Source organism: Schistocerca piceifrons, chromosome 11, assembly GCF_021461385.2.
Source record: "Schistocerca piceifrons isolate TAMUIC-IGC-003096 chromosome 11, iqSchPice1.1, whole genome shotgun sequence".
Lineage (NCBI taxonomy): Eukaryota > Metazoa > Arthropoda > Insecta > Orthoptera > Acrididae > Schistocerca > Schistocerca piceifrons.
In genome coordinates, this window is record NC_060148.1 from 49,710,159 (window position 1) to 49,782,247 (window position 72,089).

A 72,089-nucleotide genomic window follows, 5' to 3' on the forward strand; every position below is an offset into this window, starting at 1 on the left:
CGTTGAATACACTATCTGTTCATATTCATTGAAAAATGATTATTTACGTTAACTGTAAGTTCATGTGGCACGAGATTCGCCGAGTGGTCTGAGGCACTGCAGTCATGAGCTATGCGGCTGGTAATGACGGAGGTTCGAGTCCTCCCTTGGGCATGGGTGTGTGTGTTTGTCCATAGGATAATTTAGGTTAAGTAGTGTGTAAACTTAGAGACTGATGACTTTAGCAGTTAAGTCCCATAAGATTTCACACACATTTGAACATTTTTGTAAATCCACAAGGCTTATTAAAATGAGTCAGATTTCTCCAATCAAGTTTGACTCCATTTTTGAGCTGGTGCCCAGCGACTGTTTTGTATAAATCTGTAGAGAGTGTCACCAATCAGTCGCAATTTTTGTTTTTATTTTCCAGATCTACATAGATTTTGGGCACAGTGTGGCTATTCTCAATGCTTTGAGTTATGTTTACATCTATATCGTCATGCTGAACGTAACTGTCAACATGACGGTTTAGATGTAAGCACACATTAAAAGCTTTGAGACTAGCCATTCAGTGGCCAAAACCTAGGTAGATCTGAAAAGTAAAAACAAAAATTGCGATTGATTGGCGACATTTCCTATAGATTTGATTAAATAAAATGATCACCATTCAAAGATAAGGAAAATTAGAGCTCATATCGAGGCATTCAGGCAGTCATTTTTCCCTCATGCAATCCACGAGGGGAACAGACAGGGGGAAATATGACTTTGGCGCAAACTGTGCCCTGCACCACACACCGCTTGGTGGCTAGTGGAGTATATGTGCAGATGTAGATCCTTCAATGAGACACAGATCAATAAACAAATGTGCCCAGCTTGATGCAGTGTTCCTTAACTTCTGGAAGGTGTTCGGTAAAACTCTGCACTTTCATTTACAAAACAAAATATAAGCTTACTGAGCATCAGACCAGGACTTAATAGCCAATAAAACTCAGGATGACATAGTGGATAATATCAGAAGCAGTTGGGAATGCCAGTTGTCTCTGAACATAAAGAACTATAGTGTATTTTCTACAAATAGACAGAAAAAGAGACAATAATTGCTTACATTATTAGTAATAAAACACCAGGAATGAAAACAACAGTAAAATATCCTGGAGTGACCATTCACAGTGACTTGAAGTGGAATAACCAGATTAAATAAATAAAAAAGCACAAATGAAGCTGAGATTCATTGGCAGAATCTTAACAAATAAAATTAAAACAAGGAAGAATGCTTACAAACCAACTTTTTGACCTAGTCTCGATATTACTCGTTAGTCATTCACCATTATCCAGTTTTATTAACATAAGGGATATAAATGATCCAAAGAAGAACCATTATTTTTTTTTTCCCCAACAAGATCATTTATTAAGCATGAAAAAACAAACTCCTGTAGCACACACTACAAGAGGTATCATGCACCATAGTGAGGTTTAGTGTTTAAAATCTAGGGGCTTACTTTCAACATCTTGCAAAAGTCTGTTATGTCCCACATGCATCTCATGAAATGACCATGAAGGGAAAGTCATTAGAGCTCATAAAGAGGCTGCTTGGCAGAAATACCCTATGCCAGGTGCTTACACAGTGCAGATGTAAACGTATCTAGGTGTTGTTACTGATGTTGATGAACAGCTCTGTGAGCCTCTTACTTGCAGGCACGGTGTGGTTTAATGTGTTGTAGGACTATTAGTGAACTGAGTGACACTTCTTCCCTTCCCTAATTTACCCCTACTTCTCCCAGATACAGGAACTGCTCTTACAGAAGACAACACTAATACTGCTGCTATCATCCTGTCAGAGTCGACAATTAAGCTTACAAACACACTCTGAAATACTGAAACTTTCATTGGGTGCCATCCATAAATTGATGACAGCAAACTGACATGAGTTGTGTTTATGTATGGTAAGTTCCAAGACTGCCGATTCCTGAACTAAAGAACATTTGCTTGTATGTGCGCATGCAATTGAAGCTGATGCTAGAGGGACATCCAGAAGTTCTTTCAAAGGAAGTAGTCGCTGCAGAATCTTGGACACATAATTCTGATCAGCAAGTTCCTCCCAAAAATGCAAAAATGGGTTTTGTGCTGGGAAACGTATGGTCCTCTCATTTTTTGATATCCATGGAATGATTATCAGCCTTTTGTACCTGGACACATGTCAATAACAGCACATATTACTGAGATGTCCTGGAAACTTTGCAAGTCCGTATCAGGAGCAAAATATACACATGAACAGCATGGATGCTGCACCATGATAATGCATGTCCACATACTGCAAATATTGTTGCTGAATATCATGCAAACATCAATTTGAGGCGCTTCCTTCACCCTCCCTAGTCAAGATTTAGCCCCCTGTGACTTTTTTCTTTTCCCTAACCTGAAGAAACACACCTATGGGTCTGTGGGAGACATTTTTCATCATCAGAAGCAGCAGTGAAGGCTGTGTAAGTGATTCTGAATGACCACTCAAACAACAGTTTCCAGCATGTCTTTGTAGACTGGCCCCAGATCTGAGACAATTGCATCACATACAAAGGAGACCATGCCGAGGAGGAGGACCGAAATTATGAGGATGAGTAAATGTATGTTGGTGAAATAAGTAATGATCAACTTTCTCTGAATAGCCTTCATATTACAGAGAATGACAGTGAAGGTGAAGCGGACAGTGAAAGTGCTGTTTGAGGGATAGAAATAATGCCACATGTGGAGGCAATGGCATAGTTGGAAAAATTAATTGTTTACCCAGAGCATCAGCTGGAAACATTCACAGTGAAACTGATGTAGGTGAAACGGCTATACAATTGTGCTGCTTTCTAATACTACACACGTTTGAAATAAACTTACATACAGTTTTAATAAATGAATGTGAGTAGGCTTAAGTAAACATAGAGTGCCAAAGAAATTTTTTTGTTAGGGCCACAATAAAAAAATTGTATATTATAGTAGACATTAGAATTTTTTGATTCAGTAGAGGATTTCAAGATTATAAAGATTTTTCAGTAATCTACATTACATCTGGTCAAACCTAATCTGAATAAATGAGGTAGTCTAGTGTACTACAAGTGAGGGTACTATTTGTAAATTCTAGGAACTGCCAAATTTTATAAATTTTTTAGTTATTCTAAAATGAAATATGAATGATTTTTTATTCATCTAATTGGTGAGGATCATGTTTGTTCTCGTTTCTGTAACATTATTCTCCCTATTTCATGTTTATTTAACATGAGCCATAAATTGTGGTGCACCTTTTGCTTGAATACAGTAATTATTGTATGAAGATCATTAAGAGACATCCTGTTTCATTACAGTATGCCTTGTTTACAGATTTTACTGGCACTGTGGATAATCTTTCTGATGTTGAATTGATGGATTCGTACGCAGCAAAAGCTGAGTCAAATTGTGTGGTCCCTTGTTCAGCTGGACTGCTGTTCCCTTTGTAGAATCTGAATTTCCTGATTGGGTGCCACTGAGAAGCTCCCATTTTGCAAATTTAACTGGGCCTAGCAACCCATACTCTGTACAGAACAAGCTAAGAAAAGCTGACATGTCATATGATATGCAGAAAATCTACTTGTCCCCCTCCAACAGGGCTCCATTAGAAGCGTAACTATGAGGGTATAAGTAATTGAGCTTAGGGCCTCAAAGTGTACAGTTGTGTCACCTTTCTGTCTGCATCTTGAACCGAAGGACCAATGCAGGGAGTCAGTGTGCAGTCAGCATCCACCCTCAGAGGGAGGGTGGACTGCAAGCTATCCATGATCTGTATGGGGGATGCACACCCTTGTTGCCACCTAGACATCATCAGCCATCTATCAGCTTTATCCATGGGGAGGGGTGAATACGGTTGACCAGAGCACTGCTGCTCAGCAATGGACTTCTGGCATTATTTACAGCATCCAAGCACTCAACATGAGGACCATGAGCAAGAGCAGAGGTGTGTAGCCAACAAGACTGCAGAGGTCTGGGGGGGAGGGGGGGGGGGCGAGGGGGTGCTCATTCTTTACCACTGGCAGTGTGGATGGCGTCACCTGCTGGTGGACTGCTCAGCATCGCAGTATTTTTTTTTTTTTTTTTTTTTTTTTTTTTTTTTTTTTTTTTTTTTTTTTTTTTTTTGTGGGGGTGAGGGGGGTCATAGTCTTCTGACTAGTTTCATGTGGCCCACCACAAATTCCTCTCCTGTGCTAACTTCTTTGTCTCAGACTAGCAGTTGCAACCTACGTCCTCTATCATTTGCTGGATGTACTCCAATCTCTGTCTTCCTCTACAGTTTTTGCCTTCTATAGCTCCCTCTAGTACCATGGAAGTCATTCCCTCATGTCTTAACAGTTGTCCTATCATTGTATCCCTTCTCCTTATCAGTGTTTTCCACATATTCCTTTCCTCTCCGATTCCGTGCAGAACCTCCTCATTCCTTACCTTATCAGTCCATCTAGTTTTCAACATTCATCTGTAGCGCCACATCTTAAATGCTTCAATTCTCTTCTGTTCTGGTTTTCCCATAGTCCATGTTCCACTTCCATACAATGCTGTACTCCAGATGTACATTCTCAGAAATTTCTTCCTTAAATTAAGGCCAATATTTGATATTAGTAGACTTCTCTTGACCAGAAATTCCATTTTTGCCACTGCTGGTCTGCTTTTAATGTCCTCCGTGCTGCATCTGTCACTCGTTATTTTACTGCCTAGGTAGCAGAATTCCTTAACTTCATCCACTTCATGAGCATCAATCCTGATACTAAGTTTTTCGTTGTTCTCATTTCTACTGCTTCTCATTACCTTTGTCTTACTTTGATTTACTCTCAATCTATACTCTTTACTCATTAGACTGTTCATTCCATTCAGCAGATCATGAAATTCTTCTTCATCTTTACTCAGGATAGCAAAGTCATCAGTAGATTGTATCGCTGACATCCTTTCATCTTGAATTTTAATTCCATTCCTGAACCTTTCTTTTATTTCCATCATTGCTTCCTTGATGTACAGACTGAACAGTAGGGGCAAAAGACTACATCCTTGACTTACATCCTTTTTAATATGAGCACTTCATTCTTAGTCACCCACTCTTATTATTCCCTCTTGGCTGTTGTACATATTGTATATGATGTGTCTCTCCCTATAGCTTACCCATATTTTTCTCAGAATGTTGAATATCTTGCACTATTTTACATTGTCAAAAACTTTTTCCAGGTTGACAAATCGTATGAACATGTCTTGATTTTTCTTTAGTCTTGCTTCCATTATTAACCGCAATGTCAGGATTGTGTCTCTCATGCCTCTATTTTTCTAAAGCCAAACTGATCATCATCCAGCACATCCTCAATTTTGTTTTCCTTTCTTCTGTATATTATTCTTGTCAGCAACTTGGATGCATGAGCTGTTAAGCTGATTGTGCAATAATTCTCACACATGTCAGCTCTTGCCATCCTGGGAATTGTGTGGATGATGTTTTTCCAAAAGTCAAACAAAAATTACATGAAGCAAAATGTAGTGTGAGGAGGGCTATGCAAGAGGCGTTCAATGAATTCGAAAGTAAAGTTCTATGTACTAACTTGGCAGAAAATCCTAATAAATTTTGGTCTTATGTCAAAGTGGTATGTGGATCAAAAAAAAAATGTCCAGACACTCTGTGACCAAAATGGTACTGAAACAGAGGATGGCAGACTAAAGGCCGAAATACTAAATGTCTTTTTCCAAAGCTGTTTCACAGAGGAAGACTGCACTGTAGTTCCTTCTCTAAATTGTCACACAGATGACAAAATGGTAGGTATTGAAACAGATGATAGATGCATAGAAAAACAATTAAAATCGCTCAAAAGAGGGAAGGCCACTGTACCTGATGGGATACCAGTTCAATTTTACAGAGTACGCGAAGGAACTTGCCCCCCTTGTTGCAGTGGTGTACTGTAGGTCTCTAGAACAGCGCAGCATTCCAAAAGATTGGAAAAAGGTATAGGTCATTCCCATTTTCAAGAAGGGACGTCGAGCAGATGTGCAGAACTATAGACCTATATCTCTAACGTCGATCAGTTGTAGAATTTTGGAACATGTATTATGTTCGAGTATAATGACTTTTCTGGAGACTAGAAATCTACTCTGTAGGAATCAGCACGGGTTTAAAAAAAGACGATCGCGTGAAACCCAGATCGTGCTATTCATCCATGAGACTTAGAGGGCCATCAACATGGGTTCCCAGGTAGATGCCGTGTTTCTTGACTTCTGCAAGGCATTTGATACAGTTCCCCCACAGTCGTTTAATGAACAGAGTAAGAGCATATGCACTATCAGACCAATTTTGTGATTGGATTGACGAGTTCCTAGATAACAGAATGCAGCATATCATTCTCAATGGAGAGAAGTCCTCCGAAGAAAGAGTGATTTCAAGTGTGCCAACAGGGGAGTGTCGTAGGACTGTGCTATTCACAATATATATAAATGACCACGTGGATAACATCGGAAGTTCACTGAGGCTTTTTGTGGATGATGCTGTAGTATATCGAGAGGTTGTAACAATGGAAAATTTTACTGAAATGTAGGAGGGTCTGCAACAAATTGAGACATGGTGCAGGGAATGACAATTGAATCTCAATGTAGACAAGCATAATGTGCTGCAAATACACAGAAAGAAAGATCCTTTATCATTTAGATACAATATAACATATCAGCAACTGGAAGCAGTTAATTCCATAAATTATCTGGGAGTAGGCATTAGGAGTGATTTAAAATGGAATGACCATATAAAATTAATCATTGGTAAAGCAGATGCCAGACTGGGATTCATTGGAAGGATCCTAAGGAAATGCAGTCTGAAAACAAAGGAAGTAGGTTACAGTACACTTGTTCGCTCACTGCTTGAATACTGCTCACCGTTGTAGGATCCATACCAGATAGGTTTGATTGAAGAGATGGAGAAGATCCAGCGGAGAGCAGTGCACTTTGTTACAGGATCTTTTAGTAATCACGAAAGTGTTACAGAGATGACAGATAAACCCCAGTGGAAGACTCTGCAAGAGAGACACTCAGTAGCTTGGTGCGGGCTTTTGTTGAAGTTTCGAGAACATACCTTCACTGAGGAGTCAAGCAGTATATTGCTCCCTCCTATGTATGTCTCATGAAGAGACCACGAGGATAAAATCAGAGAGATTAGAGCACACACAGAGGCATACCAACAATCTTTCTCTCCACGAACAGTACGAGACTGGAATAGAAGGGAGAACCGATAGAGGTACGCAAGGTACCCTCTGCCACACACTGTCAGGTGGCTGGTGGAGTGTAGATGTATGTGTAGATATGTCTTTCTTCCCAACTTCTGTTATGCAAGGGCATCTCTAGAATATCCAGACATTGTAGAAAGTGCAAGCTGAAGATTTTAAAGAAATAATTAGACCAAATTTGCTTATGATTACTACTCAATGATGTCATAGGCATAAGATAACCAGTGTAAATACTTGGATTTCTGAAGCTGAGACATTTAGTAACTGTTAATTAGTCATCAGTTAGTATGGCAGCCTTGTAAGTTTGCAGTGAACCTACTTCAAAGTTGATATATGATGTAATTCCTATGGTTCACCTGATGACTTCAACTTCGAGACACCAGCTTGCCAACCTGGTGCACTTCCCTGCTTTGCTGCTTGTTGTCATTGATATGAAGATTTATGCACCTACAATCAACAATTCACTAGGGTTCAATCAAGGGTGACTTGTGAGCTGCTGATTTCATACCTTCAGGGAGAGGTGCATTCATGTTGCTACCTTGTTGTACCTGTGAGCAGCTACTGAAGTTCTGGGTGTCTCTTGGTGGGAGGCTATGGCATACTTCTATGTGGCTGCTGTCATTCCATCTGGAGGTGCTGGCTGCTGACAAGGACATGAGCTACAAAGTCAATACGGGTGCTTTGGGTGAACAGCCCACTAGGCTGTTAGTGACTCAACTATACAGGCAATGCCTGCAGACAACTGGGATGGCATCCTACTTGATGCTACCCTCACTGAGTGGTGTGTTTCCTACTTCCTGACCACGCATGCCACTCCACTGCCACTGAGCAACACCACTGGTAAGTTATTTCTGTTGTATAAACCCTAACAAATATATTTTCACCCAACACTGCCTCACTGATGGCTTCAGGCTTGTCACAACCCACACCCTGTGCTTGGCATCCTGCCCACACAGAGGGAACAGTTCCATGTATTTCCAAAACTTCTTACTACAAGTCAACTTCTTCTAAAATTAGTTGTAGTACACTACCGGCCATTAAAATTGCTACACCAAGAAGAAATGCAGATGATAAATGGGTATTCATTGGACAAATATATTATACTAGAACTGACATGTGATTACATTCTCACGCAATTTGGGTGCATAGGTCCTGAGAAATCAGTACCCACAACAACCACCTCTGACCATTATTACGGCCTTCATACACCTGGGCATTGAGTCAAACAAAGCTTGGATGGCGTGTACAGGTACAGCTGCCCATGCAGCTTCAACATGATACCACAGTTCATCAAGAGTAGTGACTGGCATATTGTGACAAGCCAGTTGCTCGGCCAACATTGACCAGACGTTTTCAATTGGTGAGAGATCTGGAGAATGTGCTGGCCAGGGTAGCAGTCGAACATTTTCTGTATCCAGAAAGGCCCGTACAGGACCTACAACATACACTCGAGCATTATCCTGCTGAAATTTAGGGTTTCGCAGGGATCGAATGAAGGGTAGAGCCATGGGTCGTAACACATCTGAAATGTAATGTCCACTGTTCGAAGTGCCGTCAATGCGAACAAGAGGTGACCAAGACGCGTAACCAATGGCATCCCATACCATCACACCAGGAGATACACCAGTATGGCGATGACAAATACACGCTTCCAATGTGCCAATGTGTGTTCACTGCGATGTCGCCAAACACTGATGTGACCATCATGATGCTGTAAACAGAACCTGGATTCATCCAAAAAAATGACGTTTTGCTATTCGTGCACCCAGGTTCATCATTGAGTACACCACTGCAGGCACTCCTGTCTGTGATGCAGCGTCAAGGGTAATCGTAGCCATGGTCTCTGAGCTGATAGTCCATGCTGCTGCAAACATCGTCGAACTGTTCGTGCAGATGGTTGTTGTCTTGCAAACGTCCCCATCTGTTGACTCAGGGATCGAGACGTGGCTGCACAATCCATTACAGCCATGCTGATAAGGTGCCTGTCATCTCGACTGCTATGAGGCCGCTCGGATCCAGCACTGTGTTCCGTATTAACCTCCTGAACCCACTGACTCCATATTCTGCTAACAGTCATTGGATCTCGACCAACGCGAGCAGCAATGTCGTGATACGATAAACTGCAATCACGATAGGCTACAATCAGACCTTTATCAAAGTCAGAAACTTGATGGTATGCATTTCTCCTCCTTACACAAGGCATCACAACAACGTTTCACCAGGCAACGCCGGTCAACTGCTGTTTGTGTATGAGAAATCGGTTGGAAACTTTCCTCATGTCACCACATTGTAGGTGTTGCCACCAGCACCAACCTTGTGTGATTGCTCTGAAAAGCTAATCATTTGCATATCACAGCATCTTCTTCCTGTTGGTTAATTTTTGCATCTGTAGCATGTCACCTTCATGGTATAGCAATTTTAATGGCCAGTAGTGTATTCAACTGTAAGTGTCCTCTCCTTGATCCTCATAACTGCCCATTTATCTTAATATAAACATTCCCACAGTCACCATGTTTTTCAATTACCTACTGCAATGTCCTTGTATTATTCTTCTTAACTTCATTCATAATCAGTGCACTGACTTCTTTTCAAGAACCTGCTAATCTTGATCACCAACTTTCTTCCATCCACTTCCAGTTAATGATACTTAATCATTCCCAAAGATGATTTTTATCTTATGGAAAATATGTACACATCTAAATTACCTATATATTCAGCATCACAGAACAAATTTCTCTACATAACAAATACCAACCATAAACAGTCTGGTGACTCCATTTTGCTGAGCAACAACAGGATGGCACACACTTACACAGCCATAAGCAATATTTCAAAAAACAATATTTCTAAAACTGATTTTATGACCTTCAAATCATGTGCCCTTACAAATCCACTTCCATGTTCCATCTTTCGAGCAAACTCACCATAACACATAACAGTTGGAACTTTACTGTGGAACACAGTCTTCCAGCTAGAAGCACATATGTATTTATGCACAATGTCACCAAAACTTCTGAGAAATTCAAACAACTGAAAATTGCAGTTCCCAATCATACAAAAATCGTGAAAGTCAATGGAACTCCTTGATCCCAACATCAAACCATTTAATTTCATTCACTAGATGATGAGGGAGCTGTTTTTACCACTTTCTTCCTCACTAATGCCAAAGTAACATAAAACTTCCATTACAATCAACAAAATCACATAATACAACAGAGAGGTGACTATGCCATGAATACACAACGAAATAAAGCCTGAAAAATAAATGGTTGTGCGGAAAGAGTAAATGCGAAGTAGGAACCAATTTTCCCATGACAGTCAGCTGCACTCTATTATATATCACATGGGCTGTGCCTACCATGATGAAGTTTGGCCTCTTGACTGGTATGCTTGCACAATCACCAGACACTTCTGTGTCTTAAGGGTGCTTTACAGCCATTGTAAATTTTATTTGTGAACATTGTGAACAAGAATGTGTCCAGTGCCTAACCTTGTGCAGTTCTCTGCTTTATAATGCCCAATATTACTTTGGTTTTACTCCTGTGAGAAGTTTATCAATCTGACCATCTGTTTTCTATTGTGCAACAGGAAAAACATTAATATCACAAATTTTAGTTTACCAAGTACAATTTCATGCTTTAAACATACAAATCCTTTATCAAAGTCACAGTACACACCAAGAAGATAATTATTCTTGCTAGGCCCTGCAAGATTCCAATACTGACGCCACACATGTGCAGAATCATTTACCAGAAGTCCAACCCTGTGAGTTTTTCTGTGACTGACAAATATTTATGTAAGTCAGCACTTACCACAGAAGTATCCACATTATAAATAGACTGAGACCAGTTTATAAAGTGTGATGTATCACATACAAATATTATCACTTTTAATAGATCTCCCACCTATGAAAATTTTTGCCACAAATTCACTGAAAATGATAAAAGTTGAATGGATTCTTCTGCATTGTATTAATCAAAACTTATTGAAAAGGGAAATATTTCTTAAATGACCTATACTAACAGGTTTTACATTTCTACTGCACATGAATTTAGTGCATCCATCTCACTTGTGCATTAAGTAAATGCTTGATATAAAGAAGCTTCACTGAAAAAAGAATTAAACATACTGTTACAAGTCCTGCTAAAATGCTGTTCAGAACAATCAGTAAATAATAGATGATAATGCAAATCAAGTGGAGTAGTACAAGAATACTGGAAAATTAATAACAGTGTCAAAACTCACAGTCTGTTCTTATTACACTACAATATAACCTTTAAACTGAACAATTAATAACATGCAAAATAGAAAAGCGAATGCTTACAATGTTCTCAGTTTCATCCACTTCTAAATTAAGTTTGGGATCCTCCTTGATATAATCAGTGGGCCAAGAGATTCCCAATGGATCGCCAAGAAGCTAAAAAAAAAGGAAACAATCTTTCAAATTAAACTGCTGATACACTTGTGTACATATTCCACATTATCAATATTTATTTTTAATGAATTTTATTCAACTTTTCAGAGATTCTTATCACTTATACACTCAGAAATTTTAAAAATTTAATTTCATGAGCAGCTATTTTATCAACATACAGTCTCCTGATTTCACCCTGTGCTCCACTGCACTACAATCTTTACAGAGAATCAGACAATGTTTTCTCTGATGCAGCATACTTCAAGGTATTTAATGACCTCTACCTTCAACTGCCAATTTCACAGTTTGGCTACAGTCATAGTGTTGTGCTCTCTTCTATCCACTCACATACCACCTTGTCCTAGATATTTAATGACCTTGCCTGCCTGTTTATTGCTGCTGGTTTTATCAAGTTAATGCACTGGCATGCTCACAGCTGTCTCTGGAGTGTGTTCTGGCATGAGAGATACGTTTCTTCTAACAATATGTTGTCACATAATTTTCAGACTTCTTGGTTTTTTCTTCTGTCCAGACATCACAGATTTCTGTGCTGGGCCAAATAACCCACAGATTTTGAGCTGCAGAAATAAAATTTCTCATCATCTACCTTCATGATCTGCGAGAACGCTGTTCTCCAAATCGACACTGGTAACGTCTCAATTTTAACACTGATGGAGATGGTGCACAAATTCACAATATTTTTCACACTTTCACAATATTCTGGATGTACTAATGATGCATTGTTTTACATTCATCTATAACTTGTTGAAAACTTCTCTAGGCTAGTAGATAACAAATTCCAAACATGCACCACTCCTCAAGAAAGAACCACCACGTTTGTTTTCTTAGTGTTGCTCTCCAGGCAAACTTCACTTGCATGGTAGGCTATGAACTTACCACATGTCAACACCTCAGCTTTGGACTTTGCTATGGTTGTGACCTTATGCCATTTACCCACACACAGAATCTCTCACTCAAGTTGACACCTTGACTATTTCTGTTAATTTCCCATGTACTGTGTTGAACACTCTTGGCAAAAAGCAGAACCTTGTCACAAACCTCTATGTATTGTAGTGTCACATATTGTAGTGTCACGATCTAGTTGTAAGTGAAACTTGTAGGAATTTGGAAGAATGCCGCCATGAAGTGTTGCATTAGCCACCATTGGCTGGTAAGTGTAGTGTGGCGACATACAGGATATAAGAATACAAATGCAAAACGTTCATAAGCTGGACTATCCATGCTTGATGAATTCTGTACTGTGCAGTGGTAATGGCATGTGCAGGAAGGATGATTTCACAGCACCTGGGAAAGACTCATGCTGTGAGATAAGTGACCAGGGGCTGGCTAAAAATGAAACAAATGCACCTCAGAGCCACATAAATAGCTGTGAATTTTGAGACAGATTCATTCAGAGTGCAGCAACACCACCATCAGTGCCTACTGTCAGCAGACTCCTGCAGGGGCAATGGGTCATGTATCATGCATGGCAGTCTTCACACACATCTGCAATGGATGTGAACCTGAATCACTGAGTGCAGCTGTTCTGCAATGCAATGAAGTGACAGCAGAAGCAGCAGAGCATTACTGATTGGCCCACTGCCAGACTGCTGGCTGCTGCTCGGCCTTATGTTGGAAATGCAGGGCATGTATGCATGAATTTCCTCACTAGGATGGTAGCCAACCTCCTGTAAGCTATTACCAGTCAGGTCACCAGAGTGGGGCATTGTCTGCCCCACCTTGCTAACAATGTGATGTATATTTGAAGTCTAATAAAATATTTCTCTCAACAACCTGCCCAACATTCCACACACTCACTTCAGTGGCTCTTAAGTAGTGCAAGGATTGGGATGTTTGCGCTCATTATGATGATGTTTGGTGATAGCAGACAGTGCCTACAACTGCCATCCATTGATCAAAAATATGACTTGACTACTGGGGAGGTGCATTTTTGCTGACACATGGTGTGGTGAGTGCAGTCTTTTGTTTTGTTTTGTTTGACTGTGAGGTCTTGGCAAATCAGTAGATTCTGCCATGGCCAGATTTGTGCATGTAAGTTCAATATGTTTCAGATGAACACACATCATATTTTGAGGTGGTAAAAATATATGTGTTAGTTTACACCAGGTTGGCGTGTGCAATATGAGCATCACAAGCAAGATGAGTGGTTCATTGTCTAGTAGTAAACCTGTTGTGAACCATGAATAGTGATCCAGGAGGTGAAGCTAAGTTTAGTCATCATTTTGATGTGTAGTAGTAGTAGTAGTTATGAGCAGCCACTCAATCAAGATTGATTAAATATAGTAAGGAGTAATAAGATTGGATTTTTTTGTGCAGTGTAAAGAATATAACTCGATATTTAACCATGTAAAGTAGTGGGAAGTACTGGACAGTAATGTGTTTAAATATTTCTCTTCCCATTTGTGCTTGTACAATAAATAAGAGGTAATCATGCTGTGGTCAGAAGCACAGGGAGCAGAGTTTTCAATTCATCAGGGGTTAGAACACAGGAGAAACTGAGAATTTTAAGAGATGAAGTAGATAAGTTATGATTGGAGAAGGTGGAGTTGTCTAAGAGATTAGAAGCACTTGACACTTAGAAGAAGGAAATAGCTTATCATGAAACTCTGGAGTATAGAAAGAAGTTGTGGAGAGAGCATGATGAATGGTTGGTTGAAAATGAGTCTCAAAAAGTGATGAATATGTTGATTATGAGGAAAATGAAAGAAAGGGAAAGAGAAGAAGCAGAGGGGTGGGAGGGGGGACCTGAAAGGTAGAGGAGCAGAGGAAAGAATGTCATGGATGAGCTGACAATCTATTGAGTGGGAAGATTAATTTAGTTGTAGATGGCGATATAATACATGTTCCCAGAGAGTTATGTGAGGCATAGAATTCTGACACAAAAGGAAAGGAAAGTAATGCAGAAGTACCAGCTCCAATATCCACTGGAATTGTGGAATCAGAGATGGCAGAAATGAGTGTAGGCAGGAATGAAGTGAAAGTGTGGGGACAGTAATATGTATGATTTCAATACAGTAGTATCTGCACTGTTGGTTGGTAATAAATGCTGTACTGAAGCCAGAGAACCTGAACCACATGTGGAGGAAAATGCATGTGCCAGTGATTTTGTATTGTGCAGAGTGGAACTGCAGACAATGTTATTGTTTGAGATCCTACAGACAATGCACAAGAAGTTCTTGTTAGTTGTGTTGCAGATGATGTGGCAGAAACATTACAGGCACACATACTTTCCTGGAAGCAGGAAGCATGGAGGAAAATGAAGAGGAGACAAGTTCGTTGAGTGAATGATAAGTCGACAGGGCTGAACCTATTAAAGACTGCCAGGAGTTCAGAATGTAACACGAGCACAAACACTGGGTCAAACCTTGCAGGACAAGCAGCTGAAATCTGTAGTGAGCTGTTTATAGTACATCTGATGTCTGAGGCACACGAGGAGTATGAAGTGCATGAAGGGTACAATGTGCGCATAGAAGTAAACGTTCTGACTGAACATCGTGCCACAGTAAACCTTCAATGACATAAAGCTGCTGTCAATGTTGATCTGTCATGAGGAGCATCTGTTGTACAAGACAATCCAGTTAAATCATGAGCAATAACTTTAAGGCTTAATTCACATGATACAGTGCCACCAGGCAGGGGGAATTTGTTTTTGGAGAGCATAAGTAGTGGAAAACCATGCATTTCAAGTGGAATTCAGCCTGTTGTGAGATCTACAGGGAGAAGAATAAGTGAGACTTCTGGCTGAAATGCCATGAATGGCAGTGCTATACATGGGTTACTCATGAGGATAGTTTTGGGAGTCTGTTTGCTGGAAAGCACAGGAGAAAATGTTGTTGCAAGGACAAGATGTACATGTGTGGGAGGATGAAGACTGTGGTGTCTGGCTTCTGAGGTAGTCAGGATCGATTTGTGGGCACTCAGGTCTGGCATTAAATGATATAACAGGAAATCTGGACAAAGAAAGAAATATATTTCAACATACAGGATACACAGTGTGTGCCTAGGGTGGAAGTTACCAGGTGTAGGCCAGTCTAGGAGGATGAATAAACTAAAAAAAGTGGGCAGCCAGAAGGGAAGCATTAATTTCTGTTGGTGGCCAGTAATGAGGTATGGAGGGGGTGGGGGGCAGGATTTGCAAGGAAGCAGAGTTTTATGTAGTAAATGTAAAGTGTTTAAAATTGCTACACTGATACAATTGTGGTAAAATGAAATGTCATGTGGCTAAGACCTCCCGTCGGGTAGACTGTTCGCCTGGTGCAGGTCTTTCGATTTACCGCCACTTCGGCAACCTGCACGTCGATGGGGATGAAATGATGATGATTAGGACAACACAACACCCAGTCCCTGAGTGGAGAAAATCTCTGACCCAGCCAGGAATTGAACCCGGGACCTTAGGATTGACATTCCGTCACGCTGACCACTCAGCTAACGGGGCCGGACGACAATTGTGGTAGTATGTCTATATTGTAAATCAAAGCTGATAGTCATGGTGAGGAACTGGACTGGAGCAGGACCTGAGGGGCTGGTACTCCCCTAGGGAGAGGGTCATGTATTGTCACTACCTAGTATTAAATTAAACTTTTAGGAATTTGTGAGAAAGCCACTGTGCAGCACTGTGATACCTGCTGCCAGCCAGTAACTGCAGTGTCGCAACATATTGGTTTTAACAACATATACACAGAAGGTTTTGGAGCTGTGCTAGCCAAGCTTGGTGAAACCTGCACCACACAACAGTAATATCCAGAGCAGGCAGGACAGTGCGACCACACCACAGCAAGACCCCATGTTGTGAGTTAGGTAACCTGTGCTGGCTAATAATGCATGAAATGTGCCTTGGATCTGCATAAATAGCTGTGAATTTTGAGGTAGTTTCATTCAGAGAACAGCAGCACCTCTACAATACCAGGACCATGCTACATGACAAGACGACTGGGCACCACCAGCTGCAGCCATGGGTTCGAGACCAGTTTGAGCCAGCTGCCCTCTGTACTGGTCTCCTTATGGGGGTTCTTGTCACAGCACTGCTGACTTGCTGTCTGTCCTGCTGTCACCAGACTCCTGTCAGGGGGCAGTGGGTAACATATCATGCACGGCAGTCTTTGTTTGTGTCAGTGATGCATACGAGCTGATCCTGAGTCACTGGGTGAGGCAGTTCCACAGTGGAATGCAGAGACGGCAGAAGAGCAGAGCACCAGTGACATCATGGCCTTAGTGCACTGTCAAACTGCTGGATGTCATTCAGTGTGATGTCAGCGATGCAGGATGTGTATGTATGCATCTCTATGACAGGGCAGAATCCTGTTCCCTTTGGGCTATAGCCAGCTTGAGTCAGCAGAATAGACATGTGTGCCTCATCATGCTAATGGCGTGATGTATATTTGAAGCTTAATGAAATATTTCAGTTGACCATCAGCGTGGCACTGGGCCCCACTGGATGGTCATTCTACACACTCACCATTGGACTCTTCAATGTTTTAAATATACTAAATATCTCTCTGGCTTTTCTACCTAGGTTCTTGTGCCTGCCCATCTCCTGAGTATGCCCAGCATCTTTCTTGGTTTCCACCAGTCCTTCAGACTATTGTGCAGCCTTTGACTGTGACTACTGTCCCGTCTTAAGAAATACTGAAAAAATTAAAAAAAATGGGTTCCTTAAACGCCCGGAACTTTTCCCAAATATGGCTCATAGTAAATATGTAATTTACAGTCCACAATCCTACCTATTAATCTCCAGTTTCTTCAATTTCTACATCTATGCTATACAAAGAACTTAACAGGATGTGGCAGAGGATATTTTTGGTACCATTACAACTGTCATTTCCCACTTTCCTGCAACATACAGACAATTGTAGAAACATCCAGAGATTTCAGAAACATTTATGTAGTTCAGGCATGGAACCATGGAAATGGCGAAAAACAAGTGTCAAAGCATCCGTATGACATCTAATCTCTCCCGGTGAGCCGTCGCAGACCCGAAAACGTTCTCCGCTCCGCAATATATAGCGTACTGTAACTATTCTGCACATGCGTCGAAAACTTGATAGTTGAACAAACACTGCCCGCCGGCAGCGCCCTCGCTGGTGGAATAGCAGAACTCAGTCGCCCTCTGCGTTGCTGTTTGCCACAGCCGTCGACGCACTCTGTCATCTTCGATTTGAGGAAATCGTGGAGATGATGGGATTCCATGCACTGTCCAGCTGGTAGCCGTTGTCACGGTTTAACAGATTTTCCGCCAGTCGTATTTCTACGGATTCTTTAATAATGGAGTCCCAGAAAGGCATTGCTGTGGACAAAATCATTGTTTTCTCATACTCCATTGAATGTCCAGTAGAAAAACAATGTTCAGCAATAGCGGACTTGCTTGGCTGCAAAAGGCGGGTGTAACGTTGATGTTCAGTGCAGCGTTCTTTCACGGTGTGTGTGGTTTCACCTATGTAAGCCATATCACATTGGCATGGTATCTTGTAAATTCCAGCCTTTCGTAGTAACAGATTGTCCTTAACTGATCCCACAAGGTCCGCAATCTTCGATGGTGGGCGGAAAACCACTTTTAACTGAAATTTTCGGAGGATTCTTGCTATTTTAAACGAAGGGTTGCCAACGAAAGGAAGAAAAGCTAAAGATTGTTCTGGCATGTTCTCCTCTTTATTCACTTCCTGCTTCTTAGTTTTAACTGTTAGTGCCCTGTTAATCTGCCAGATGGAATACCCATTTTCGCTGAATACTGTCTTTAGATGGGCACCCTGTCTTTAGATGGGTGCCCAGTTGAAATATCATGCGAAGTATTGAACGACGACAGGCTGCAAGCCTGGAATTTGTTTGAACAGTCAATTCGCCGGGAAAATTTTAAAATTCACATCTAATCTCTCCCATTTTACCACCCTAGTAATTTTATGGAATGAAAACTGGAATACATATTATAATGTCACACTCTTCTTACAACATCCTGTACAAGTGGACCTATAGCACAAGATTCTCAAGAAGTGCATATGTTATCTACAAGTTTTGAGGCTTGTTCTTGATACTGCTTCATTTGAATCCTCTATGAACTACAAATCAAACACAAAAATCAACTAGAATCCATTTACAGTTCCTATTTGACATGTGTAACATTGACATTTGAATTTTCTTGCATGTGGAGGAGGAACACTTCGGACTAGTTTGATATAGCCTACCATGACTTCCTCTCCTGTGTCAACCTCTTCACGTCACAAGGGGACCCACCATGGGTTGCTTTCTGATATAGTTGACAACTGCCATGATGAAGGAAGGGTGAAAATGGTGGGCCACTTTTTTTGGCTTAGGTACCAACACTCAATAGTTTTCGAGAAAATGATAATCTAACTTTCAATGCAACTTCTTCAGTCCACTCATGCATCGTAACACCAAGTGAGGTGGTACACGGAGACTAAAAGCACAGTTTCGATATTTTGCACTGTGTGTGCGGATCAGTTTGGATGTTTTGTTTTTCTTTCATTTGTCATGAAAACACATCATGCCAATATCTTTTGTGACATCACAAAATATAATGGCATTACTGAAATTTTTGCTTTGTATCTTACTTTTATGCTTCATGAGAAGTAGTGCTTCATAAAAAACATTAAAAGCATAAAAATTTGGAGCACCATGAGCAACTTGCAAATGTATATATACCACAACCATAATTTTCTGTGTGAATAGTAGTAGGAAAAAACCTCACGATCTGGCGATAATTTCATGGTAAACTATGCATATCAAAGCATTTTCTCAAAAGCTGGAGCCCGAAACTGATTAGGGATTAAGATGTAATTTTAATTCCATCACTTCTATTTGTGATTTCTCTTTGCTGTGGGATGAGAGTAGGGCATATCTATAATCGGCGAATGTAATTCATCACATGTGAGTAAAATTATACATTGCCTAATGCCATAAACCTAATGCCATAAACCTGGGTGGAATTAATTTTAATGAACATGCCAGTATCCCAACTTCATTGAGAAGAAGTCCACCATATAAGAAGGGGCCTTTCTTCCACCAGACAAGCCAATAATTTACAGAAATGGCTCCATTTTTACGTAATTTTGCAAAACTTTATCCACAAACTGATTACAGGTTTCCTTTATCAGCTTTCTCAGGCTTGTGGCTGTTGTGCACACATTCAGATCTACTTCCATTAATTGGCCTAAATATTAATATAGTTGACAACCAATTTGTCATGACCTTCCTGCAGACAAACGAAAACTGTTCCTAGCCGTTTTCTGGAAGGTGTTAATCTGTGTCAAATGCGATGATAAAATCTATTTTTAATAAGATTTGGAAATCTAAATTTCTTTTCCCATTAACTCCATTTTACATCACAATGGCACTGAAGATACTGATGTGACATAATTTTGCAACAACAAAAGAAAAATAAACATATTGGAACATGTGACAAAAAATTTTTAAAACTGTGCTCTCAGCCACTGTGCCAACAATGCACCTGGTTGCCCACTGTGCTACTAGCCTGATGAAGTCATGTCTAAACTTTGAGTATTTCCATGGAAGCTGTTGCGTGTTGGCACCTATGCCAAAATAGGTGCCCATTTATTTTTACCCTTCTGTTACCCTGACACATTTTGACTGTATCATCAGAGAGAGACTTATGGTGGGTTCCCCTAGTCACAGTAGCACTGATGCACAACATCCTCGATTACTTGTTGGATGTACTCCAATCTGTCTTCCCCTACAGTTTTTATCCTCTGCCAATCTGTCTAGCACCATGCAAGTTATTCCGTGACATCTAAACATAAATCCTATCATCATCTCCCTTTTTATATTAGTGTTTTAGATTAGTGCTTTTCTTTGCGAATTCTGAGAAGAACCCTTATTTTTTATCAATTTATATAATTTTCAGCAGCATTATGTAGTACTGTATCACAAATCGTTCGGTTATTGTCTTTTCCATATTCCAGCCCCATCTATCTAGTAATGATTATAATACCACCAGACACATCTGGGTACTATTACTACATTTATGTCATGGCACAGCTCTCTGAAAATCATAACTTGAAAGCTTTCCTCACTTCTTAGGCATACAGAGTCTTCAATTAGATATCTGCACATATTTCCTTTACTTCCACACTTGTTTTTAATCTTTCAACAGAAAGTAAATCTGATTCTCCTTGTATGCCTGTCTTCTCTGGCATACTTTCATTTTGTACTCCTGACATAAAATCTACTCTGATTTCAGTCATAAGGATCTGCTGTAGCTAGCGATCACACTCCCATATACTACCTAGTTAAATAAGTGGCCAGGTGATATGACACTTAAAAATTAGACACAGATCATACCAATACAAATAATTTCAATCACAGTTGATAATCAAAAAGAGAAAGTGCTTCCCAGTCCATAATCTAATGAATATGGCATTCCAGAGTATCACCAGAATTTATCAAACTTAATGTACAGAACTTCTTGCTCTGCACCACATTTTTTCAGTGCTTGCATTGCACCCTCTGTGTTTTTTATGTCATTTAATGTTAGATTCTTACCACAACTGACAAACTGCACCATGAAGCAATGGCTACAAACGAGCTCATGTTGTCTTAATATTAAAAAATAGATACATTCAGACAGTTTTTTTCATTCATTAGACCAATGAAAATAATATTTTCCTAAGATGTGCCAATAATTATGTAAAAAAATAAATAACTGGCCTGTCTGAAACTAGTTCCATGTGAATTGATGTACAAGTCACACTTTTCCAGTAGAACATGTGGGGTTTTTGTGATGAAGAGACAAATTTTCAATATTAAATATTTGCAGTGACATTCTAAACAAACATACAATTATTACTCTCCCTCTGCTTAACCTGTGGTTCCTTCAACACAATGAATTCTTTTCCTCTCTCCTTTTTTAATGAATGGTCTCAATCAGTTTGTTACTGGTAATGATCCATTTACTATAAAATAGCTGTGAAAAGAGCTACTATCATTCTTACTGTACATGAATCTCAATGTGGACAGAATGTGTTTATCCAGTGTTTGATTACTGAAGCTTCATGATGCAATTATGCAGAACCTGATTAAGAACAGCATATTTGCTGAGATTTTAAAACTTCACAAGCCTGGTCACACTGCTGTACTAAAAGTGATTGAATCTGAGCAAGTCCAAGACTTAGTGGAACTAGACTTTAATATGACTGCTGTTGCGATGCTGACTGTGGACAGTTCTAAGGGAGTACAGCCCTGGATGGCACATGTTGACAACAGCTGCAAGCAGCAGTTTAAGTGGTACACGATGTACCCCTATCAGTTGTCCTGCTAGTTTACATGAAGCCTTATGTTAAGTGCTATGTCACACATGACCACAAACATTTTTTTCCCACCAAGTGACAAGCCAATATAGTCATAGATCAGGACAAACACAAGTTGCCTAGAAAAGAAATAACGAAGTAAATTCTGTTGCACACAAACACAGATTTGAGAAAATGGAAATCCACATTATTTCACGTTCTGAACCCTCACCTGCTTGTTCTGGCAATAATTAAAGGAACCACAGACAAGTTGAAGAATCACAAGGCTACACATACAGTGCACAGTTTTGCTCACTTAAATCAACTCTCTTCAGACAGACAAACAGTAAAATGCTTAGTCACTCACAAATCAAATGAAACGTGTCTTCCAAAAGCCACAACTGAGAATTACATTCAGAGGAGTAACCATAAACAGCCTACATTGTTACACATTTTTAATAAAAATGTACCAGTTCTGTTACACACTAGCGCTTCAGTCACATTACTTAATCAAAACACATATGAGCAACTCGAACACCCCAAACCTCAGAAATCACATCTGCATCTTATGAAGTACAATGACAAAAGTATCTCTATTTTAGGCATAAACACTTTGCAAGCAAAATAAAAAAAAAATACAATTACATTAATGCTATTTAATACATTCGACTCTCAATATTTTTTGCATGTTTGAATTTGACTTCTTGTGGTTGGATAATCAACACAATGTACACACTACCAATACTAAATTTTCCTATGCCAGCATTCTGCAACTGTTGGAACATATGGATATTTGTTTGATGACACACTCTTAACATGCAACAAATTCTCAAGAGTACATTGTGTCAAAGACAATCCTCAACCAAAAATTTTACCATGCACATCCGGTACCTCATGCCATTCATGATGAAGCTGCTTCTGACCTCAGCAGACTGGAACAAATCAGTATTTTGAACCCATTTCTACATGCCAATGGGCATCTCCTCCAGTTATCACTCAGAAATCGAACAGGAAAATCTGACTTTGTGCAGACTTTAGATCCACAGGTCATGCTCAAACACGTATTCATTCTTTCCCATTACAACATATCAAGGGGCTTGTGGATTGCCTATCATCAATATCTATGTAAATACTCTGCAAACCATGATATGGTGCATGGCAGAGGGTACCCTGTGCCAGTGTTAGTCATTTCCATTCATCTCGCAAATAAAGAGATGGATAAACGACTGCCTTTAAGTCTATGTATGAGCCCTGATTTCTCTCATCTTATCTTCCTGGTCCTTATGAGAAATAGACACTGGTGGCAATAGGATCACTCTGCAGTCAGCCTCAGATGTCAGCTCTATAATTCCAGCAATAGTGTCTCACAAAAGGAGCATCACTGCCAAATTCCATCATAAGGATTTGCATCCCAGTTCATGAATGCCTATTGGTAACAAATCTAGAAGCATGCCTCTGAATTGCTTCAATGTCTTCCATTAATCCTACCTGGGGGAGTTCCCAAAACAATGAGCAGTATTCAAGAATGGGTCACACTAGCATTCTATATGCTGTCTTCTTTATAGATGAGGTATACTTTCCCAAAATTCTCTCAATAGAACGAAGTTGGATATTTGCCTTCCCTACTACCAACCTGAATTTCCCTTTCATTTTGCTTTACAATGTTACATCTAGATATTTAATCAATATGATTATCAAGCAGGACACAACTAATGCTATATTTGAATGTTGCGGGGTTGTTTTGCCTGCTCATCTGCATTAACTTACATTTTTCTGCATTTAGAGCAAGCTGTCATTCATTTCACCAACTAGACATTCTGTCTAAGTCATCTTGCATCGTTCTACAGTCACTCAACACTCACACTCTCTCTCTCTCTCTCTCTCTCTCTCTCTCTCTCTCTCTCTCTCTCTCTCTCTCTCATATTATATCACATGCCGGTCAGGTCATATAAAGAGAAAATAAGAGTGGTCATATCACACTTCCCTGGGGCAACACCTGACAATCCCTTCACCTCTGATGAACATTCATTGCCAAGAACAATGTACTCAGATCCATATATCTGCGGTCAGCCTGTACACTTCTGTGTTGTACATGTCACTTCATGTTTCCACTTCACTATCACATTAGAAACAGTGGACCTAGGGATGTTTAGGAGTGTGGAAATCTCACATACAGACATACGACACAAGTGACATCCAATCACCTGACCACATTTGAAGTCTGTGGTTTCTGCAGAGTGCCCCATTCTGCTCTTTTACGATGTCCAATGACTACTGAGGTCACTGATATGGAGTACCTGGCAGTAGGTGGCAGTACAATGCAGCTGATACGAAAAACGTACGTTTTGGGGGATGTCCAGATACTTTTGATCACATAGTGTATATTAAGACAGAACAAAAGTTCAAAATCATTGACATTAGTTGATTTTGTAGTGCTCAGCACAGACGTGTGTGCTTGTGACTTACTACTGAGAAATAGTTCAATTTTAATTCTAACTGTGTACAGATAAATACTGGGAAATTTTGAGCTTTTTATAAGGCTATATTCTATATTATGCTATCTATCAGACAACAGCAAGCAGTTAATAGTCTGTAGTGAATTCAGTGAAGGTTTTCTAAGGGATTTTAAAGGAAAAATGATCTGGTAGCTGTACTTGGATCCTACAATTTGCTCTCAGTAATTAACTTTCCAACACAAGTGGATAAAAACAGTAGGAAACTAACTGATGTTTTCATTGGTAAAGCTCAAAGCAAGAAAGTAACTATTTGCATAGTAACAAATGCTGTCCTTAATCACGATGCATAGTATGGATACCTGGCAGTGGAAATCAGACTAATTAATGTCTTCATGACAAATATTTTTAGGAACAGTTCACAAGAGATGATCTGAGGTGCAATTTCCAATGAACCCAATGCTAACATAAAATTTAATCTATTCCACATTAAATTTGCATCATAATTTGAAAATAGTTCTCCACAAAATCTAATCAGAAAGGACATTAAAAAACCATGGTTCATTACCAGGATTCAAGCACCTTGTGAAACAATAAGGTAATCTCTCAGTTGGGAAGAAGAGGTAGACATCATGCGGTAGTTGCACACTTCAAAAACTAGTCAAAATTGTTAAGAAAAATTATTAACAAAGTCAAGGAACATGTTTATTATTCCAGGAATCATTTTCATCATCACTGATATGCAAGTTGCCTGAGTGGCATCAAGTAAAAAGACTTGCAATATGGCAGTTGAACCCCAAAAGTGGATATCCTGGCCAATAAATGCCATATGATCATTTTATTTCTTTTTCATGTCAGGAATCAGAATTCCAAAAAGAAGAATTAAGGCTATATTGAACATAGTGAAACAAGAGACAGGACAACCAGCCACAGAACAGGATAAAATCACTTTTGAACTGCAAGGAAGGGCTATAAATGATGATTTATCATTAGCAAACATATTTAATAATCATTCCTTGCCATGCGTGGTAGCGGTGCAGCCTAAGGCACCTTATCGCAGTTTGCGCAGCTACCCCTGTTGGAGGAGGAGGAGGAGATTAGCGTTTAACGTCCCGTCGACAACGAGGTCATTAGAGACGGAGCGCAAGCTCGGGTTAGGGAAGGATGGGGAAGGAAATCGGCCGTGCCCTTTCAAAGAAACCATCCCGGCATTTGCCTGAAAGGATTTAGGGAAATCACGGAAAACCTAAATCAGGATGGCCGGAGACGGGATTGAACCGTCGTCCTCCCTGTTGGAGGTTCAAGTCTTCCCTCGGGTGTGTGTGAGGATAATCTTAGCAGTTTCGTCCCATAGGACCTTACCACAAATTAACAAATTCCTTAAATGTAGTAGAAAGTAGAGGGACAACCAGTACAGAAGAATAATGGCAGCATTTTATAAGAGCATCTCTCATAGAGTTCAGTCAAATGGATTTATCACCAACTTCTCCTTCTGAAATTAAGAAATATATATTCTATCAAAAATAATAGCTCACCTGGTTTTGATGGTGTTTCCAATAGAGTACTAAGGATTTGTTTCCATACACTAAGCCCTGTCTTAGCTGAAATATGTAACACATGACTAACGTGAGGCAGTTTTCCAGAGACTGAAATATGCCATTAGCAAAGCCCTTAAAAGAAAGATGAAAGGAGAGATGTCAATAACTGCTGTCCTGTTTCACTGCTGACATTTTTGAAAATATGATGTATTTTAGAATATTATCTCACCTGAGCAACAATAATATTCTCATCAAATCATAGTTTGTGTTTCAGAAGAATTATCCTACTCACAATGCCATTTACATGTTCACTCGTCAAATTTCACAAGCATTAAACCATGACATGGTGGCAACTGGTATTTCATGCAACATATCTAAGGCATTTGACTCTATGAATCATAATTTCTCCAGGATAAACTGAAGTTTAATGGGATTGATGGTATAGCTAACCAGTGTTTAATGCCATATCTGACCAAAGGAATACAGAAAGTTGTACTTAGTAATTCAACCAATGTAGTCCAGAGCCATTATTCCGACTGTAGAGCAATCATGTATGAGGTTTCCAAAAGCCCTATTGCTCCTCGTACATGTACATGATCTTCTGTCTAATAAACAACCAGAATTAGTTCTTTATGCGGATGACACTATCACAGTACTCAGTTCAAGCATACATACAGAAACAGAAGAAATAGTAAACAATGTTCTCAAAACTATCATTGACTGGTATTCTGCAAATGGTGTCACCATCAACTTTAAAAAACACAACATGTTCTGTTTTGCACATCTAGTAGTACAACGCCAATGATAAGTGTAACACAAGGTAAGCAAATAATAAATAGGGTGGAAATTTCCAAATTTATTGTTTGCATTGATGAGAACCTAAACCAGTAAGCTCACATATTCTAAATACTGTCATTCTATAATGTTGTATGAAATAACGTTCTAGAGTAACTCATCTTTTATTAAAGACATTCATTTCTCAAAAATGTGCTGCAAGAGTAATATGTAGAGCACACCCATCATCATCTAGCAGACATCTGTTTAAAGAGTTGGGCTTCTGGCTACTGCTTCACAGTATATTTATTCCAACCTGAGATTTGTTGTAAATAATCCACCGCAGTTCAAAAGGAACAATTATGCAGATAATTACAATACTGGAAGGAAAAATGACATTCAATACTCCACATTAATGTTGAGTTAGTACAAAAAGTGATGCGCAATGCTGAAACAAAAAATTTTGATAACTTACCCAGGGATGTAAAACACCCAATAGATAGCAAAGATCAGAAAACCAACTAAAAAGCATTCTCATTGACAGTGTGTAAAAGGTGGTGAATAGGAATTACTAACTTGAATCTGTATACCAAAAACAAAATAAATAAATACAAACTTACAAATATTCATCATGTAGCCATATTCATATTCAAATATTAAGTTGCACTGTGCATGTAAAAAGACTTGTTCCACATCATTACCATTTACCACGGAAATGATCTGTGGAATAAGAAGCTAACTACTGACTGCACGTTGTAGCACCTGTGGCGAAGCAAGCTGGGATAGTTTTACTTCCCCTCTTGTTTTGCCATCTGCCTCCTTAAAATTCACTTTTTCATTTCTAACTAATTACCATTATCATAAGTGAATACAATCTGCATTTTCATAAAAGAAATAGATAGGACCTTAAAGGATATAGCACCAGATCTAATTTTGCGCTTAGTTTCGTGTATGAAATTGATTTTCTAATTTATTTCAACTATTCCTTGCTAGTGTCTTTTATTATAGGATGAAATCAGTAACTGTCTCATAACTTAAATTCTATTGTTGACGTATAAACAAATATAAATTCTGTACTAATTATAAACACTTGGAAGATGAAATACTAGTAATCTTAAAGGATCTATTTGAAAACATGTTAGCAAATTCAGCCCTTTATTCGAAAGTATTATCCAGTTTCGTCAAAAGTATTGTTTGTGTAACTATATATGTTAATTTTATCATTTAAACAAATAATTCAACTTAAACCTTGTAGTAGAAAGAAACTGTTAAAAAGAATGAATTTTTCAAGGTATTCAGTTAATTTAATGAGTTAAGTTTTAATTGTAATTTCTGTAAATTAAACTTTGAACAATGTGTAGTTTCAGCACCTATTATTGTGATGATTTTTGGTCACAAGAGAGTCAGCCCATGATCAAGTTTCAGATGAGAAACCTGTGCTGGTTAGAACAACAACAATGCTTCAACTTAACTATGAAATAAGTGTTACACAATTAGGCTTTGTGTTGAAACAATGACAATGTCTGCTCCATACGTTCCTTTCTGCTCTTCAAGAACTGTGAATTTCAGGTTAGGTTTTTTCTGCTCTTAGATATTCAATAGTAAATTATGGTAGTGGTATGTGGAGGTTTGCCTGAAAACTATTAATGAGGCTTATCAAAAGTTAAACAATAGTGCACTGGTCATATAACTGTGTATTATTGCGGGGTTGTTAACAGTGAAATTAAAGTACTGTCAAATGCAACTGTACACCTGTCGGCTACATTATTAACAGTATTCAGTATTGATATTACAAACCCCATTTTTCAGCCAGCATAGCGATGCAGTACGTTGACACCAAGGACAATCAACGAAGAAATAAAGAAGGCATACCATAATGCTCTTGGTGTGAATGAGTTTATGATGTTTTAATGTTATTTGTAGTACCATTATCAGTATTATTTACAGTGTTACAAACATGTGATATTTATATTGCCATCTCTCATTGTCTCTTTTCCCAACTTTGCTATGAAGATGATCTGCTACTCACAAGAAACTGCTATTATTATTTTTTAAATAGACATTGTTTTTCTCATCTGTTTAACCTTTGGTTGAGAACTGTATCCACATAACATTCTTCTTCCCCCCCCCCCCCCCCCCCCCCCCCCCCGCCGCCCCCTCCCCAAATCCTCTGTTTTTTAATGAATAGTCTGTGTGTTAAAGGTTTACTATAAAATGACTGTGAAAAGAGCTATCATTCTTACTGCACATGAATCTCAATGGAACAGAACATGTTTATCCAGTGTCTCAATAGCTGAAGCATTGTTTTCTCCTCTGTAATTACTACTTCCAGAATAAAAGATCTTGATCATGATTTAACTGACTGCCTTTAAACATTAATGATGGGTATAAGTCTACAGACTATCTGTTCATAGTGTAATTTGCTGACTTTTCTCTTTTGCGGAGTGTGGTTCAGAACAGAAAAGCTGCACTTTCTTGCTGTAAGTATAATTTGACATTTTCTAACCTCTGATCAATTCACATCTGTTCCTCTGTTGTTTTCTCATGTTTGTATTATGCTGTGTTAAAGGAGGGAAAAAAATCGCCTGTACTAAATTTCTGTGGCAAAGTACATTTATTACATAAATAGTCAGCAATTTTGGCTTTGTATGTTGTTTGCAAGCTCATAGGATGCAGCTTATATTTTGCCAATATATACCTGAAAGATGCTACACAGTCACATCCCAAAAAGATTAGGAAGTGGCATCTTGTACAAATTAATAAATTTAAAAACTGGAACTTCAAAAAAAAAAAAAGAAAGAAAAAGAGTACTGCAATAGCCTATGGCTATAATGTCCGTGAGTCACAGTCAGAATCAGTCAATTAATACAGATACCTGGATATAACAATCTGTAGGGATTTAAAATGTATCAGTCAAAAGGTAAAGTTGTAGGTAAAGCAGGAGGCAGACCTGTTCAGTGGTGGACTAATGACAAAATACAATCAGTCTGCAAAGGAGATTGCTTACACAACACTTTGCTATCCATCCTATAACACTGCTCAAAGGTGCTGCACCCGCAGCTAAAAAACTGTACATGCAGATGCTTTTAGGTAGAGTGTGAAAGCCTATCTATATATTTACAAGAAGTAGCCTTCTGTGGTAAATCAAGGAATATACTAACCCACTATGTGTCAATTCCATTGGGACGTTGAAGAGCAGACCAGACTATATTTGCATACCCAGAGATATTTAAGCAGTCATTCTTCCTACACTACACATGTGAATGGAAAGGGAAGAAGCTCTGATAACTAGTTCAGTGACAGGCAACCTCTGCCATGCAGCTCATGCAGCTCACAGCAGTTTGCAGAGCATACATATGGATTTGAACCTAGATTTATATGGTCTTCATTCTTTTTTCATTTGTCAGTCAGTTGTCAAGCAGTAAACAATATAAATCACAGACTAGTTCTGTACCTTTAGTGCACCTGTGACTGTCGATGTGGGTGGCATTAAACAAGTGTAGCTCTTCTGAGAGATCATCCAGGCCCAACAATTAACAAGCACTTTACCAACAGTGGAGCAAGCAACTGGCTCAATTATTTCTACATTTAAACATACATCTGTATGATTTTACTGCAGTTCACACTTAAGCATTGCTTTCAAAATATTATTCTACTGTACCACTTTCAAATATTATGTGAGGAAAAATAAACACCTAAGTCTTTCTGTGCACTGTGTAAGCCCTGATTTCTCTTATTGTATCACAATGGTTAATTCTCACTCTATAGTTGGGAGTCAAGAAAATAATTTAGCATTCAGAGGAGAAAGTTCCTGATTGAAGCTTGATGAAAAGATCTTATCACAAATAAAAATGCCTTTGTTTCAATGACTGCGCCCACTGCTCATATATCATATCCATGACACTGTCTTCCCTATATTGTGAAAATAAATGATCTCCCCTTCTCTGAACTTGTTTCATGTTCTTGATCAATTCTGTTTGGTACAGATCCTATATGTCACAGCAGTTCTGAAGAGAATGGACAAGAGTAGAGCAGGATGTCTCTTTAGTAGATCTATTGCATTTTCTAATTTCTCTGCCAATAAAACAATCTGCTTCTCCTTCCACCAGAACATTTTCTGTGCAATGATTCTAATTTAAGTTGCTTGTAACTGAAATTTTTATTTGCATTAGGAACAACAGACGGCCACAACACCTTAAAGATGACTTCCCGTTAATTTCAATGAACTGTGATCTTTCTGATATGAAATCATTAATCCTCTCACACAATTAAGAAAATTCTACAAAGGTATGCAATTTTATTGGAAGCAAGTTGTGAGGGACCGTGTGGAAAAACATAGGAATATGGAATCAACTTGAGATCCCATCTTGATTGCACTCATTACTTCATGTGAATAAAGAACCATCTGTATTTCACGAGGAATAGATATTCTAAATTTGCACTGATTGTGTGTCAACAGACAGTTTTCGTCAAGGTATTTCATAATCTAGAACACAGTATCTGCTCCAGTAGCTGGATCATATGTTGCACGTATGGCAAGACTGCGAAACAGTTATGATTTCATGGTTGTGTGGACCTCCCTCAGGGGTGAAGAGAGCTTCTAGAGGTTGACTTGAGCTATACATCACAAAAACGAACTTAAAATATATGAGTGGTAGAGAAACATTTAATTTTCACCTCAAAAAATTAAGTTACCAAATCGTTTTTGTTTGTTTCTAGATATACATCTATAGTCTTGGTATACATTACATCCCCATGCCACAGTACCAAACTGGAGCCAATCCCAACAGTTAAGTACATCATCTGAATCAGACTGACACAGCTCCAACATTTCTGCTGCTACTGTACACAAGTTACTGTGTGAAACATCTGAGCTTTCATTTCCTTTTTTTTTACAGCATTTTAATGTGGAACAGAGATTACAATGTCTACCAGTTCATAGCAAAACTGCAGACATGTACCTGGCAACAAACCAAAAATAAATTTTCAAGGTGAGTGTCAAAACTTTAAGACTGCCCCTCGTATGTAGCACAGGCTATAGATACAGATGTAAAGGTGAAATGATGGTTAATCACTCTATGTATATACACTGAATGTCTGTTACATAAAATACAACACTGGAAACTCAAATATTTTGCACTGAACACTTAGGGAGAAGGTGCACAAATAATGGTTATCAGGTTTCACTACTTTATAAAAATAATAACTTTTTAATATAAATTTTAAAATTTTAAAAATGATTTTCTTTTTATACACTGAGTAATCCACAACTCATAAGTACACACAAGCTGTAATGTCAGTCACTGCATGCTGAATGCAATGCAGTGTATTTGACTTGGTACAGTCCTGACACCTCAGTTTAATATTGGCAAACATGTGACCCAAAGTAGACATTTGCTTATCCTGTACACCACTGAGGAGATGAGGTGGCATTTGTTCATGAAACACTTGGAATCCTCGTATATGGTGTTTTATGCCCATGATAACGAGTATCTGTCCTAATTCCAGTTAACTTTGGAAACCAGGATTCTTGTATAATCTCTGATATGCTACAGTCCCTACATCTTGCAAATACTGTCATCCTAAGTTCAGTGTTGGTCAACTAGCAAGTGCTGTCATATTCTGTATTCACTTGTCTGCGACAGATTGCTCAGGTATTGTGTCTACAGGACACTTGTGTTCTGTTAGGGGTTAGAGCAAAATATCCATGCAAATGATAGGATGGATTGATTTAGATGGAAAACGGGAAAGCCCAGCTAGTGCCAACCTGTTACGCAGCAAAGTGAACTGGTTACCTTTGAAGGGTATAAACACTGTCATGTTTATGGCTGAGAAACTGGAGAGCAGATGTAGCAGAAGTATACATTCCCATCATCTCAAAAGTGGAGCACTGCCACATACTACACAAATGCACATCAATGTCCTACATAGTACAACAAAAACAGACAGATGTGCAATTTTTATTTTTTACAATATTCTTCATACGATATCACTTTGGAAGCATTTATTCACAGATAAATATGTATGATCCTATGATTTTTCTAAATCCACTTGACTCTAGTTCTTATGCCTCATATTTTTCATAAAAATCTAATGTGGTTTGTATATTTGGAAACCATCTTGTCTCATTTGTATATGACAATTTGTTGACTGAGTGAGGTTCACTTCAAAAACAAGTTTCAGATAGAGAACAACTTTTCTCACAAGTTCAGCATGTGGATCAGGAGTTTGGCTGGAGAAGAACGAATGGTAATGGCAAGTGAGTATTGTATCAAACTGAAGCTTCACAGATCAAGAGTTGAATGCTGTTTGTATACTACTTTTGTTATTTCTGTTGGTGACAAAGTGCAGTGATTTACATGACTGAAAATAATGGTAAAGACTGATATTTTAAATTAGATAATGGTTACAAAATTAGTAGATGAGAAACCAGTGATGCAGAATGATCATGACCTAAGTTTCCCCTTAAAGTTACTGAAAATTAAATGTCTCTGTGACGAGTTGAGCTTCATACAATATTCATGGTGCAAGAACAATTTACCTTACTGATAATTCTATCATGACTATCATTCTACAAACATAATAAATAAATGTGTTTTGCACCTTCTGTACACTGAATAGGAATTCAATTATTACCCAATTTTTTACCAATACATTGTAAACAGTTATCAGCAGTCATCAAAAATGAAAGTACAGAAAGTATGAAGAAAAAGAGACAAGAAGAAAAAATTCATTCTGTAGTAGGATCAAACTCATGAACCTCAGCACACTTATGTGTGACCATACAAACTGCACTGTGGTGTTATTTTGCAAGCTCTGATCACTTTAACAAATTTCATTCAGTTGACATGTGTTAACAAAAGACAGTGGGACAAATGGTTTTAGGGTGAAATAGCTGGTTCTTTCTTGTTGTAATTTGCATACAATAAATTTCCACAATAAACATTTGCTTTGCACATTGTTAACTTTTCTGTATGCACTGTCACTGCTTTCTCCTTTTCATCAAAAATAATTTAGGTTTCGTTAACAGCAAGTTTTACACTGTCTAGTGGCTATGCACATTACTTTATGAGGATTGTGGCCATGCCTAGTCATGTAACCAAGTCGATTCCCACTACTGTCATGTATATGGTTCACTTTTGCAAATAATGCTACGTTTTATTTTTTGGGGTAATAGTTGAAACTTCATGACTAGCCCTAGTAGTAAGTGCACTGGAATGTAACTCCACATGCAAGGCAACTACTGGGTTTATTGAGTAGCTCAGTAGTTCCCATTGTTGGTATCATGCACTGGTAACAGATGATTGCAAGTAGCTAAAGATGCTCCACAAGAATAGCTGGAAATGACCTTGAAGCAACCCCAAGATTTAATATCTTAGTTGTAACAATGAGATCAGTTAAGTTGGATCTCCCCATTATCTTCAGCTGGGAAAAAAAGTCTAAAGTCCAAGTACACTCTGCAGTTGGGCACAAAGAAAAATAAGCAAACAAACTGTGGAAAGTTGCAGAGAGCAACTGCATCACCATTTAACTCACCAGCTCCTTCTTGGGCACCAGTGTGTACAGTGGGAGTGGTTTGTAGCATTCTCTCTTGGCCTCCAGTATGGTGCTGAGATGCACATTCATAGAATTCTGACAACAGACATAAAATATTATGTTACTGGTACCTAGTTTGATCATGGCAAACAACAAAGGCAATATGTCTTGATGGCATTTGAACATTTCATACATAACATACAAAGGTCCCACGCAACTTAAAATTTGCACAGTGCGTCACTCAAATTTTGAAAAATATAAAGGGAAAAAAAATCTATATTCATTCACAAGGTGTAGCTTTTATTGAAAAAAAACAGTGTGGTCATAATCCTGCAGGCCCATCTTCAGATCCTTATCATCATTATTTTGTCTTTATAGGTACATGGCAGTTTTCACAGAGCCTATTACAGAAATACAATTTCATTTGATAATGGAATTATTGTGATTAACAAGAGGGCCCTGTGGAAAAGCTCCGTGTGATTTTCTTCATATTTAAAGGATTACAAAGTCAGTGCACAGTCATCAGTTTCATAAAGTAATGTGTTGAAATTCTGAAAGATACCTTGAAACAATAATCTTTGAAGATTAGAAAATATCTGAGGGTCATTAGATACCAAAAATTTGCAGCATTTATAAAAAGAAAAATCACTGGAAGTTGAATGCATAGAATGTATTCATTCAATTACTGGTTCACTTCTTGCTACCCTCATGCCACCCTCTTTGTCCATTTTGTCTACTGTGATTTGAAAGGCTGATACCATTCCTATACATGATGACCATCATGCACAACAGCCTAAACACCAGGGGGCTAAAAAAAAACACCTTTGTACCATTATCTCCAGTCCTACTGAAGCTTTATATAAACAGATAAATTTTAATGAAATTAACATTTCAGTTTTAATTACTGAGCATTTGAAAAAGTGAAAAATTAAACAAAAACTGAAGCAATTTTTATTTCTAAAGGTTCAACAATATCATTGATGTACACAATTTTTGCTTTTAACAGTCAGGCATTTTAAATGCCTGAACCAAATATCAATTTAATATCATATGATGAGAAATTATAAATAAAGAATGCTACTTTTATTACAGTGTCATATCCATTCGATACGATGTGACATACTGACTTATATTTCACTTCTGCTAAAGGCTCTGCATTAAGGTCATAGTGTATGCCATTGGTTCCACTGTAAGAAACTACTCAAAATCCATGCCATGTATCATACAAAGTCAAGAGATGGGGCAGGTAAGGATTTAGTTTCCGCTTGCGAAGCCTATACTTACTTCTTCAGCCTGAATCAAAACTGTGTGTACAATACAAACAACTGGAGCATCTACACAACCACTCACTCCAATTGGGTTGCACCAATACAGTGTAGGCATGTGCACAGTTGTTATCTCTGAGGACTTGCTAGATTTTGCAATGATTGGAAACGTGTTTATGAGTGCTATGGACTATGTAATCAAGGTGTATATCGAAATAAGAGTATCAGAAAGTCTAGTAAATAGGGATGATGGTTTCAAATTAAATGAAGCTCGGGGTCTGACACTCAATTTGTTAATATATTGCCAGGCAACACATCCAATTGATATAAAAACTGGTGAAAGGACATGTATTTCAAGGAATGCCAGTGGGAGATCTGAAAAACAAAAGATCATCAAGAGAGTTGGGTGCACCTGAAATTGAATTCATAATCAGCTATAAATGTAAACTCATTTAAACTTTTATCATACATATTTAAATTTGGAAAATAGCTTAAATTTCCATGTTAATAATCGCATCCTTTCTATCAAAAACAAATTTAACGGCTTATTTTCTCCTTTCATTATGACCCCTTACATAACAGAAAACAGTACAAAGATGTGAAAATTTATAAAACTCAAGTGGAATTTTTTACACATTTGTCATGCATACTCATTTATTCAACTGTTAAATGTTACATCTACATTCAGTGTATGTAATTTTCATCTTCTTCAATATTTAAATTCTATTTGGCATCCTTTATATTAGAACTGGGCAAATATATTCTGATACTGTAAATAATTTCTCCTCCTAATATTATCTTTATAAATGTTGGTGGTGTTTTGAAACAGTGTTAACGTGAACTTCACAAGAGTGTAAATGTACTACGAGGCTATTACCAGTATGCCCAACTGTTTGAAGAGCTGTCTGTGAGAGGTTCTAGTTTAGATACCAAGCATTAGGTGCTTTTCAATAAAATTACATTTTCAAGAATTGGAGTTTGTCCATTAGACTTGATTATAACACTTGCATTGACAACAAAAAGATTTACAACTTCTTACTGGAGATATTGCTCTAAGCTGTGCCTTTTGGAGTAACGGGTATCATTGCTGACTGACATGCTGCAGGTTGTCAGTTCAAACCAAAACATCAGAAATTATTTGTGACTTTTCATCCTTTCCCAACAGATCTGTTGCAAATACGCTTCTTGGGTTTGCCGCCGGATCGTATTGTGTAAATCTCTCAATATTTCTTCGATGCAACTGCTCAACATCATCAGGTGGTGGAAGCTGCTGCTGTCACTGATGATAATTGCACGGCGGTGTCAGAATTTATCATGATGGGAGCAGGCAATACGTGTGCGTGGGAAGACGCTCGTAGTTGGAGGAAAGTGGCGCTCCTGGTGCTCCCTGCTGGGAGCTACAGAAAGGCCATCCGTGCGTGCGCTACGGGCAATGACAGTGCTGCCGGGCACTCCTGTGGTTAAGGTATGAACTAAATCTCAACTACGCATTGCATCACTTGAGGAAACAGAAGTTCTTGTTTTCCCTGTGTTTGATTTAATGGCAGCCAGTGCTGGATTCCAGGCAGTGCTCAGTTGAAAATCTGCATCCCTGTTGATAAGATTGTCCACTGTGCAGACATGTATAGCCTCCTTAATAACACAGTCCCAGAAAGATGACGCTGGGGATAAAATTTCTGTCTGTTCGTAAAGCATATGATGTCCCGTGTCCACGCAATGCTCCGCTACCGCTGATTTATCAGGTTGCCCCAGGCGTGTATGATGATGATGTTCGACGCAACGTTCTTGCACAGTTCGGCATGTCTGTCCAATATAAGATTTTCCACATTGGCATGGGATTTTATACACACCATGTTTCCTGAGGCCAAGGTCGTCTTTGACCGAGAACAATAAATTCCTCAGTTTTACTGGTGGCCGAAAAACACACTTGACATCGTGCTTTCTGAGGATTCTTTCTATTCTCGAAGACATGCCACCAAAATAGGGCAAGAACGCTGTTGCAGTGGGTGCCTCCGTTACTTCATTTACATCCCTGCTTTGAGTTTGCTTGGAATGGAATGCATGGCGTATCTGCCTATCGGAATAGCCATTCTGTTGGAATACTGTTCTCAGGTGTTTTAGCTCACCAGATAGACTGTCCACATCTGAGACTACATGTGCTCTATGCACCAAAGAGTATAGGACACTACCACATTGCGCAGGATCATGGCAACTTGTGGCCTGCAAATATAGCTTTGTACGAGTTGATTTGCGATAGACACTGTGTCCCAATGTACCATCAGCTGTTCTTCTGACTAAGACGTCCAGGAATGGTAAGATGCCATCCTTTTCCACTTCCATAGTGAACTGTATATTGAGATGGAGTGAGTTCAGATGTTGGAGAAACACAGGTAATGTGTCTACTCCGTGGGGCCACACCACAAAGGTATTGTCTACATACCGCCAAAAGTATTTAGTATTTATTGTTTCTGGAAAGTCTTCAAAATATTATGTTTGTAATGTTTGTGTATTCTAGAATATACAATATATGTACAAATAAAAGCACTCTCCACCCATATGAGTTCTGTTCCAGCTGTAGTTTGATTTTCATAATAAAAATGCTTTCTGTGCAAAGTGTTTTATTTTGTTAACAACCTAGCATTTGGATTTGGATGTCAGTGTTCAGTAGAGATGGCAGGTACTTCAAAATATCTACATAACTGTGGCTCCAATTGGCCAATATAAAGCTGTCACCTACATGAACCAGAATAGGAATACAAGTGGTACATTGCTTCCAGGGTCCATATATTCGAGATACCAATGGATTCCAAAACAGTGATGAGTCAGTTGCACATCAGGCATCCAACAGTGTTTTCCAAAAATGCTGGCCAGGATCCAACAAAACTTCTCAAATGATCTGTCAGGGTTTGCAAATACAATAGGCATGATGACAATGTTTTTGGTGAATGTGTACTTTCACATGCATAGCACAGCCCAGCAACAGTTCAAAAACAACAGAGAGAACTCAGCATCTATCAGTAGGAATTCCACTTAATGAACAACAATTCAATAATAGTGCCCAATCTCATGTGAAAATGACATATTCCTTCATACAGAACATTTTCACCTTCTGCCACATTGTGAATTTGAATATACAGAGGTCAACAAAATCTCACACTTGATGCAGAAGACATGGACTGCTCTCTTCTCATAACGGTGTCACAACAACCAAGGAATTCTTTAAGTGGTGCCAAGCACATTGAGTAACTGGAACAGAAAATGAGTCACATGAGAAAAGTACAACTGATTCCCAAATTTGTTCTCTGTGACAGTTGTGAAAGACTTTGCCTCTCACATATGTCAGGTAGTGAGAGAAAACATACTGCATTTTATTACTACAAGAACTGTTGATGAAGTAAGCAAGTTACAGGTGCCATGAATATTGAACCCATACATCAGGAAATAAGAGAGGATTCTGAAGAAGGGGTATGAATCTTTTAACATCTATCTCCATCACAATTTGAATGCACCAGGAAGAATGGACTTTGTCAACTCTGATTTATACTGCAGCCATCAAACAGCCACCCAGCATTCGACCAACACAGGTACAACCAACTCCTCTGCCAAGAATAATGTCCCTCAGAATAACAGGCATAAGGAGGACAATGACATGCCAGTGTGTTTCCACTGTGGATGCCCTGAATACCTTGTATATTACTGCAGAGAAAGAAAGCAAGTTTTCAACAACTTATACACTGACAGACCCCAGTCATTACAGCAGTTTCTATTCACACTAGCCAACAGCAGATGGCTGCCATGGATAAAAATCCTCCTCTCACTGACACCATCATTGGCAGTCAACTTGCCTGGGTACTCGTCAACTCAAGGGCTTCCTTTTCTGTTATGCCTAATATTTATCAGCTAAGAAAGACTACATTCTGTGATATGAAATTGATTGCTCTGAAAGTCTCAAAAGAGAAATACGTCCAGCAGACGGAACATGCTGCAAGAATAACTAACACTAGCAGACACAGTCCTTCAAATTTGTCATTTTAGCAGAATAAAGTCATAATGTTATTCTCAGATGGCATTTATTTGCAGGAATTAACAAACCATTGTAGACTATGGAAGATCAGAGTTCCAAATTAACAAAGCTGTTCCGACAAGTACATATAACAAAGACTGCTCTGGATAGTTGTTTGCTTTTGGAAACATTGTCATCCTGACGTCAGCTAAGTTAAGTTCCAGCTGTCAGTTGAGATACTCAGTAAACTGTCAAGCTTTAGTCAACTGCAAAACGCTACTTGGGCTCATAAAAGAACTCTGCATGGCAGTGATGATCATTGTAGGTGGTTATGGAAAACTTGGGATCCCTAACTGCATGAGCTGCCACTACTCATTGTTAAGTGTATATGCATAGGGCAGCTCAACCAGACCAGGAAGGGCAGCTTAGGGCCATCAGTGAAAATTATGCTGTCACCATTACAGTCAATGAAGGGGAGGAAGCTACTACCAAACTGTCAATAGTATGTGGCCTGACCGAGAAACATCGGCAAGTCTGAGCTGTTCTGCACCAATATGTTGAAGCTTTCAAACCCATAGCAGAGTCCAAGTGGCCCATGATAAAACACGTCAACACTGAAGATCATCTACCAATTAGCCAACACTCATATAGGCTGAACAGTGGATAATGCAGGAGGAGAGGGCGGGGGGCAGAGAGGGGGGACGAGGGGGCAGAGAGTGGGGGCAGAGAGGGTGGACGAGGGGGCAGAGAGTGGGGGCAGAGAGGGGGGACGAGGGGGCAGAGAGTGGGGGCAGAGAGGGGGGACGAGGGGGCAGAGAGTGGGGGCAGAGAGGGGGGCAGAGAGTGGGGACGAGGGGGCAGAGAGTGGGGGCAGAGAGTGGGGACGAGGGGGCAGAGAGGGGGGCAGAGAGGGGGGACGAGGGGGCAGAGAGTGGGGCAGAGAGGGGGGACGAGGGGGCAGAGAGTGGGGGCAGAGAGGGGGGAAGAGGGGGCAGAGAGTGGGGGCAGAGAGGGGGGGACGAGGGGGGCAGAGAGTGGGGGCAGAGAGGGGGGACGAGGGGGCAGAGAGTGGGGGCAGGAGAGGGGGGACGAGGGGGCAGAGAGTGGGGGCAGTGAGGGGGGACGAGGGGGGGCAGAGAGTGTGGGCAGAGAGGGGGGACGAGGGGGGCAGAGAGGGGGGACGAGGGGGCGCAGAGAGGGGGGGCAGAGAGGGGGGACGAGGGGGCACAGAGGGGGGCAGAGAGGGGGGGACGAGGGGGCACAGAGAGGGGGGGCAGAGAGGGGGGACGAGGGGTGTGGCAGAGAGGGGGGACGAGGGTGTGGCAGAGTGGGGGGACGAGGGTGTGGCAGGGGGGACGAGGGGGTGGCAGAGGGGGACGAGGGGGTGGCAGAGGGTGACGAGGGGTGGCAGAGGGGAGCGGAGGGGGTGGCTGAGGGGGGCGGAGGGGGTGGCTGAGAGGGGGCGGAGGGGGTTGGCTGAGAGGGGGCAGAGGGGGTGGCTGAGAGGGGGCGGAGGGGTGGCTGAGAAGGGGCGGAGGGGGTGGCTGAGAGGGGGCGGAGGGGGTGGCTGAGAGGGGGCAGAGGGGGTGGCTGAGAGGGGGCAGAGGGGGTGGCTGAGAGGGGGCGGAGTGGGTGGCTGAGAGGGGGCGGACGGGGTGGCTGAGAGGGGGCGGAGTGGGTGGCTGAGACGGGGTTGGCTGAGAGGGGGCGGAGGGGGTGGCTGAGAGGGGGCGGAGGTGGTGGCTGAGAGGGGGCGGAGGGGGTGGCTGAGAGGGGGCGGAGGGGGTGGCTGAGAGGGGGCGGAGCGGTGGCTGAGAGGGGGTGGCTGAGAGGGGGCGGACGGGGTGGCAGAGAGGGGGCGGAGGGGGTGGCAGAGAGGGTGCGGAGGGGTGGCAGAGAGGGGGCGGAGGGGGTGGCAGAGAGGGGGCGGAGGGGGTGGCAGAGAGGGGGCGGAGGGGGTGGCAGAGAGGGGGCGGAGGGGGGTGGCAGAGAGGGGGCAGAGGGGGTGGCAGAGAGGGGGCGGAGGGGGTGTCAGAGAGGGGGCGGAGGGGGTGGCAGAGAGGGGGCGGAGGGAGTGGCAGAGAGGGGGGGCAGAGGGGTTTTTTGGAAGCCAGTTTGGCATAACAGTGCACCTGTGACACGTATACAACAGTTCTATATTTGAAAGAATGCTAGGATGCTGTTATATGAAATAGGAGATTATGTGATGTTATGACAAACTGCTGTGAAACTGTGAAGAACTACTACAAAATTTACATGCTTGTGGGATAGACCATTTCAGATACTGAGTTTCACATTGTTAATTGATGCTCCATCCCTCAGCATCATTTATGGTTTAGGGACTAAAAGCAAATGTTATTATAAGCCTTAGGTGGGAAATATTGTAAGTATTTCCTAAGTCAACCAATTATTTAGCCATACATTTATGATTATCCTTATCAAGCTCCTGATTAGCTAGAATATTTTGCTTAAGTCTTGCATGTGTGTCTTCAGTGTAATGTTTGCTCTGTGCCATCAAGGGTTTCAAGAACATTGGTTTGATATTACCAAGCATGGGAAGAACTACTCCCCTACAGGACTGCTTGCTATGGACAATAGCCTGACTGATGTGGATATCTGGCCTTCATCAAACAATGTTAGCCACAAAGCGGACACATTTTCTCCACTGTGCAAATCTGTGTTCTAACTTGGTTCTCTGTGGTTGTAACTTGGTTCCATGTGATTAACAGTCACCTGTATTACTAATGAATCACTACTTTTACATATCTATATTACCTTAAACCCATCATCCCAAAATTAACTGGTATGCCCTTTTCACCCTCATTTTCCTGTCTCCCTTATTTCTCTATATTTTATGATCCACTACTACTGAATGGCTTTGTCATAAGTTTGTATTATTTTGTTATGTTGAGAAGTTGTTGCTACATATCTTTCCTCTTTGTCTGGTACTGCAAAGTTGAGTTCAAAGTTCATGAAATTTCAAAACTTTCATTACAAAAGTGAAAATCACATGCTAGTTTTGAGGGAATCTGGAGAAATAAGATAGCAGTCTCTGGCAAAGCAAACAACCTATTGTTCAGCCAATGCTCACAAGTGCAACCCATACCAACCCACACAACTCATATTGAAGTAAGACATTGCTGATGCAATTTAGCATCTTTACTTAGGCTGGAATTACACTATCAAATTTCTTTTTCAAAGATGTGATCAAAGATGTGATCAAATATTCCGTCAAATATATTTGACAAAGATCTTTGACATAGCACTAGAAGGGGTATTACACTGTCATCATATATTTCGTCAAAGTTCAAGATGGCTGACAACAACAACAACTTGTTATTAACTGCAGCAGTTGCATGTACCACATACCACAACTGCACTGTGTGCATATGCGGAAGAGAAGCGGGGCGGTGGGGGGGGGTGGGGGGGGGGGGGGGGAAGGGAACATACCTGGGTGAAGCCATGGGTTTAACGACAACACGATAAAAGCATTCAACAAATTTGTTATGTGAGCTTATTATAGTAAAGGACGTCAAGTAGTACATCAATTACTTAAGAATGGATGAGCATACATTTCTGTATGTGCTCAATGAAGTGTATCCTCATATCACAAAGTTCAATATTCACTAAAGAACTGCTACATCTGTAGAAGACAGGCTCCTGTAACACTGATTCCTTGCTACAGGAGAGGGTTAGGTTAGGTTATGTCAGGTCTCCAATCTTCGTAATTTATTTTTGTATTCAGCATGCCTCACGTTGTAAAGCATCTCATCAGCTTCATACATCTCTATTAATTTTGTAGTTGTCGGCACACACCAACTGTATTTACCTGCAATGTTTATAAAAACACTACAGACGACAGAATGCAGCGATGCTAGCGCTCCATGTGGTAACATGTCTCGTTGCAGTGAACAGAAGAGAAGTGACTTCTTTGATCAAATCTACAGCGAGGCCCTAGATTTGATCAAATATTTGACATTTGACAAAGTTCCCTATTACACCATCAAATATCTTTGACAAAGATATTGGACAAAGATATTTGAGAAAGAAATTTGAGAGTGTAATACCGGCCTTACTCATGAGTGACACAATTCAGTGTCTTTCGTAGACCGTGTTTCTCCTTGGAACATACTTAAGAATGTTCATTGCCTCACTTACACCAAATTCTGTACCAAAGCCTCACTTACACCAAATTCTGTAGGTCCCCAATTTATAGCTGAATGAATGGAACATTTGTTCCACCACATAAGAATCAGCTACTTATATGCCATCCCATATCCCATTCTGGTGTTTCACTTTTGTGTTACAAACAGAATTTCACTCCACACACATACCCAGTAATATTTAATAATAGTGGACTTCCACTCAAGGACTCCATTATAATACCCTGGACTGGATTTCAGTTCTCCACAGAACTGAAATAAATTTGAATGCTACTGAACCAGTCCTGTTATTCATTCCAGAATTTAAGTTCTCCCTCAATACATACGAGTACTCCGTCTTCCTTCGGATATTAACTACATTGAATTGCTCAAGTCCTTTGATCACATGACACAGGAGCAGCAACAAATCACTGGATAAAGCTGCCACCCATTCCAACAGTGCAATGTTTCACTTAACGTAACTATTCCTGCAGTGAATTCCATTATGCTTGCTATTCTTATACTGAGCGTGTCTGTATAGTGCTATTTCACACACAAATTTTATAGTATAACATGTAAAGACACTTCACCTGGTTATGTGTCTTTGCAGTGGATTGTACTGAGATGAAGTGCAAAAGTTATTGACTACTTTCATTTTTCCACTGTCATGAATTGTACTTTTGTAGTCTCACCTATGATTGTGTTCTTTAATTAGAATTATTATTTTGTATTTGTCTTATCAGATGCCTACTTTAGTGGCCATTTGAAACAATAGTCTTTTACTGTTGTGCTTATCTCTTCATTTGCTGTTTTATTGCACTAGTTATATTTAAAACCTTTCTAGTCAGTTAAACCGAACTTCGTTACCTTGCTATTGTGATCATACAATTTGCATCAAAGGTATCACAATTCATCTCCTGTAAATGATTTATTATTTACTTATAAGATGATTTAATGCAATGAGAAGTGCCATGTTTCATAGTTCTCTCATTTTATAGTTTTCTTATAAAATCTGTTTAATTTCATATGTTATTCTGGTTGATGCTGAGAACGATTTAATCAAGTACTTAACTTGGTGCCTTCAAGACTGACCACATTCTGAGGAGGCCTTTCAACGTCACACAGCCCCCTTCTATTGCAAATCACGCCAGGTCCATTACCCCTTCCAATAATACTATAAGTCAATCATTTACTTCCTTCATGAATCTTAAAAACCCATCCATAAACATGTACTGATTATTTTTACATTATGTTCTAATCCTTATTGTACAAGTGTTTTCAGTTGCTTGTACTCCTTAAACCTGTGTCTGAAATGTGATTCAACTACCTTTGTAACACCACTACCATCACAATCAAGTGTCCTGAACTAGTCACTGCATTGTGACAAACAATTGTACTCACATTTCATGATCTGAATTGTTACATGAAATTGAAATACTGTTATCTGTATGTTTTAGGGCCCTCTGAGACTGTTGCAATCACCTGTGGTGACTTCTTTCAGGCAGAGGAGAGGGACTGTACAAGGTTCCATCCAGGCCCCAAAAACATGTAATTTTCATTACTTAAATTGCATAGAAAGGCCACTTTTTTCATCCATCACCTTTCAGCTGATGCTGCAACAATAGGCCACATCATCATCAGCAGTAAAGCTGCCTTGCCAATTAAATCATGCTGCAGGATCACCTGACTTGTCAGACTAAGGGCTCTCCATGGAATGGCCAAAAAATGTCTCTCTGTTCTGTTCTGAGCCACCACCTACAGCAGATGCTAAATGGCTTAGTTTCTTTACCTTGACATTTTCCCCTCTTCTCCAACATTGACATGGAGCTATTGGAGCTATCTTCTCTCATCCCCCCCCCCCCTGCCAATCTTCACCATGTAATCCAAAGACCAACATACTGATATGGTTTCTTTTCAGAACATGGATACAATATATTAATTACAAGCCTGAACCACTTTCCAGTACTGCCTACACCCCCAGTAGCTATTCAAGGACTTATGTACCAAGATTCATCTCTTGCCAGAATTTCTGCAAGAAATAACCCAATTTTCATGCAATGATGTGCAAGAAAGATATTTCCTTGCCCTAAAGGAGGCACAAACATCTTCATTCTTAAGGTGTTGTATGATAATGCTGAGCCAGAATTTTACACTAATGCATGTGGTTATGGAATATGTGCAGTTCTACTCGAAGTACAAATTAAGAAATGTTCTGAAAAGGTGACATCTTATGCTTCCAGAGTACTCTTCAGGTTTGAGATGAACAACTACAACCAGGAAAGCGTGCCTAGCAGTGTTTTTGGACCACCAACATGCTCTCACCATATTTTTTTCATAAACCATTCACCATTAAACTGGAACATTACGCTTCATGCCAGCTAAGTAGCCTAAGAAATCTAACAGAGTGATAGCCAAGAGGAGCATGAAGATTCAGGAATGCTTTGACAAGTACAGCAGTGACAATGGAATCCCACTCATCACTGCATTAAAAGACTTTGCTGCTGAATAGAGGGAAGATCCAGCACTACTAAAATTAATTAATCTATTTATTTAGCCATCCATGGACATTTTAAAAATGAATGGATGTTGCCAGTTGTGTACATTCATAGATCTACACAGTTTGTTGTTACATGTAGTTAAACATTGTGATATAAGTTATTTATAATCATTTTTGCTCCTTATCAAAATATTGTAAAACAAAAGCTATTTACAATCATTTTGTACTAAGGAATTTACTTATGGTGTAAAAGCAGTGTTCCTGCAAAAACAATTTAAGATTTTTCCTAAAGCGGTACGTGTTATCTGCTTTTATTTTTTGCGGCAGTTTATTATACTGTTTTACACCTTCATACAGGAAGCTATTTTGAGTCTTATGGTTATTCTTCCTGTCGAAGTGAAGACAGTGACTTGTTCTTGTAGTATAGTTATGAAAACTGCTTTTTGTGCTGTAATTTTCTATAGTTTTCTTGATGTACACCATGGTTTGGAATATAAATTCGCAAGGAACAGTTAGAATTTCTCTGCAGTGGGCCCGCTTACTGCTTTTTTGTTATAATTCTTACTGCTCTCTTTTGCATTTTAAATACTCTTTGTAAATTCTGAGCACTGTTTCCCCAGAAAATAATACCATAACTGATTACTGAATGAACATAACTAAAGTATACAGTTCTCAAACATTCGCTACTGCATGCGGATACTAGAACTCTAAGTGCATAACATGTTGTGGATATCTTTATCAAGAGTTTCATAGCATGTTCATTCCACTTCATTTGGCTATCAATGTGCAACCCTAAAAATTTTGTTGTAGGTACATCACCTATGGAGATGTTATCTAGTTTTAAATTTAAGGTATTGTTTTCTGTTCATTCTAAAGCTTATTGTACTTGTTTTCTTTACATTGAGAGTTACTTTGTTTTCCTGAGACCATTTGTGAACATCCCTCAGCACTTCAGTAGAGTTTTCCAACATTTGTGCCGGTGTCTTACTGGTGATTACTATGCTGCTGTCATCCACAAACAATATCTTCTCTCCACAGCTGATATGTTGCGGAAAATCTTATAAACACCAGAAGTAATACAGGGCCTAGTACACTTCCTTGAAGGACCCCAGTATTGATATATTGTGGATCAGATATATGTTTCTCAATGTACTTTGATCCACTGGAGATATGTGTGATCTCTACTGACTGTACTCTGTTTTCTAGATATGAACGAAACCTTTTGAGAACCACTCCCCTTACTCCTAGTGCCTCTAATTTATGCGACAGCTTCTGGTGGTCAACTGTATCAAATGCCTTAGACAGGTCTAGGAAAAGGCCAGGTACATAGCTATTCTCATCTAGTGCTTCTAAAACTGTTTTTGTAAATTGTGCTTTTGCATATTCTGTGCCTCTACCAGGCCTGAAACCATGCTGGTCATTGCACAGGAGGTTGACTTTACTTAGATAGCTCAAAAGCCTGTTTTTCATTATTGTTTCTATCACTTTGGAAAAGCAAGACAATAGGGATATTGGTCTGTAGTTCTCAATGTTTCCTACATCACCTTTCTTGTGAACTGGTAAAATTTTGGCATGCTTCATGAAATATGGTATCCCGGACAAGCCCCCAGTTAAAATATGCTCACCATTTTTTATTTACTTAAATTTGACGTATTTCGTGACTGTACCTTTTCTGTAAAATGTTTACAAGGCGATATTTGTCTTGGCTTCAGTTGTCTAGTGGAAGTATGATTCCACAATGCAGTTTCATTGGCTGCAGAAATGACCTGGTTCAATGTGTTTGCCTCATTTTTTGGTGCTTCAAATACCATTTCTTCGAATGTGGTTTCTTCTTAAAGTTTATATAAAAAAGTGGTAACATAATTCATTCTTTCTGTTCACTAACAAATTATTTATGACGGCGACCTGCACATTGTTCTACCATCAACACCATGGACACCAAGAGTTCACTGCCGACTGACTGCAGTCAAAGACGACTCCAGCGTCAAAGACATTTTACACAACACATAAGCTTCCACTTGTAATCAGTCTCTTTGATATTCTTCGTCACATTTACTAATAGTAATCAATATGCTGTCACTCTCAAAAATATAAGTATATTAGCATATAATAAGGCAAATCACAATAAAAAAATTCTGACAAAAATATAAGAAAACATTTACAATTTGGTATCGACAAATCCGGTAGAAAATAACACATCTCCCAGATCCATTACATTCAGATAGTCAGGGAAGCAACCAGATTTGAAGGATTCATTTATGATCTCTGTTAGTGGAGTTTTGATACAGTTTATATATTTTTTCAGCACACACATTGGGATTTCATCTAAACCTGCCAAGTTTTTGTTCTTTAATTGCCTTACAACATTGCATACTTCCTCCTCAGTAGTTGGAAGCAATACCTTTGAGTTTGCTGTATGCTTCTGCATTGGTTGATTAGTACTTTTTGGAAAAATTTTCTGTAAGTTTGTTGCAATGCTGCTAAATTCACATAATTTGCCAATTCTTTCAGGTTACTTTCTAAGTTTTCCTTATTCCTGATTTGCGTGTTTTGTACCTCTCTGCTGCATAGTTCCTGTTTCTTGTTTCACTACAGCCCATGTAGCTTTACTTTTATTATTGGCTAAATTTATGAACCTAACGTTGGCTGATTTTTTGCATTGTTGAGTACCCTCCTGTAGAGCCTTTTGCAGTTTCTGTAGTAGTGCAAAAAAACTGGATCACTATAGTCCTTTGTAATGGAGTTTAGGTATTTACAAGTTTGAGCACTTTTTATAATTCCATTAGTAATCCGTTTATTGTTGGTGGGTGTTCTAATGGCAGCTATTGCTCTGGGGAATGTTTCTTCAAATTTTAATTTGAACTCTGACATAAAATTGGAGAACTTGCTATTCACTTTAGTTTCTATGTATACTCCTTCCCAACATTCATGTGCTAACTTTAAGGAAAACTCTTGCAAAGCTGATGGAGAGAAGACTCTTTTATATACATACAGTTTTGATTCTTTTCCTACACAAGCTTTTACTTTTTAATCTCTCAGTTTTCTCTGCCTACATCTGTATCTACATGGTCAATGGTAGATGATGAAAGTGAGGTTATTCTTGTTGCACAGTTGGCTAGTGATGATAGACCAAAACTATGTAGGATATTCATAAACGTGTTACTGGTGTCATCTGTTTTAGTTGTATTTATGTTAAAGTCCCCACACAAAAGGATATTATGTTTCAGAGTCAATGCTAGTTCTAGGCTTTGTATAAGTTTTGAAAAGAATATCTCTAAATTACCAGTGGGAGAAAAACATACACATAATAGTTAGTTTCTTGGGCATATTTATAGCAAATATCTCTATTGCTGTAACTTTAAAGTATTTGTCTACACTTAGCATGATAAGAATGGCATTGAATTTAAAGTCAGAAATGATATTAACATAAATACATGATCCTTCACCTTTCATTGTGTTTCTGCAATAAGAACAAGCTTGGACATAAGACGGTAAAGTAATATATAAGATTTCACTTTTATGCCAGTGCTCTGTAATGCAGATAACAGTGCAGTCTAAGATTTGTAACTCGACTTCCAGCTGTTTTTTACACTCTGAATATTTTGGTGGAAAACCAAAGAAACCATGACGAATCAGGAACTGATTAAATGAGAATTCAAATTAGTAAATGAAACACTATTAGAGGCACAGTCATTCAATTGGCTGGAAATGGTTTCTCATCATACCAACTTACCAACAGTCAGCTATTCTGCATTATTTCCATGATGTTCCCCCATCTGTTCACATGGGTTTCATGAAGACTAGACAGAATCACATGCAGATATCACTGGTCCAGTCTCTACCAATCTATTAGACATTATGTGAGCCACTGCAAGGAATATCAGTGACAGAAACACATGCTGCAACCCTCTCTCATACATCTGGTACCAATTCTGTCTGTAGCAGTCCAATTCCACAGAATAAGAATTGATATCTTGGGAAAGTTCCTAAAGTTGACAAATGGAAATGAAGGATAATATAGTCTCCACTGACTACCTCACCCACTACACTGTACCAATGCCATGTCAACTGCCAAAGCTTCATAAATTACAAAGTTCCTTGTACAACAAATTATTTTGAAGCATTCAGCGTCCTGTATGATGATCTATGATTATGGAAAAGATTTGTATCAGAGGTAATATCATGATGCAGCATCATCTACAGAAAGACAAATGGCTACCATCCTCAAACGAATGGCTTCACAAAATGTTTCAGTATGAGATTGATAGATATGCTCCTGATACACACTGATGTCAAGCAGAAAGATTTAGATACAGTAATGCCCATTATGATATTCACATACAACACAGCAAAGCAAGACACTACAGATTTCACACTGTTCTTTCTGCCCCATGGCCATGAGGGTAAAGCCACAATTAGTATACCCTTCCTGTTGCAAGCAGGTGATACTCATGATGACTACATAAAATACCTCATTACAAGCACTGAAGAACAAAGACAGCTGGAGTGCATAGATTAGATTAGATTATTTGTTTCTATTAAAAAATTTGTCAGTGGAGTAGGAGTTGGCCACTAGTAAGTCTTTCAGGCTCCTTGTAAACTGATCTTTATTTGTAACTAAATTTTTTATGTTTGCTGGCAAATTATTGAAGATGAGTGTTTCTGAGTAGTGGACCCCTATTTGAACTGAAGTCCTTGTGCAGATTGTTTTTGTTCCTGGTATTGTATGTATGACCTGAGCTGTTTGTTGGAAAAAGAGGTATTATTTAGGACAAATTTCAGTAAGGAGTAAATATACTGAGAGGCAGTAGTTAGTAAACCCAGTTCTTTGAAGTGGTTTCTACAGGATGTCTGTGAATTTACTCCACAAATAATACGTATTACACGCTTTTGGACTCTGAAAACTTTTCTTTGACTTGAAGAGTTGCCCCAAAATAATATACCATATGACATTATGGAATGAAAGTAGGCAAAGTATGCGAGCTTTTTCATTTTTATGTCACCTATGTCAGCTATCACAACAATTGCAAATACAGATTTGTTAAGGCGTTTCTGCAGTTCTGTGGTGTGCCCCTCCCAACTGAATTTATTACCAAGTTGTAATCCTAGGAATTTAAGACTGTCAACCTCTTCTATCTGCTCTTCTTCATACATTATGCATATGCCGGGTGGAAACCTCTTACAGGTTCTGAATTGCATATAGTGAGTCTTTTCGAAGTTTATGTCAGTGAGTTGGCTTTAAACCATTTATTTATATCCATGAAAATATCATTAGCAGATCTTTCTAGAACTACACCTGACATACTATTTATTGCAATACTTGTGTCATCTGCAAACAAAACGAACTCTGCTTCTAGCAGTGTAACTGATGAGAGATCCACCACATGTAATTTCTTCCCATTCTGATGATGACTGATGACTTAATTCACTAGTCCCTTGCACTGACACCCTTTGTTTCCTGTTAGTGAGGTATGACTTGAACCATTCTGCAGCACTGCCCGTGACTGCAGCACTGCCTGCCCTGGACACCTGCGATACTGCCTGAAAGACTTAGTACGGATTTTTATTGCTGAAAGTGAAACTATTAGAAAAGTTACTGAAGCACTACTTAGGGACCATATCATATCTTTTGTTGCTCATTACATCCTTTGTAGCTTGCTGAACATCACACGTCAGCAAGGGAAAAGTGCAGAAACATCACTGATATCCCCTGTATGAAGCCCTACTACAGTCTTGAAGCACAGATCAATGACAGGGGTTTCTCATTCAAGGAAATTGAAGACCTGTGTGAAACTTCAATGAGAGGAACTACTTCCAGAAGGTTCCCGAAAGTTCTTATATCTGAAGTTTGTATAAATTGTAGCGAACTTCATTTAGAAGCTCAGTTCAGTTCAGGCAGTACACTGATATTCATAATAAACATGCTTTCAGTGCCAACTACTGTTGTTCATTGACAATTCGGATTTTGACTTTGGACTTGAGTGTGGATACAATGTGACAATATGATAGCAAGATCAACAGCAAACCCCATATTGATTCCTGTGGTACACCTGTACCCATTCTGAAGATCCTATTTCCTTATACACACACCCTGGAATTCTTAATGTGATACTCTGAATCATTTCAGTTACATAGAATGAAAACCTGTTGCCAGAAAGATCTCTGATAGCACAATATTTCAGCTTCTCTAAGGAAATAGTGTGTCCTCTAATTCTGATTTTTTTCACTGCAGCATTGTTGTGCTATAATTATCTTCTGGTGCCATAAACCATTCACATGAATGGACACAGGCAGACAGTGTTTGTTGGTAATGAGGATCACCCTGTGGCTAAACATGCCTTGGTGCACAGCCAGCACATCTTGGCACAGTGTTACACCGTCTGGGTTATCTGGATACTTCCCACTGACACCAACTTATCAGCACTCCAGAGATGGGAGCTTGCCCTTCAATATATTCTCTCTTCCCGTTACCCACCAGGCCTCAACCTCCGCTAATTTCAAGTTGCCACCCCTCGTACATCACTTGTCACTGAACAACATGTTTGCCTCTGTACCTCCACCTCGAATGACACTTCTGCCCAACCTCTTTGCATTTACATATATATGTGTGTGTGTGTGTGTGTGTGTGTGTGTGTGTGTGTGTGTGTGTGTGTGTGTACCTGTCCTTTTTCCCCCCTAAAGTAAGTCTTTCTGCTCCCGGGATTGGAATGACTCCTTACCCTCTCCCTTAAAACCCACATCCTTTGGTCTTTACCTCTCCAACATTCCATGAGGGAAAAATATATCTAAAAACAAAGATGATGTGACTTACCAAACGAAAGTGCTGGCATGTCAATAGACACACAAACAAACACAAACATACACACAAAATTCAAGCTTTCGCAACCAACGATTGCTTCGTCAGGAAAGACAGAAGGAGAGGGAAAGACGAAAGGATGTGGGTTTTGAGGGAGAGGGTAAGGAGTCATTCCAATCCCAGGAGCGGAAAGACTTACCTTAGGGGGAAAAAGGACAGGTATACACACGCGCACGCGTACATACACACACGTACATACACACACGTACATACCGTATGTGCGGATGGATGTGTGTGTGTGTGTGTGTGTGTGTGTGTGTGTGTGTCTATCAACATGCCAATGCTCTCGTTTGGTTAGTTACATCATCTTTATTTTTAGATATACTTTTCCCATGTGGAATGTTTCCTTCTATTTTATATAACTTCTGCACAATTTCAGTGCAGTAATGTGTTCATTGTAAATAAGTATTAAAGTAGTTGTATTACATGTTTATTACCTTATAAGCAAATAAAAAAACTATTTTAAATTCAGTGCATTAGTATTTGTAAAATGACTCTTTCATATAGTGTTCATTAAAAAATGATCATTCCACTGTGGAGTGGTACATTAGCTTATTTGTTGTAGTTGTAAATATTTGTCATGTATTATTGTTTTTCTGACATGTTCTACATCCTGGAGGACCTCCTCACTACAGATCAATTGGAATGAAAGTAAATCTAATCTAATCTATGCTTCTTGACAGTCAAGACACTACCAAGCCGTGACATCAAAACATAAAATTCCCTGCCCACAACAGGTGAAGACGGTTGCTCGCTATCATGCCTTGCTTATTACTCAAACCGCACACCTCTCCATTCAACTCTGCACAAACATGAAACAAAAAGATTGCACAGAGTATGTGTTTCGTGACTTATTCCCTGCCTACTTAATTATTTTGTGATGATCATCTTTCCTTGTCATAAATATGGAATGAGAAATGTCTATTGCCTAAACAGCGTGTAGCACTACAGATTCCACCACTTAAAGGAAAGATGTCAGGACAACTCTTTATTCTGCTAGTTACAAATCAATTCTCATAACATAAACCACTAAAACACAATTACTTACTGCCAACTGACCTTTTTTTGAAGAGAAAACACTATCTTTAACGCAGGGCATAAGACATGTATAGTCCATCTTCTTACAGTTCATAGCACTGTTTTTAGTACGGTACTGTATTTTCAATTGTAATCATTTCAGAAAATGGTAAGTCTTCTACTTAGTTTCAGGCAGATTCTGCTACACGGTGTTACCTTATGAGCATTAACCTTACATAATTCATATTCTCCTTATCTAATGCAATAACTTTTATGCAATGATCTGTCTTTCTGTTAAGATATATCTATCATTTTAATATGTATATGGATCTTCTTGGCAAGATATAAATAAAAAATCGTTAAGACTTTCTTGTGTTTTTATTTAAACTAGGTGCTAATGTATTGTCTTTAGCCTAGGATACCATTTAGATTTCTTTTTGTTTTCACAGTAGCATGCTAAATTATTTCTTTTTTTTTTATGACTGTTACTAAGCAAAAATTTGCTGATTATGTTCACTGGATCATCCCATTCTCTTTTTTCAATATCAACATTACTTAATTTTGTACATTCAACCAATATATATTTTCACTTAAGTTACATTTCCTTTTTATCTTACATGAACCTTTGTCTATTGATTTGTGCAAATTTCACACAATGCTGCAGCTAAAATGCTGCAAAACCAGTCATGCCTATATACAAGGTAAACATTAATAAAACACATACAAACTGCAAGGATGGATTCCTTACTGGAAATGAAGGAAAAAATCCTATGAAAATGTGTCCAGAAATGCATTGTTGATATGGTAGATGGTGCTGATTAATGGAAATTCCTCTTACCACATGCTGTATGTTCCCTGTGTGTTGCAGGTTGTGAAAGCAACCTTTACTGGAACTGGAATCATCATCAATCTGCATAATCATCACCTGTGGGCTATAGACAATCCTCAGGGTATGGTTGAGGCACTCCATCACCATCAGTTCAGCATCAGTGTCAGTTCAGCATCAGTGGGTAGGCAGGGATTCTTGGCAATCACATACTTTGATTGCTTATTATTGCACAGTGCCTCGACAGAGAAACATGCCTGGACTTCCTTCAGAATACTCTGCCTGGGCTGTTTGAGAATGTGCTTTTGCCACTGTGACAGATTATGTGGTTTCTGCATGATGATGAACCACCCCACTTCGGCATTACAGTTCACTGAAATGTCAACAACCTCTTCCCCAAATGCTGGAGGGGACACTGACGCCATGTTGCATGGCCTGCTAGATCGCTGGACCTAACCCGCTGGATTTTTACCTCTGGGGGCATTATGTATACTGAACCAGTTCTAGATGTGCAGGCCCTTCAATAGTGTATTAATGATGCCTATGACACTATTTGGAGAGGGGTCACAACTTTGCAAAAGAGTGTGGCAATCCATGATGTGATGTGTGAACATGTGCACTGCATCTCATGAGGGCCTCTTTGAACATCTGTTTTAACATGGACGTGATGCAACTCAGTGCTCTTCTCAGGGACAATTAGTTGTCACTGTACACACATTGCCCATTTCCAGAAGCAGGTTCATAGGACCTTTTTCCTCCATTTCCAGTCAGGAATCTACCCCAGCACTTTGTTGGTTTTAGTTATATCCACCCCGCATAAAGGACTGACAGCTAAAGCAGTCTTATCTTTTCAAAACACAACAAGAGCCTTCAGGGATGTGGAGCAAGTTAAGGTATATACATTGATCAGCCAAAACATCATGACCCTCTACGTAATAGCCAGTACAGCCACTTTTGGCACAGATGACAGCAGTGATGCATCAAGGCATGGAAGCAATGAGGCCCTAGTAGGTTGCTGGAGGGATTTGGTACCATATCTGCAAACACAAGTCACCTAATTCCCACAAATTCCAGGGAGGGGGGGCCAATGAGCTCTGACGCCACATTCAATCATATCCCAGATGTGTTCTTTCTTTTGTTCAGATCTAGTGAGTTGGAGGCCAGCACATATCACACTTCTGGCCTTGTGACATGGCACATTATCTTGTTGAAAATGCCACTGCCATCAGGAAAAGCAACTGTCATGAAACGGTTTACATGGTCAGCAACAAGTGTATAGTATTCCTTAGCCATCATGCTGCCTTGCATGAGCTCCAATGGACCCATGGATGCCCCATGTGGCTGTTCCCAGAGAATAATGGAGCTGCCGCCAGCTTGTCTCCATCCCGCAGTACAGGTGTTGAGTAGCTGTTCCCCTGGAAGACCATAGACTCATGCCCTCTCATCAGCATGATTAAGGTATCAGGAGTCATCATCAGACCTGCAATGCTCTGCTGCCACTGTGCCAGCATCCAGTGCCAACAATCACATGCCCATTTCAGATATAGTAGCTGATGGAAATTGAATTGCCATGTGGCTAGGGCCTCCCGTCAGATAGACCACTCGCCTGGTGCAAGTCTTTCGAGTTGACACCACTTCGGCAACTTGCGTGTCAATGGGGATGAAATGATGATAAGGACAACACAACACCCAGTCTCTGAATGGGGAAAAATCTCTGAGCCAGCCAGGAATAGAACCCGGGCCGTTAGGTATGACATTCTGTCGTGCTGACCACTCAGCTACCAAAGGGGTACAGTAGCTGATGTACTAAGATTGGCACATGCAAGGGTCGTCAGCTGCAGAGGTCCACTGTTAGGAGTGTTTGGTGCACTGTGTGTTCAGAAACACCTATACTCTGGCCAGCATTAAAAGATGTTAGTTCCACCACAGTTTTCTGCCTGTCTTGTTTTACTAGTCTGTCCAACATATGATGTCTGACATCTCTAATCACATGATGGCTGGATGTGGTTTCACCTTGGTTTTGTCATATGTTGAAGATATTCAGCACAGCATTCCTATAACAACTGAGAAGTCATGCAGTTTCTGAAACGCTCATGCCGAGACTACAGGCCATCATATCTGCCATCAGCCAAACTCTCCGTGTGCCTTCCCATTCCAAAAACAGACAGCACACTAACATACTACATGCATTTGTGTGTGTGTGTGTGTGTGTGTGTGTGTGTGTGTGTGTGTGTGTGTGTGTGTGTGAGTGAGTGAGTCAGCACACTAACATACTACATGCATGCATGTGTGTGTGAGTGTGTGTGTGTGTGTGTGTGTGTGTGTGTGTGTGTGTGAGTGAGTGAGTGAGTGAGAGAGAGACTAGTAGTCATTCCTCACTAGGCGACACTGCTATTGCTTGGATAAGTTGATATCAACAGATCAGTGTTTTAACAGAAGATGGTAATGTCACAGAAACTTGATCTGTATAATATATTAACAAAACGCTATTAAATACTATATTATGTTGTCCTACTCTTGATTTTGCCAGCTAACATTTAAGGAAATTAAAATGGATTTTACAGGGTGGCACACGAAATGTGTTACCAATAGTTTATTTCACAGTTTACGACGCACATTAATATCCCGCTGGGATCTCTACAGCAGTACCAGCAGAGCTTGGAAAAACAAATGAGTTCTGAAATGACGTGTAATTCACGATACTGCCACTAGGAGACTAGTAAGCAGCAATGGCTGACAATGGAAGACTGACGACACAGCAACAATCGGCAACTGTGCTACTGTTTCATGAAACGAAAAGCCTTGTTGTCACTCAGAGATGTTTTTGACAACAGTTTAACACACCATGGTTCCCTGCCAAGGAGACCATCCACAGGTTGTACGATAAATTTGTACAGGAAGGAACAGTATTGGAAGCAAAGCGACCTCGGCCTAAGCCTGTTTGTTCGCCAGATAATATCAAAGCGGTACGAGTTGCTGTAAAGAGAAGTCCCGGGAAATCATGTAGAAAGGCAGCAGTGCAACTGGGAATATCCAGACACTCCATTCAGCACATTCTTAAAAGTGACCTCCATATGTACCCATACAAAATGACCTGTGCACAGAAGTTCACTGAAGAACACAAACAGCTGAGACTACTGTTTGCTTAGTGGGCAGATAGGGAAGAAACTCTCAATAATGTTTGGTTTTCAGATGAGGTGCATTTTCATTTAGACAGTGTGGTTAACAAACAAAATGTACACTTTTGGGCCACTGAAAACCCACAAGTGCTTATGAACGACAACATTATGCTCCGAGGATTACAGCATGGGCAGCAATATCCAGTCACAGACTTATTGGACCCTTTTTCTTTGAAGAAACTTAACAGCGAGTGTTATTTGAGCATGCTTCACAATAGCTTCATTCCACAGCTTCTTGCTACTGCCTTGCCCTTCAACACGCAGTGGTTCATGCAAGATGGAGCAAGGCCACATACTGCAAACACTGTGTTGGAGTTTTTACATGAGCATTTCGATATGCGGATCATTTCACTCAGGTTTCCAGGTAACTTCAATGATGGACAAAATTGGCCCCCCAATAGTCCAGACCTCAATCCATGACTTTTCTTTGGGGGTACCTAAAGGAAAAAAATTTCCTGAAACGTCCACGTGATTTAATGGAACTCAGAAGACTTATTCTTCAAGCTTGCAGTGAAATTATGGAAGACATGTGCCATAGGGTAATCACTAACTTCATTGTTCATTAGAAGGAAGTTAGGAAACCAAATGGTGGACATATTGAGCATGTGCTGAGTTACAATAAATCTCCATGGACGGCTCTTCATTGTTGAATATGTTCCTTTCAGGCTGTATTGACAAAGTTTATATTCAAAAACAAAATGGTAACACATTTTGTTGGCCACCCTGTACTACTACAATTAAAAATGTACCTACAAAGTTATACTCAGAAACTGCTGTGTATCTCCTATTGGTAGCTTCATCTTGATTTGGTTACATTGGAAATTTGGAAGAAGATGGTTAAACACTTATTCCTATTTACAATATATTACTACTTGTCATGCAACCATAGACCTTTTGATCATTAACTTGACAAACAGACGACTGGTACACAGAGTGCACCAAAATGGGACATATTCAACTGAAACTGAGTGTTGCTATCAGCAATAAAAAGCACTGAGGAGGAAATGTGTTAGCAAGTGAACTTCGAAATTGCTTTAAAAGGCACCTGGAAGATGTGTAGTTACATACTTTTCTAAAATATCCTTACTGCATGCTTCTGCTGAACAAACATTTATTTTAGATGCTCACACCAGATAATATTTCAATAAAACAACAGAGTCTGAAAAATATGCAGAATATCAAATTAGTTTTTGACATGACATGTTGAGGTATACTCATGAGGGCCAGCCATAGTGATTGGATCTTTTTCATTAGTTTATCTATTTGTTGGATCTACTGAAATTTGTTACCCAACTGGACCCCTAACAATTTTACAGTGTTTCTTTTACTGTGTGACCGTTACTGTTTGCTTCTGGTGGTAGGAAGTCATTTTTTCTTGTCTGTAATATGATACAGGGTGTTTCAAAAATGACCGGTATATTTGAAACGGCAATAAAAACTAAATGAGCAGCGATAGAAATACACCGTTTGTTGCAATATGCTTGGGACAACAGTACATTTTCAGGCAGACAAACTTTCGAAATTACAGTAGTTACAATTTTCAACAACAGATGGCGCTGCAAGTGATGTGAAAGATATAGAAGACAACGCAGTCTGTGGGTGCGCCATTCTGTACGTCGTCTTTCTGCTGTAAGCGTGTGCTGTTCACAACGTGCAAGTGTGCTGTTGTCAACTTGGTTCCTTAGAACAGAGGATTTTTCTGGTGTTGGAATTCCACCACCTAGAACACAGTGTTGTTGCAACAAGACGAAGTTTTCAACGGAGGTTTAATGTAACCAAAGGACCGAAAAGCGATACAATAAAGGATCTGTTTGAAAAATTTCAACGGACTGGGAACGTGGCGGATGAACGTGCTGGAAAGGTAGGGCGACCGCGTACGGCAACCACAGAGGGCAACGCGCAGCAAGTGCAGCAGGTGATCTGACAGCGGCCTCGGGTTTCCGTTCGCCATGTTGCAGCTGCGGTCCAAATGACGCCAACGTCCACGTATCGTCTCATGCGCCAGAGTTTACACCTCTATCCGTACAAAATTCAAACGCGGCAACCCCTCAGCGCCGCTACCATTGCTGCACGAGAGACATCCGCTAACGATATAGTGCACAGGATTGATGACGGCAATATGCATGTGGGCAGCATTTGGTTTACTGACGAAGCTTATTTTTACCTGGATGGCTTCGTCAATAAACAGAACTGGCGCATATGGGGAACCGAAAAGCCACATGTTGCAGGCCTATCGTCCCTGCATCCTCAAAAAGTACTGGTCTGGGCCGCCATTTCTTCCAAAGGAATCATTGGCCCATTTTTCAGATCCGAAACGATTACTGCATCTCGCTATCTGAACATTATTTGTGAATTTGTGGCGGTACAAACTGCCTTAGACGACACTGCGAACACCTCATGGTTTATGCAAGATGGTGCCCGGCCACATCGCACGGCCGACGTCTTTAATTTCCTGAATGAATATTTCAATGATCGTGTGATTGCTTTGGGCTATCCGAAAGATACAGGAGGCGGCGTGGATTGGCCTCCCTATTCGCCAGACATAAACCCCTGTGACTTCTTTCTGTGGGGACACGTGAAAGACCAGATGTACCGCCAGAATCCAGAAACAATTGAACAGCTGAAGCAGTACATCTCATCTGCATGTGAAGCCATTCCGCCAGACACGTTGTCAAAGGTTTCAGGTAATTTCATTCAGAGACTACGCCATATTATTGCTACGCATGATGGATATGTGGAAAATATCGTACTATAGAGTTTCCCAGACCGCAGCGCCATCTGTTGTTGACAATTGTAACTACTGTAATTTCGAAAGTTTGTCTGCCTGAAAATGTACTGTTGTCCCAAGCATATTGCAACAAACGGTGTATTTCTATCGCAGCTCGTTTAGTTTGTATTGCCGTTTCAAATATACCAGTCATTTTTGAAACACCCTGTATATCAGCCTTTGTGATATTATGACAAATCACCTATAGTGCTGTTCAGCTATTATCTGAGTTGCATGTTGTAAGGCTGACAAGGGATCCTTGATAGGAATGCCTGTGCCATTACAAAACATGGAAAGGATATAATGAGTATTAAAAATCTGAGTGGCAAGTTGCATGGAGAGAGGGTGCATGAAGAATATCAATGAAGGGAAGGCCAGAATGTGGAAGATTGCAGCAGTGGAAAAAGTCTGAAATACGTACACAGTGGAACAATCCAGAAGATTCACAAATTAGCTCACCATGCCGAGAGCTAATCAACTAATGACAAACTTGTCAAATGTAAGCAAACCAATGCACAGCAGCATTTCAAATTGGATCATCTAAAGAACAGCTGGGATGAAGGTGCATAAAAGGCTTCATCTTTGTTCAAAATCAACAATGGTTTTCAACACGAACATCAAGGATGAAGGTAAAATGTTAAGCAGCAGAGAACAGGCACAATTTCTTGGTTACATTACATTAATACTTGTTCCATAGATCATGAATACGACATTTCATAATGATGTGGAACATGTCAGCTTAACACAAGTTTTCATTACACAATATAATTTCTTTTTATACTTACTACTTCACGTCTAAAAATTCATATGTTCAGCAGAAGAAGCTGTCATTGAGAAAGTCTTGCAATTTGTTTTTAAATGTTGGTTGGCTATCTGTCAGACTTTTAATGCTATTTGGAAAATGACCAAAGATTTTTGTGGCAGTGTAATTCATGCTTTTCTGTGTCAGTCAGATTTAACCTAGAATATTGAAGATCATCCTTTCTTCTAGTGTTGTAGTTCCACACTTTCTTATTATTTTTGAACTGGGGTGGGTTACTAATAACAAGTTTCATAAGCGAATATGTGTATTGCTAAGGTATTGTGAATATCCCAAGTTCCTTAAATAAATGTCTACAAGGTGATCTTTGGCAGTCTCCAGCTATTGTTCCAATTACATGCTTTGGTGCAATGAATACTTTTTCTTTTAATGATGAAATACCCCAAAATATGATGCCATATTAAAGCAGTGAATGAAAATAGGCATAGTAGGTTAATTTATTAATACGTATATTACCAAAATTTGCCAATAACCATAATAGCATAAGTTGCTCAACCTAACTGTTTCAACAGATCATCAATGTGTTTCTTCCAGTTAAATTTCTCATCAATACACACACCGAGAAATTCTGAACTTTCGGCCTTAGCAACAAACCTCTGTTCAAAGTCTATATTTGTCAATGGTATTATGCAATTTACTGTGCAGAATTTATGTACTATATTTTCTCAAAATTTAGTGAGAGTCCATTTGCAGAGAACCATTTAATAATTTTCTGATAGACATTATTCACAATTTCCTCAGCTGATTCTCGTTTGTTAGGTTTTTTTTTTGGGCGCAAAACTGCTATGGTCATTAGGGCCCGGTCCGTGACTTAGGAAACAGTAAAAAACCGAAAATGGAAACCAGCAGCAATGGGAACGAAAGTCATAAAATTGGAGAAACTAAAAGCAGAAGGAAGGCTTAAAAATCCACTACAGAAAGGGGTTGATTGTCCCCAAAAAAAGGTTCAAATGACACGTCATTTCACTGGCACTAATAAACTCGAGACCACGATCAGCTGAGCGCGTGTCATCTGCTAAAATCGACGATATATCAGGCGATAGCTGTAGACGGGAGCGTAACGGATTAAAATAGGGGCACTCAATTAAAAGGTGTCTTACCGTCCACAGCTGAGAGCAGTGGGGACAGAGTGGGGGAGGATCGCCGCTTAAAAGATGTTGATGGCTAAAAAGACAGTGCCCTATCCGAAGTCTAGATAAAATTACCTCCTCCCGATGACGCGTTCGGGAGGAAGAGGTCCAAGCACAAGGAAGAGCTTTCATGTCCTGCAATTTATTATGGGGGAAGTGTCGACCAATGTGCGTCCCATAAATGAACAACACGATGACATAAAACGCTCCGTAGATCGGCAAAGGGAATCGATCGAATAGCAGGCCGAAGAAGAGAGACTGCAGCCTTGGCTGCAATATCGGCCGCCTCATTTCCACAGATACCAACGTGTCCCGGGAGCCAGAGGAATGCCACCGAGACGCCCCCCAGGTGGAGCAAGCACAGACAGTCCTGAATCCGGTGGGTGCACAGGGTAAAGAGCTTGGAGACTGAGGACAGAGCTGAGAGAATCTGAGCAGATAACGTACTGTATCCGCTGATGGCGGCGGATGTAGTGGACAGCCTGGAGAACAGCGTAAAGCTCCGCAGTATAAACCGAACACTGGTCGGAAAGCCGAAAGGGATTTTGGGTGTCGCCAACAATATAGGCACTCCCTACACCTAACGATGTTTTCGAGCCGTCGGTGTAAATAAATGTGGCATCCGTCATTTGTGCACATAGAGCAGCAAATGCCCGACGATAAAAAAGTGAAGGGGTACCATCCTTGGGAAATCGACAAAGGTCACGGAGCAAGCAGATCCGGCGACAGAGCCAAGGCGGTGCTGTACCCCAAGTTGTCAAGAAGGTTTTAGGAAAGCGGAAGGAAAGAGAATGGAGCAGTTGACGGAAGCGGACTCCCGGTGGTAGTAGGGAGGAGGGGCGGCCTGCATACCCTACATCAAAGGAGGCGTCGAAAAAAATGTCATGGGCTGGATTAGCAGGCATGGAAGACAGATGGCTAGCATAACGACTCAGAAGGACTGCTCGCCGATTGGACAGCGGAGGTTCAGCAGTCTCAGCATAAAGGCTTTCCACAAGGCTGGTGTAAAAAGCTCCGGACACTAAACGTAATCCACGGTGGTGGATAGAGTCAAGACGCCGAAGAATAGACGGCCGAGCAGAGGAGTAGACTATGGTTCCATAGTCCAATTTCGAGCGCACTAAGGCGCGATAGAGGCGGAGAAGGACCACTCGGTCCGCTCCCCAGGAGGTACCATTCAGGACACAGAGGGTGTTGAGGGATCGTTTGTTAGGTGTGATTACTATACTTGTATACCAGCAAATATATAACAAGGGACCCCAGACTGGACCCTGTGGGACACCATTCTTGATACCTTCCCAGTTTGATGACCCTGCTGATTTTTGCACACTACCTCTACTGTTAATTTCAACCTCCTACATTCTTCCAGTTAAATATGAATTAAACCATTTGTGCACTGTCCCACTCAAATCACAATACTTACACTTATTTAGAAGAATTCCCTGTGTCACACAGTCAAAAGCCTTTGAGAGAACACTAAATATACCAATGGATGATGATCAGTTATTCAGAACATTTAATATTTCACCAGTGAAAGCATATATAACATTTTCTGTTGAAAAATCTTTCTGCAAACCAAATTGACAATTTGTTAGCACTTCATTTTTAAAAATATTTGATGCTACTCTTGAATACATTGTTTTTCTAATAATTCTGGATATACCTGTCAGAAGTGAGATTGGGCAGTAGTTGTTAGCATCAGACCTATTCTTGTTTTATGGAGTGGTATAACAATAGCATATTTCAGTCTATCTTGAGAAGTGCCCTGTTTCAATGAGTTATTACGTGTATGGATGAGAATCCTTATCTCTTGGGAACAAGCTTTTAAGACTATGTTGGTAATGCCATCAATTCCATGTGATCCTTTACTTTTGAGTGAGTTTATTATTTTCCTAATTTCAGTAAGAGAGGTTGGCTGAATTTCAATTTTTCAAATTGCGTAAGTATTGCCTCTTCCATATACTGCCTTGCATTCTCTAATAAATAGCTGGACCATATTCCTCTGCAATGCTTAAAAATGATTATTAAAAAGGTTTTCTACTTCTGACTTTTTTGTTCAACTTCTCATTGAGTTTGATAGAAATACAGTCCACTGTGCTCTCAGTTTCCCTGTTTGTTTCCATTTTAACAACATTCCAATCTTTTTTTTTTTTTCAAATTTTATTATAAGAGGTGCTAATTTCAGACAATATGCATGTACTTCTGGACTTTTTAATAACTTTTCTTAATACAGTGCAGTAGTTTTTATAATGTTTCATCTTTCTTGGATCATTATTCCTCCTAGCTATGACATACATTTCCGTTTTCTTTTTACAAGATATTTTTATCCGGTTCGTAAGCCATGGCTTTTTAGGTGGTATCTTACAATTCTATTTCACTGTTTTCTTAAGGAAACAGTTTTCAAACATACTCACAAAAGTATCATGAAATAGGTTAAATTTTAAATTAACATCAGGTTCATGTACACTTCATCCCAGTCTAACTGCTGCTAGCTTTCGTTAAAATTTGCAATTGTTAAATTGTTAACTGAACACACTATTTTGAAGGACTGTTTTGCATTACTGCATGGAGCTCTGTCATATACTGTAACCACTTGTGCATCATGATCAGACAGACGATTCTTAACAGGAAAAGTTTTTACTAGATTAAATTTATTTTGGTCTATAAAAACATTACCTAACGGTGTGCTGCTTTCCTGTACCACTCGAGTAGGAAAATCAATAACTGACATCAAATTGAAAGAACTAAGTAATGCTTCAAGGTCAAGCTTTCTATCAGACTCTTTCAGAAAATATACATTGAAATCCCCACAAACAATAATTTGCTTTCCTCTGTCTATCATAGCACAATAAAAAAACCAAGTTTAAAAAAAAAATAGTTGAAAATTTCCCAATTGGGTCCTATACACAACTACAATTATAAAAGTGCCATTATTTAGTTTAAGCTCACATGCACGTGCTTCTTTCTATATGTTGATCTACACAAATTTTATTAGTTTCAAACTTTTTCACACTATGATAGATTTCAACATATATGGCAACTCCTCCTCTCTCCATAGTGTCTACTTACAAGTGCTGAAAGCTTATATCCACCTACATTTACCTTTTCCATACTATGGCTATATGATGTTCAGACAGACATAGTACATCATTCCACCCTTTGTTTATAGATCTTCTAAATGAAAAAGAAACTCATCTACTTTGCTTTTTAATCCCCTGATATCCTGATGCAATAAACTAACATTTTTCACTGTGCTTTTATGAGAATCTTGTGACATGTTACCTGCTAGTCCGAGTTTCTCATTAGACTTAATTTCATTCAATGTTTAATCAGTGGACACTGATCTTAGCCTAAAAAACGAGTGACTCCCATGAGCCCTTAAAGATTTTGCTATCATCCTAGCCAATTTACCCTTCCCTTTCTTGTTAAGATGCAGGCCATGTCTTTTTAAGTTCCACCTAGTAATATCATCAAGAGGAACCAAATCTAAGCCTGACAAAGTAGACGCTTGAAGCAGCTGATCTAGCTCCATATGGTCCCCCTGACAGAGCTGTTCAAGTGGGGCTGATCATACTACATGAAAGCAGGAACCAAGCCAACATTTGTATGGTTCTTTGCAGATGTTATTTTTGGCAAGTCATACTCAATATTGTAGCCCTGATCCCTATCGATATTGTTTCCCACTCCACCCACTATCACAACATGATCCTGCTTTGTAAAACCCTTGCTCAATTATCCTACATCCTCTATCACTCTGTTTAGACATGCACTGGGCTTTGAAAAAACTTGTTTCCTGGTATCTGTCACCTAATTTTTCCTGCAATATCTGGCCCACACCTCTTGCATGGCTACTACCTAATAATAGAACCTTTCTCCTACTCTCCACTTTTTTTGAAACAGTTGGATTCCTGGTGGAAGTCTGTTGAGTACTGACTACACTAACATCTACCTGAGCCTCTTCCATAGTTAACTGAGGTAGCAAGGCAAATCTATTGTTTGTGCCAATGACAAAACCGTCACAGTGTTCTCTTTCTGAGGCCCCTGTGCCTTGCTACCACTTCTCACCTGTCTTCATCCTTTTCCTCCCTTATCCCTATCACTTCCTCCTTAGTACTATCTAGTTCAGCTTTAAAGCTCTTCTCTTCCCTTCCTGTTCAGCTATTTTCCTACCCCTTGACATACTCTGCAATACAATGAAAAGGACCCATTTTCTTCCCCAATTCCCATACCACTAAATTCCCCCCAATATAACCATCTGTCACAACAGCTGCATAGAATCCCAGAACTAACTTTCCTATAGCAGCTCAAACACTTCTTGCTCATGGTTGTTTACAATATTTTTACAAAATTTACCTAAGCAATAACAGTAATATTCTGTTAACTAGAGATCACAAGCCACTTAAGTTATACACAAAACTAATATACATGCATACTATTAATATAGCAATGTAATGCATGTAAACTAATGTTTAAACCCAAAACTTGAGTCCAGGAAAATTAGGCCTAACATCATATATGCGTGATATGGATTGGTTGGCTGGTTGGTTGATTGATTTGGGGGAGGTGACTAAACAGCGAGGACATCAGTCCCATCAGATTAGGGAAGGAAGTAGGCTGTGCCCTTTCAAAGGAACCATCCTGGCATTTGCCTGCAGCGATTTGGGAAATCACGGAAAACCTAAATCAGGATGGCTGGATGCGGGTTTGAACCATCATCCTCCCAAATGCGAGCCCAGTGTGCTAATCACTGCACCACCGTGCTTCGTCATGATACGGACTTTACGCATTTTGAAAAGAAATAAGAAAACAACCCAAGTTCTTCACTTAATACTTATGCAATCATCTTAAATTTATATGTAAATCTATCTCTGAAGTACGTGGAAACCAGCCCTTACATTATGTTTTTGCTTTCTTTTTGTTTCAGAAATACTTTGAAGTGAATGAAAACCTTCAATACATAATATAAAGTAGGCTCCACTGAACTTCCCCATGGTGTAATAACTTCTTTAACAGTATTATAGAATGAACTACTTATCTTCATGAGCTCAATATTCAAGCATGTGTGGTCTGTGCCAGGGTTCCATTATGATTACCATTTGTCACTGATGTTATATAATTTGATGAAGTAGTACTACAGTGAGATTAATACAGAACTGAATCAGCAGAGTACGGAATTTCATAACATATTTGAGGAAGGACATAGAATTATAGGCAATGGACATAGTTTGAACTTACAAGTGATGGAAACCAAATCAATAGATTTGCACTGAAATTTAGTCATAGGACTAATAACTTCAGGGTGAAGATTAACCACAATTTTGAGAAATTTATGAAGTTTTTAACATGGTCAGAGGGCAAAATTCACTAAATGGATGTAATTAACATTGAAATAAATAATAAAGTCAATTTAGAGGAGGAAGAGGAGGAGATTAGTGTTTAACATCCCGTCGGCAACAAGGTCATTAGAGACAGAGCACACGCTCAGATTAGAGAAGGGAATCAGCCATGCACTTTCAAAGGAACCATCCTGGCATTTGTCTGAAATGATTTACGGAAATTACGGAAAACCTAAATCATGATGACCGGAGACGGGTTTCAACCATCGTCCTCCCGAATGTGAGTTCAGTGTATAACACCATAGCTCTAATGCTGTACTGATTTATTTTGCTTTTTGTTTTGTTTAGTATCATTGAGTTTCTGTAAATTTTGTTGGATTGAATCTCTACCATGAGAGTGATTATTCTTTTCTGTGTAAAAAACTTTGATGTCATGATTTGATTCTATGCAATGTAGTGTATCTATCATTTTAAATTCTTTGTATCATTTGGAGGGAGACAAAATTTACTGTATATAATTGTAATTTTGTTTAAATTTTTGTAGAAATACCAATATGTGCAAATGTTCTGTTGTAATTAACATGTTTGGTTTTTTATGTAATTGCTGATCCTCACTTAGGTTTCTTAGTTACTTTGTATGTGAAAGGTGTTGTGGTTCCCCTAGGGAACGGAAGCATGCAGCACACGCAAATTGTGGGAGGCCTAGGAAGAAAAGGTGGAATTAAGAGTCAGTCAGGGACGAGCTACCAAACTGTCAACTGATCATGTTCAAGTTGTATATTGTGCTGGTGCCAAGAGAGGCTTTCCGTGCTGCTTTCCAACGCCTTGGTTGGATGGATAAAGAGCTGGAACTATTCTGGAATTGATATCTGTCATGGCCACCAAGAAATGACAAGAGTCCAGCAATTCTATCTGCAAATCCACCTACCAACATGCAATTGCCACCATATTATGCAATCACTGAAAAGGAACCAATGAATAGTATAAATGTGTGGTGAAGGATCAGCTCATTAGATTTTTTAGTGTGTGCAAATATAAGGTAACTTACACTCAACTTCTTATACATACCTTGATTTTTTATCCCTAGTCACACAACCACTTACAGTCCTTCCCATGTCAAAAATGCTTACCGAGTGCCCATATTGTGAAAATAGGGAAGCCCAGTGTTTTACTAATTAATGCCACTTGAACATAGTAACAAGAAAGTTAAACTTTACGTAACACAACTGAGTAATATAGTAAATGATACTTATTGAAAAAAACTTTCTATTAAAACTCTTTATTAATATTTTGTTGCCAACTTCTAAAGTGAATGTTCTCAAAACTGTGGCTTATAGAGTTTTGCATATTAACTGATCACAGTGCAGCCTGTTGAAAATCATTCAAAGGTGAGCTATTGTCTTATAACCACATCAAGCTGTATTCTACTGCAGTAAAAGTTGAGAACTATTACTGTTGGAAGTTATATGTTCAGGCTTGTTAAGGGCTTGTTTCTTTAGTGTATTGAAAGTGTGTTTAATTTGCTCTGCTACAGTGGTCAAGATTAAGTGGCCACCTGCATTGAAAGTAGTTCAAATACACAAAGTTACTTAATTATAGAAAGTTTCAATTACTCTTGCTATTCAAGTGAAATTCTGTACAATATTGGGTTCCTCTTGTGTATTAAAAGCGCATATTAATGGTGTAACAAGATCAACAGTTTGTCTATTGTGCTCATGGTAGGTAATGATTAATAGAAAGGCTACTATCTATGAAAACAGTAACTTCTTTGTTCAAAAGACAGTGAGAAGTAATTTGGTAGTGAATTCCATTTAATTTTCATTCTAAATAGAAAGGTGTTTAGTATTGAGAGACTTAATCTATGCACAATAACTAATTTTGCTGTGAACCATATTTCATGTCAGATAAGAATATGTTTGAAAAGTGATATTGAACCTATATCCAATTTACGATTCTGCAGTGAATATTAATAGTAACATTATTCAGACCATTCAGTTTGACTAAGTCCTCAAGGTAACAGTGTGTTTCGTTATCTGTTGTCCTTATGCAAATAGTCTTGTTCTCCTACAACTGTTAGCACTTTCTTTAATGTCGACATCTGCTAGTGAGAGTTCTTGCACTCTCTTATGATAAAGTATAGATGGTGTTTGTCCATTAAAGTTACTCATATCTGTTTCTTGAACAGGAATGTTACTCATCCTCATGCCTAATCAGGCTGCCGACCATTTTCTTTATTCTTTGAACAGTGTGGATAGGTTAAATATTGTTTATTACTGTTTAATTATTTACATAATTCTGACTTTCGCTCCCGATAAGCCATCTCCGTTAGGTATATCACAGTTAACATAACAAAATTCCTTTCAGAGGGTAACACAACACTGCTGTATTGCTTTATACCATAACTGCTTTAAAAAGATAGTTTTATTCCACAACCACCATCCAACTTTAAGGTTATGGTATAACAGTAGCATATGGAAGTGTTAGAAGTGTGCTAACCACTGCACCGCCCTGCTCGGTAAAGTTCATTTAGAGAAATATTGTGCCTACAGTAAGATATAAAATGTCAAAGAAAATGTGGAGCAAATAAATAGTGGCTTTCAGTATCAAAAGAGATTCCAGGGAAACTGGATTGAAAATAAACTGATGGAAAAAATAATCTCATCATCAAATGGTAATCAATATAGAGTAATGAAATTTTGGCAACACACTTCTTTGAGTAATATATTTAAGTGATTAACATTGTCAGATCATGAGTTAATGCAAGTGTGAGATGAGCCATTGAAACTGTGAAATGCTGGTACAATAACAATGAAACTGCCAGTCTACTGAATCCAAGAATGCAAACGTGCATGCATTGTGTTTTACAGCTGCCGGATGGAGTTCCATGCCTATTGCACTTGGTCAGTCAATACAGGGACAATTAGTGCTGTTGGTGGATGTCGCTGGAGTTGTCGTCAGATGATGTCCCATATGTGCTCAACTGGAGACAGATCTGGTGATCAAGAAGATCAAGACAACCAGCTGATACTATGTAGAGCATGTTATTTACTTAACATCGGTATGCTGGCAATTTATCCAGTTGCAAAACACTCTCAGAATCCTGCTCATGAATGACACCAAAACAGGTCAAGGCATCAGACTGATTTACAAATTTGCAGTCAGAGTCTGTGGGATAAACAGAAGAGTGCTCCTGCTGTCATCCGAAATTGCACCTCGGACCATAATTGCAGGTGTAGGTCCAGCACAAACAAGTTGGCTGCAGGGCCTTAACCAGTTTCTTATAACTGGCACACAGCCATCACTGGCACCAAGACAGAACCAGCTTTCATCAGAAAACGTAACAGACATCCACACTGGCCTCTGATGAGCTCTTACTTGATACCACTGAAGTCACAAATGGCAGTGGTTTGGGGTCACTGGAACGCAAGCTACAGAAAATATGGCTCTGAGCTGTCGTTGAAGTAACTGATTTGTAACAGTTTGTTGTGTGACTGTGGTGCAAACTGCTGTTCAGATTACTGCTGCAGATGCAATATGATGCACCAGAGCCATTCATCGCACATAACAGTCTTCCCTCTTAGTAGTACCACATGGTCATCCAGGACCTGTTATCTTCCAACCATGTGTTCTTCTGACTACTGCTGCCAGTAATCATGTACATTGGCTACATTCCTACTAAGTTCTTCAGCAATATTGCAGAAGGAACACCCAGCTTCTGGTAACACTATTACATGACCTCGTCCAAACTCAGTAAGGTGTTGATAATGGTGTCTGTCACTATAAATGAGTTCTTTACTAACATCAGCTAGCCACTTCCAATCTCAAACATAACATTTACACCTGTTACAGCATGTATTTAAAGCAAGTCCAATTTGCATCCACAGTGACATTACAACTGCCACTCTAATGTGACTGGTGTGAAATCTGAATAGCAGTCATCCTTCAGATGTAGAAGCACACCTACCAACTTTCGTTTAGGTCAGAAAACTCCTTCTCTGGTCTGCAATTTCTTTTCCATCAGTGTTGTTGGAAT